The sequence below is a fragment of the Paramormyrops kingsleyae genome, chromosome 2, assembly GCF_048594095.1.
Source record: "Paramormyrops kingsleyae isolate MSU_618 chromosome 2, PKINGS_0.4, whole genome shotgun sequence".
NCBI classification, from domain to species: Eukaryota; Metazoa; Chordata; class Actinopteri; order Osteoglossiformes; family Mormyridae; genus Paramormyrops; species Paramormyrops kingsleyae.
The window spans coordinates 36,449,093-36,521,181 of NC_132798.1; the positions used below are offsets into that span (position 1 = coordinate 36,449,093).

At 45.1% G+C, this 72,089-nt stretch overlaps 2 protein-coding genes across 5 annotated transcripts; both read right to left on the bottom strand.

The window, feature by feature from the left end:
* Positions 1-1,971: 1,971 nt before the first annotated feature.
* ebf2 (EBF transcription factor 2) lies at positions 1,972-33,209 on the bottom strand. Of its 2 annotated transcripts, none has more exons than XM_023796072.2 (16): positions 32,556-33,209; positions 28,031-28,187; positions 26,819-26,876; positions 25,052-25,107; positions 24,874-24,947; positions 23,207-23,275; positions 10,081-10,162; positions 8,408-8,549; positions 8,062-8,192; positions 7,364-7,490; positions 6,811-6,899; positions 6,281-6,346; positions 5,882-6,056; positions 5,070-5,255; positions 4,541-4,708; positions 1,972-3,363 (listed from the first exon to the last, which is right to left on the bottom strand). In XM_023796072.2, exons 1-16 carry the CDS (start codon positions 32,687-32,689, stop codon positions 3,332-3,334), a joined length of 1,746 nt encoding a protein of 581 aa, XP_023651840.1. In that variant the 5' UTR covers positions 32,690-33,209; the 3' UTR covers positions 1,972-3,331. The 2 variants fall into 2 exon arrangements, with proteins under 2 accessions (XP_023651840.1, XP_023651839.1); XM_023796071.2 differs by having other exon boundaries at positions 26,819-26,882.
* An 8,080-nt stretch (positions 33,210-41,289) lies between these two features.
* mpx (myeloid-specific peroxidase) lies at positions 41,290-61,136 on the bottom strand. Of its 3 annotated transcripts, none has more exons than XM_072709063.1 (15): positions 61,031-61,136; positions 56,971-57,066; positions 56,133-56,220; positions 49,569-49,741; positions 48,675-48,807; positions 48,265-48,394; positions 47,654-47,860; positions 46,867-47,224; positions 46,231-46,391; positions 45,120-45,375; positions 44,426-44,596; positions 43,675-43,912; positions 43,043-43,242; positions 42,881-42,907; positions 41,290-42,599 (listed from the first exon to the last, which is right to left on the bottom strand). In XM_072709063.1, exons 2-15 carry the CDS (start codon positions 57,035-57,037, stop codon positions 42,199-42,201), a joined length of 2,610 nt encoding a protein of 869 aa, XP_072565164.1. In that variant the 5' UTR covers positions 57,038-57,066; positions 61,031-61,136; the 3' UTR covers positions 41,290-42,198. The 3 variants fall into 3 exon arrangements, with proteins under 3 accessions (XP_072565164.1, XP_072565163.1, XP_072565165.1); XM_072709062.1 differs by having other exon boundaries at positions 56,971-57,073; XM_072709064.1 differs by lacking the exons at positions 41,290-42,599; positions 42,881-42,907 and having other exon boundaries at positions 43,675-43,935; positions 56,971-57,073.
* Positions 61,137-72,089: the final 10,953 nt, after the last annotated feature.

Here is a 72,089-nt window from a genome sequence, read left to right on the forward strand (position 1 = left end):
CAGCCACACTCGAAATGCAATTATCTCACCCCGATTCACCAAAAAAGTCTTGTTTTGCAGGCAAGCCCTCAACCTGTAAGTTTTTTGGCAACAATTTCCAGAACCTACTCTGTGTTGCATGAGTGTGTGTGTGTGACTGCAGCACACCAGAGCATCACCTCAGAGTGGTGAAAGATGATGGGAGCAGTCCCGATGCCACGAGCAAGCATATGGCTCCTCTTCTGGCAGGAGGAGCGGAGGCCACCTGACAACAAAGCCAAATTTAACTCGTCACATTAGAGAGACATGGACATATAGATGGAGAGAGGGTAAGAAGGGGAGGGAGGGAGGAACAGAGGGAGAGAGAGAAAGAGAAAGAGGGACAGAGGGAGGAAGAAGGATGAAGAGGCGGGAGGGAGTAGCAGGGAGTAAAAGAGGGACTGAGGGAGAGGGAGGAACAGAAAAAGAGTGATAGAGAGAGGAAAGGAGAGAGGGAGGAAGTGAGGGAGAGAGAGGGAGGAACAGATGGAGAGAAAGATAGAGGATGAAGAGAGAGAGAAAGAGAGAAAGTGAGGAAGAAAGGGAGAGGAAGAGAAAGGAGGAGAAGGATGAATAGATGGAGAAAGAGGGAGGAAGAGAGGGAAGGGGAAGAGAATGAGGAGGAGAGGGAGGATGAATTATGAAGAGAAGAAGGAGGGAGAGAGGGAGGAAGAGAGAAAAGAGAGTGAGAGGAAGAGAAAGGAGGAGAGGGAGGAAGAAGAATAAAGAGAAGGAGGGAGAGAGGGAGGAAGACGGAGGGAGAGAGGTAGAAGAATGAAGACAGAAAGGAAGAAGGAGGAACAGAAGGAGAGAGAGGGGGAGAGGAATATTGAATGAAAAGAGGGAGAACGAGAGGGATGAAGAAAGGGAGAAAGGTAGAGAGAGGGGGAGAGAGGCAGAGGGAGAGGGAGGAACAGACGTGGGTTGCAGCTAGAGACGTCCAGTTCAAGTGCCACTTGAAGGAGACAGGAAAAAAACAGACAGTAAAAGGAAAGACAAAGGAAAGAGGCTCCGTTAACTTTGTGAATTCGCTTCCTGGGGGCCTGATCACCCTCTCTGTTCGTCTCCAGTTCTGTGCTTGTGGCTGTCATACGAGGTGTCTACACATTTCCTGGGCGCTTTGAAAGCCGCCTGGCCTCGTTTCAGGCACGCACACCAATGGACACAGCTGCCCGGGTCGGCATCCCCACTGCATGCAGCCTCGTGCGGATTCCAGTGTGCTGGCACGCATGTTCAGACACACACACATACACACACACACACACACACACTCTTCTCCCACCTCTCCCTACACTGTGTTAATGAAACAGTTGCCAATTGTTGGCATAATATTATTACTTGATCCAGAAGACCTGGTAATTAAGTGCCCTCCTTTACCAGTGCTAATTACACTAGCAAGGAAAAGCAATTAGAGGGAATGAAAGAGTGAGCGAGATGGTGGAGAGAGAGAGAAAGAGAGGGGGAATGGGAGAGAGAGAAAGAGAAAGTAGCTATTAACGTCACACACTGGCTGACCACTATGTCTTCCCAATACAAATAATGGCAACTGGAAGTGGAAGGACAGTGTTTTTTTTATTCTGTCATATTAAGGGTGAAATGTTCATACTCCAAATATTCTATATATATTTATGTATACACTGAGCAGCCTGTCCATTGACTTGCTAGTGTTTCCTGGCCCAGCTAAGCGGGTATAGAAAAGAAGAGTATAGATGGATTGGTTGATCTTTGAGAATGCCTGCTGAAAAGCAGCTTCAATTTAACATTACTCCCATAATTCATTGGCTCTTTGTGCCTGAGGATTACAGACAGGGGATGGACTTGGTTTAGGGCAGGTGACGGTACCAGGGGGCTGAGCGTGGAGTAGCACCTCAAGCAGCAGAATCACGGGCCCAGGGGCTCGCGCTGTTCCCAGATCAGTACGAATGATGGCCGCAGAGGACAGCTGAAACTCACTTAGCTTTTGCAATATGATTTGAGTTTTATTGGGTGAGAAAAATTACATTATTACGCTATCAGACTTAGAAACCACATCCTGACCATCTTCCGAGCGGCGTTGTACCACCTTTGTATGAAAGATTTCCTGAAAAACAAGTTTTTGCTTGTATCAGGTATTTTAAAAACATACTGAAGAATCGGGACCAAAAATATATAATGAGGATAATAAATGCTTTTCAGGAATGCCTTTTTCCTACATAAAATTAAACGAAACAAAACATTTTTTAAAAGTGTCCTGAAATATCATGCATATAAGAAAACCACCCAGAGATATACATCTTATTTTGGTACATGGTCTGTTTTAAAGGGAAAACCATGTTTCTCGTTTTTGCCCAGAACAACCTGTGACCATGAATTGATTTTAGTGTCACCCAAAGAAGCGTTTGATAAAATACACATTCAAGTTTGTACCCTTAATTACCAATGTTCTGACTGTCCTAAGATTTGCCCTTTTCCTTTTCCTGGTATAGCATGAGAAATAGTAATTATAATGGCAATATAATAACATAATCATAATATAACAATTGCAAAGAAAGTTTATATTATTACTAAACCTAGCTATAACAATAAGTTAAATTGGTTGTGTTTTTTCTTAAATAAATTGAATATATGAAATAAACCATCTGCGATGTTTGGAGGATTCTGAGTTCATGGAGACGGGAAGTACACCAGGGGGCGCTGTTATCTGGAATGTAAGTCACCCGGAGACACGCCCCAGGAATGGTCTTCTTGCTCTGCCAGCGTCCTCTCACGAGCACAGACCAAGTCCTTCAAAAAAAGCACCCCAAGTGCAAGACATTTGTTGGTGCATTGGGCAGCCTGAGCTATGGTACAAAAAGGGCTTGGTGAGTGACTGGAAATCTGCCACCATTTGCATCATGGGAGGGAGGAGGGCATGCTGGCCCTGGTTGGGGGTTACTTGAGCTCAGAGGGTAGCTGTGTTCAGTGTCGGTGAGGGGCACTAACGACCCCGTCTGAGAAGTCCTCTGCCTTCCATAAAAACGTCCTTCAAGCTCGCCCATAATCATGCACTGTGTCACTGCTCCCAGCCCCCCTTTGTGGGTGAACAGTGCGCCCAGTGGTCTGGAGGACTGTTACACATGTCCCATTTTTCCAGGGCAGGATGCAGCCCGTCAGTTCATGCTTTGGCCGTCCAAAGCATGTGGATACTAGGAAGAGGGAAGGGGAGACTGGAAGAAAGGAGCAGGTCCGTGAAGTGATGTGGAGATATGGGCATATCCCGCTGCCGTCACCGCCTCCCTGGCTGAGGGGGAACACTTTTTGGTCTGGAAAGGGCAGGAGGGAAGCTGGTGGTCCTCTACATGGGGGGGACAACCAGGCCTGTCATTGCTGAAGAGGAAGACAAGGAGGGTCATTAGATTTATGGATCTTCTGCAGTTGGTCTTATATACTGAGATACTGATAACAGGGAGTCATGGAAGAAAACAGCATCAAAAGGTGTCGCTGTGTGCCTTCAATCACTGCCTGGCTTAAGCAACAGGGCTCAATAAAATTTGTGGTGCTTTTCCACTGCCACCAAGAATCGAACCGTACCCGAGTCATACCCGTGCCGTACCCGAGTCGTACCCGAGTCGTTCCTGAGCCGTACCCGAGCCGTACCCGAGTCGTACCCAAGCCGTACCAGCGCCGTACCCGAGCCGTACCCAAGCCGTACCAGCGCCGTACCCAAGCCATACCTGAGTCGTACTCGAGCTGTACCCATGTCAGACCCGAGCCATATCTGCAGTGACGTGACCCTGCTTACTAGGGCTGAAATCGTGACCAAACCAAGCTGGTTGCATCACCACCATCTGACTGGACAAAACGCATGGAGATACTGGTGTTCTGCGCATGGATTATCAGAAGGGAAAAGAGCATATTCTATATATTATTCATTATTAGTAGTATTGCACATCTCAATGTATTGATGCATTCCTCATAACTGAAAACTTGATAATTTCCAAAAATTGCTATGGAACAGCTGAATGGAATGAATTCGTAATGCAAATAATGTAAACTATAAAGTAAAAAAACTGTAAACTATTATGTACACCACGTGAACAGTAAATAGGCATCTCTTCGGTTTTACATTACTGTTGCTCTCCAAACCCAGCAATGCCTTTATCGAGCCGACCCGTCTGCAGTGGAAAACCAAAGTGAGCTGGAACCGCGCTGTAACTAGTCTCTCTTCATGGTATGGCTCAGTTCCCGCATGCCAGTGCCATTCCAGATTTGACAGTACACAATGTTCCCAACATAGCTCAGTAAGAAACAGTCTAACCTCACATCTCCATGGCTGTGGGTCTTGTTTCCACTCTGTGTGTGTGTGTCTGTGTGTGTGTGAGTGTGTATATCTCAACAGTCTAAGCCATCACAGTGATGACACCTGCAGCGACAGTAACAGTCACCTGATAACTCTGCATCCACTCTGTGATTGGCTGATGAAAACATGATATTCTGTGTGGCTTTGGAAGAGGATCAGTGTTGTATGTGGGTAGGGGTGGTCAAAGTGTAGGTGGGGGGGTACCTCTGAAGCCGTTGCCCCCAGAGGCGGTGCAGGCCGGGGAAGGTGAGCCCTGGGGCCTCAGCACGGGTGCAAAGGCGCTCTTCTGCTTGGCGGCAGACGGGAATGTGGAGAATGGCAGCAACGAGGAGGAGGAGGAGGAGCCAGGGATTGTGGGACTGGAGGGCATGACTGCATGGGCGAAGGGGAAGGGAGATGGGGGCAAGCAGTTAGTCACACATCACCGTCGAAAAAAGGAAACCAGCCTCACATCCAAACCGGCCCCATTTGGGATGGGGTGAGAATCACTCGCGTCAAGCGCTGGGGAGAATTACTGGCTTGTTTTAGCTCTCAGCGGCACGGGCAAGCGGAGTGCCGGCTTTAACAAGGCACTTCCAGGCAAAGGCTTCCATAACATTTAATTAGCTGCTGCCTGATTAATCAGAGTGACAGCGAGCGGGAGCAGGAGGCAGGGAAGGGGAGCGGAGATGTGAGACGGGAGGGGTGGGGGGGGGGCGAGGGGTGCTGGAGGACTGCGCTAGCAGGCACTTACTTCCATATGGGGAGCCCGTGGGGGACGCGTTGCTGAAACTGGGCGAGCTGGGCACTCCCAGGCTGGCCATGGGCACGGAGCCATAGCCCCCGCTCATGCCCCCGCTGGCCCCATACCCGGACTGCTGGGGGGTGGAGGCCGACGGGTAGCCTCGCGGGGACAAGCTGCTGGAGTTACGGATGTAGCCTGCAGGAGGAAGGTGGAGGTGGAGAGGTGGGGTGTTAGAGATAGAGGCCACCCGGCTAAGACCGGCTCGATTGGTCAGCCTGCTGCCGTCGCCGTAGCTCTTAGTCTCCTACGGGAGCACATTCTGCTACCCTATCCTACATGAAAGGTCGGGTTTAACGCCTCATGACAGTGTCAGTGTTCAGGCCTAAAGGAATCAGTGTTTTCCACGCGTCGTCCAGATTTTTGTGAAGGAGCCACTGTCTGCATGGGGACACCACTTGGAGATCCTTGCCATGGCAACCCGAACACCAAGTATGGACTGGAAAGCATCAGCAATGCCCAAGCCTGCAGTAAACCCGAGACATAAACCCAAAACAGGTCCAGAGGACTTTCCAGGACTCCACAGGTCACATTCCCCAGGCATGTCCCTCCATATCTGTTCTGAAAAACCCTGCTGACATCAGGGAGAACCTGCCCAACTTGCTCACTGGTTATACAAGAACCTCAAACTAATCTCAGGGCAGCCTTTCTTGTCAGCTGCTTAATTTTCCCCATAATGTATCTATGCAACAGTTGCAGAACATTCCAGAAACAGCTGGAATGGTCTGCACTGTGAGTACGCTCCATTTGCAGGACCCGCTTACCCTGAGTGGCCTGTGCGGGCTCCCCAATGCTGACACCCAGCTGAGACGGGTACGAGCCCAGGCCCATGACACTGCCATGTGCGGGGGAGCCAGGGAGCGCCTGCAGCTGGCTGTGGGGGCGCGGCACACTGTACAGGGCTTCTGCGATGTCCGCTGCGCGCTTCAGCAGCATGTCCTGTAGGGGGCGCCAGAAATGGACGATTACTCCCACGAGCCATGTTCACTCTTCCCATTCAAATGACAGTTCATATTTCTGTTGTATTAGTACAAATATCTTCTAAATGCTTACATCCAACACTCTGGAATTTGGAAACTCTTGAAATATAATTCTTAGAGAGCTACAGTGTTATGGATCTGGTTTTTTATTCACGGTGGGATGCAGTGCATTGTGGGTGTTACCTGGTTACCATGGGGGTTCCCATACAGGGCCTCAACCAAATCGGCTGCTCTTTTCAGTAGCATCTCCTGCAGAGTCAAAGTGAAAGAGAATCAGCTGACCATCTGTGTGTGTGTCTGTGTTTGTATTCATATCTTTGTGGAGACTCGCTATTCACTTCTATGGGAAAAAACCCTAATCTAAACAATAACGTCCTTAACCCCTACCCAGACCTAACCTTAACCATGAGTAACCAAACAAAATACAAGACATTTTTAGTTTTTTGATTGCAGTCATAGATTTTTATAAAATTGAGTTTCCCATTGAATGGACTGAAAAGGCGGTCAAAATAACAAGTTTTTAACACATTGTGGGGACATTTGGTCCCCTGAATATAATATAAACATAACCCACGTGTCTGTATTTGTCTGTGCGAGTGTGTGTGTGTGTTTGTGTGTGTGTGTGTGTGTGTGTGTGCATACTAATATCCCGCCCACATGTGTGTGTGTTTCCTATTAGTATGCGTGAAGCTGGTGTTCGCATGAATCCTCACCTTGGCCAGCTTCTCAGGGTCCCCTGGGTGTCTGGGGATGACCTTCTGGAGGCGCTGGAAGCCGTAGTCGATGGTGGGCTCGTTTAGGGCTGGCCACGCACACATGCGCACACAGATGTATCATATTAGACCAAACACATTGTCTCTGTGAAAATTAAGCTGAAAGATCCATCAAAAATCCACCATCCACCTTCTGCCAGCTGAACACTCGCAGCGTTAATGAAGCGTTTGAAAATCCGGAGTCGTGTTGCAAAAACCAACAACACGGGATGACTAGTAACTCCGCAACCTTTCTGGAGAAGTGTTAAACTTTCAATCAATCACTCCTACCATGTTTGTTAAACTTCACTTGTCAGCTTATAACTATTTCAGATGGTGGATCTATACTATTGAGTGAATTTCGGCCCTTGTGACAATAATTTCATAAATGATCATATTTACATGGTATAAAAACAGCGATCATCCCCTACAGTCCTCCAGAGGTACAATGTGCTCTTACTGAGGAAGCATTTAGCTGCTCTGTGATTTCGGCGATTACTATGGCAACGCTCACCCGTGTAGATGAAGCGACCCGGCGCTCCCTTGCAGAACTGCTTGGACTTGTAGGAGAGTGTGACCTCCACAACCCCGGGGATGTGCCGCGGGGGTGTCTGGACGCGGATGGCGTGGGGTGTTATCAGCTGTGGGGGGGGGGAGGTGGGGTGTGTTAGGGACAGTCACTTAGCAAAGTGTTTAGCCAGCCTGGAGGTTTATTTGGTGGACTCTCTACAGAAGAAGCTGTCGATAAGTAGCTAGTTCAAGGGTGCAACAAAGGGTTCTCAGCAGGATAAGATTTGATAAAATGTATGTGATAGTTACAAGGAGATTGGAGATCCAAGCTAAACACCCTGCATGAGTGCTGGCCTCTCAGCTGTCTGTGATGCGGGAGGACTAGCTTGGTGCATTATGGGTAATGCACACTGCGCTGGAGAGGCCTCAGGATGGGGGAGGCCTCAAAGCCCTGAGCTAATGTGTTTGTCAAGCTCATCGTGTTGCCTAACGCTGCTGCCTTTGACCTGTAATCACCTCGACTCATTAGTTGGCAGGGATAGGGCTGGGCAGGAGGGTAAGGTCAAAAACAGGGTGAAACTGTACACCAGAACAAGAGGTTTTTGTCCCAGATTTCCTAGCTGTCAAGCAGATTTGTCGTCAAGGAACAGATTTGAACAGTTTGTCCCTCCAGGCGGCCTGTAGCCCGGCTTGGCCACTCACCTCACTCCACACAAGCATGCTGCCAAAGACCACCTGCAGGCCGTCGAAGAAATTCTCCCCGATGACGATGACCATGGCGCCCCCTGTGGTCCAGCCCTCGCTGGGGCTGATGGCTTTGATGCAGGGTGTGGCTGTGTGGGGGTTAGCAGTTAGCACCAGATCCTTTACTCAGTGTCACCACTGCTAATTGCTAACCTGCTTCTAGGCCACATGGCTCAGTGTGAAATGGCCATTAGTCCATTACTTGCTGCTCAGGCCACCTTGAGACCGTCCTGCCCCTGGTTCTGGCTGTAAACTGCAGCTGTGACCTGTCCCCCCCCCCGCTGCCCCCCTGCAGACGCCTTACCGTACTCCAGGCCGCTGTCCATGCTCTCGCCCGGCTCCAGCCTCCGTGCCCGCCGCCCATGCTTGGAGTTGTTGTGCACAAACATGTTGTCGGACACAGCCAGGACGTGGCCGTCGACGCTCACTGTGCTGGACAGGACCACCTGTGTGGCACACAGTGGGGGGGGCTTGGTCAGCGTGTGACACAGCACTGGGCTCATTCTCCTGCACTGCATGCTGTTGCCATTCCTGCCACATCTTCACCATATTAAAACTCTCACAGACAGGATTTCTTTCCCATATCGTGGGCTTCACACATTCAGCAAAATATTGCAGCCCTATATTTTGATTTGATTTGATTTCCATTCGATTTCCGGTGCCAGTAAATCTCTCTCCTCCCCCAGTAAATCTCCCACCCGGTTTTCACCCCACACGTGTTCTTCCCGTCTCTCACCATCTCCTTCCTTTCCCTTCCCTCCCTCCCCCCCCCCATTCTTAGCCCCATTCTGTCCTTCCTCTCTTCTCTTATATTTTAACTGTGCAACAGAATATAGCTGACAAAAAACATATGGAGCAAATCTCCTCTCTGTGTTTTACTGGGCGTTCAAATAGTCTGTAATATCTATGGGAGGTATTTTATTATCTGTGTACACGCTGCAGGTGCTACACGTTCTATGTGGACTTGTTTCCTTTTCTATCTCTGTGTCTGTGTGTGTTTGTCTGTTTGTGTAACTGACATTCTCTTAATGAATATAGCCACTGACCAGTGACTGGCAACAGCAAACTACACAGTGTTTGGTTGTGATGTTACTCCCAGTGCATTATGGGTACCACATGGCCAGAGGTAGTACTACAGCCTCCTCAATCAGAGCCCTGGGGAGAGACCTAAAGAACTAGCATTAAGGAGGAAAGAGATGCAAGAGTGATACAGTATGGACATGGGTGAGGGAGCGGGCTGTGCTGAGGAATTCCAAAGCAAATAACAGTAAATTATCAATCTCGCTGGAGCCTCAGCTTCTGTCCTGAGCGAAACGCCACAGGCCCAGAGGGGAGAAGCCTGCAGCGGGGCGGAGAGGCCATAATTTTTCGCCTTGTGTCAGAGCGAAAGGAGTTAAGGCAAACAGTGAAAGAGACAGGGATCGTGAGCGTGTGAGCGAGGGAGGGAGGGAGGGAGTGAAGGAGGGAGCGGAAAGGATGCCAGACGGGGCTCCAGTGCTGAAAGACAGCAGAGGAAGTGAGGCAGGAGTGTCCCCTGTGACCACTTCCTGGGTCACGGAGACTGACCTCCCCCATCTGGAGCCAATCACTCAATTTTTGACAACTTCCTGGAACACCTCACTCTATTTCCTGCCCCCTCCACACCATTTTTCTCTCTGCTACTCCTTCTTTTCATTTTCCATTTTCTGTCTTGAAAACACCCTTTCTCCGGGACAGCTTGATAGTTCACACAATACACTTATAGTGTCCTGATCAGTCAGAAACTCAATCAAATCAAATCAAATTCCCAAATGGGGGACTGACATCAAAGTACAGAAGGCAACTGTTGAGCCCTGCTTATCCATTTGTGTTGCTTACAGACACAATATTATGTGTTATTGCTACCATGGCCTGTGTGCTTGTTGACCTGCGCACGGAAGGGCACGTGTGTGAGCGCAGCGTGTCAGTCGGTCAGACCTGGGCTCACACACTCTGTACCTGAAAGCGTCGCATGTCCCGAGGATTGCCGGCAGTCTTCAGGCAATTTTGGTTGCACTTGAGGAAGAACTTCAAGAAAAACCTGCAAAGAAGAAAAAATTCATAAATATACATATGGGGGGGGGGGGGGTGCATGAAAAAAGGTGGCTGGACCAGGAGACCACCGGGCAAACACAGAGAGCTAGAATATACACATCCAGAATGTTTGAATTCAGGTGGAAAAATGTCACATGTGAGAGTAAGGCTCACAAAGGAAGGAATGCTGCACTTTAAACACCGATGATCTGCTTAAACGCAGGGAGCCGTGCTGCTGCGATCATTTCTGGGATGAGGATGCTGGCTGCTTTCTGAAGATGGAATTGCGCTGGCATTTTGTCTGGCCCACATAGCGATGGACAACAGGGACGGGGGGGGGGGGGTCTTAGGGGACCCCAGTATCCCATCATGCTGTATTTGATTCTCTCATGCAGGAGCAGCAAGGAGCAGAAGCCCAGAGAGAGACTGTGCAGATTGTACAGAGGGACTGTACCATCCCAGGCAAACACTGTGTGTGAGTGTGTGTGTGTGTGGGGGGGGGTGCATGTTCATTTGGAAGAGGTGATGGCCACATCTGGCTGTCGGGATGCAGCAACCAAGGATGAGCATGAAACAGAGAGCAAGATGAAGACAGGAAGAGACTCAAAATCCCAGGAGTACACAGTTCAGCAGCACAGTGTGCTGCCATGGCAACGCAGCCCTGCTGCAATCCCAAAGTCCCCACGCTCGGCGGGAAACGTTGATAGACTGCAAGAGGGAGAAGACGACCAGAAGGGGCACATTCCGATACAGGGACGGAAAAGACACCAATGAGGAGGAGAAGACAGGGAATGTGGGGAAGTGGCCAGGCAGCCCCAGAATGGCCGCAGCGGCGGCCTGACCGCCGTCCCCTGTGCTGAGGCTGCAGAGGGCCTGGGCCAAGCCTCCTAACTTTCACTACAGTAACAGGAAGTGACAGTGACAGAACCATTTGGACAGTGGCAAGAGAAACATGGGAGAAGTGGATTATTATTTTTTAATTTGCCAGCAGTGTCACACGGCAATGGACAATTATCAGTTAGCTTAATGGCATGGCATGTTTGGAAGGGAGCTTCAGTCTGGCAGCAGCTGAAGTCCCTTGAATTCAGCCTGTGATCTAACCACCCACCCCCCTCCCCCCGCCCCTTGTGGATGGACCCCAGGCTCGAGGTAAAGCTGCTTCCAAAACATTGTCCAATATTTCTTGGTTTGTGCTATTTAAGCTGCGGGACGATCAATATTGTTGTTGGCGGAGAGCGATTATGATTTATCAGTCAACTGCGGGACCTCCACGCTGGGGGGGTCAAAGCTGCATGACGAGTCGGCCGTGGGACGAGTGTGAGCAGAAGGACACGCCAACTTTCGCTCTGTCGCTCCCCACCCAAAAATGTTATGGCTTTTAGGGCGTCGGTGGCCTTTTCGGTGAGCCGTCCGGAACATTCCGGTGCAGGCCGAGAGGCACGGCCAATGGCACGAGCCCTAGAAATACCAGAGGCCACTGTGTCATGATTTGAGGGTACAGTTTCAACCAATGCCGGTGTCCCCTCTCACTGAGGTGGGGGGGGCACTCCCCGCTCTCGTTCCAGCTAACAGGACGCATTCACCCCCAAAACATCTTGGAAACAAGGCAGGGAAGAAGTTCTCATTAAACAGAGAGCGAATTCTCCGGTTAGTATCACTTCACACGTGTGTCCTGGTTTCATAACAAACACGTCCTCTCCATGGTACTGCCGTCTGTTTTGCAACATAAGAGCCCCCCCCTGCCCCCCCGGCACACACACCCTTTCAGTCAACTTTTCAACCCCCTCGCTCCGTTCGGACGTACACAGCTGCAAATGTTGAAATTAAAGCGAGATGAAGGCGCATACATTAGCATGCATTAGCCGCTCCCTGGGCCCACTTAACATGCAAATCTCCCAGCCCTGTTTCCCAACACCTTCTGCCACACATTCATTTGCTGAATTATAATTAGACTAATCTTGCATAATTAATAAGAAGTCGGGGAGCCTCTTTTTTCCACTCCGTGCGCGTGCACGTGTGTGTGTGTGTGTGTATCTTTTAAACTTTTAAATACATTTTTATTTATTCATAGACCCTCCATCCTATAATACTACAAACATAATGTGTCAAATATATGTTTTAAGTGTTATTACGGCTCTCTAATTCATTTCTCGGAAATCTTTAGTCAAATGTTACTCTTCGGTGTAGGAAACTAAATTCCTTTATTTGCTTATATTCCCTGAACACACATATAATTTTTAAATGTCTTTTTGTGATCTTATAGAGCAGTGTTTCCCAACCCGGTCCTCAGGGATCCCCCAGACGCTCCACATTTCTGCTCCCTCCCAGCTCCCTGCCAGACACTCCACATTTCTGCTCCCTCCCACCAGGGAGCTGAGAGGGAGCAAAAACATGGGCTTTCTTGGATTCCGCAAGGAAACACTGTTCTACAGCAAAGTCTACTAGGGTTTCTGTCCCGAGACAGGAAGTCATGCTGGCAGGCATTCTCGCCTCTTTTCCCCAAACTCTTCACATCGTCCCATAACTTGTGCAGGACGGGCGACATTGCCAGCGGCTGCGGTTTCCGCCTGGGAGGGGTGCGTGTGTGGCCACAGGACTGAGGCTGTCACCCTGCTGCCCCCCCCCCCCCCCCCGCCTTCCCACAGACCCGCTTATTGGGAAACAAAAACAAAAGGTGCGGCTGAGCCCAAAGCCTGGGGATCGATTCCCCCACCCCCCACCATCTCGGCAGGGATTCTGTTTTTCCACCTCCCTTACTTTCCTTCTAAAAAAAAAAAAAAAGAACGGAAAGCGAGAAAAATCTCATTGTGTGCTTCTCCCCCCATTGGTGTGACACAATGGTGGCTTAGCGAGAGCGGCTCCATTCAGGGTTGTGCCGGAGACAGCAGGCCGGCACCGAAACGCCGGTGCTCACCAGCAGCCGTGGCCAGGATCCCACGTGTCGCCCGGGATTTTACCCTGTACCATCGGTGTCAGTTTGCTATTTTTCAGGGGCGACTCCAACACAGAGGTGAGAGAGCGTCACTCCTCCCATGACTCCCCCTAATTTTCCTGCCAGAGTCTCCCAGCCCAGTGAGCTCAATTTCACATTGGCATCTCCTGCGGCTTCCTGCACCTCCAAGCCGCTTCCTGTTAAGCGCCTGCCTCTTCCCGCTTAATCTGCTTTCAGGGCATATCTGCAGCCGTCGCCCGCGGGGCGGCCGCTGTTTATATCAGACGGCTTGTCGTGGGCTGGCCGGGGCTGCCAGCTGCTCCGCTTCACTCCAGAGGTACGAAAGCCAAACGGCTGCGCCTGTTTCCCAGGGCACGCGCCCACAGCTGGTGACTGGCACAAACACTGGGCGCAAACCCAAGAGAGGAGACCGTGCTGTAACTCTCAGCCGTGGCTCCATCAGGCAGGCTGGCGGACACCTAAAAACCAGGGAGGTCATTGCGTGTTTGTGTGTGCTGGAGGACCCGGAACTGGAAGCCAGGCCAACGAGAGGAAATCTGATTTGGAAAGGCCCAAGAGCTTGGGGTGGAGAGTCCGGAGAGTCACATGTCACCGGAGAGGGCGGGGCCACGCTGCAATGGAGACGGCCGATCAATGAGGAACTCGGCAGTGAGGACCACAGGCAAAGCGATGGCAGGAGAAGGGGAGCAGGGTGAGAGGGAGATGGATGAACGTTCACTGTGTGTGGGGGGGGGGGGTGTGCAGATGTGCCGGTAAAAGACGACGGGGAGAGAGAAGAAGTGTGGGAATTATAAGAGGGGGCAAGACAAGAACAGAAAGAGAGCGGAGAGAAATGGAGGTGAAAAGAGAAGGGAGGCCACTGAAGCCCCATACTGTGGGCCATCACTCATCAGGCCCCCCCCCCAAACCCTACAAAAACAAAACAGTGTCCTGACATGGGCTGTGAGGTGGGGGGGGGCTTGTGGAAAATTAGGAAACCAGATGTGAGGCATTAAAGCATACTGACATGTAGGAGCCCTCATGGCACGGTGTGAGTAAGCGCGATCACACCGCCACACCCCCGCATGCACGGACATGCATAGGGCCCCAGGAGCCCCGGGGGCCCGGGGTCAGGCCGCATACAGGCTCATCCTCCCCAGCTCGCCCCAGGGACAGGAGCTCAGGCCAAAACGGAACGAGTACGAGGAGGTGAAGAGGCACCGACACCGACACGACACCCTGAGTATCGGGAGTGCCGCAGCCCTTGGCTTGTCTGTGGCCCTGGAGCATCGTCCTCATGGGGGGAGCAGTAGAGCAGGCTGGAGAGAAGGCTGAGGGGCAGGAGGGGGCAGGGGGGTAATAAATACCCTCCGTCCCCAAGGTCCCCTGGCAGACTGGGAGCCAGACTGGTCATCGGAGGTCAACATTCAGGGCGGGTGACCTTCGACCCTGCTAATGGGGCACAGAGACCTCTTCACCAACTGATACCCCTCACGTTGCATACCACGGGGGTGGGGGGGTGGTGGGGGCGAACGGTTCACACAAGCTGCAAAATAAAAAAAGCAACAAACCCAGCCCCTCTCAGAATTCTCACCTTTCCCACTCGGCTGACACCCCCCCTGCTTGCAACCCCCCCCCCCCTCCCAAAGCCCCGGGCCACTTTAAAACAGCCTTCGTGTTCTATTAGCTTCCCACTCACCAAAACTGTGGACTGCTCCCCCCCCCCCCCCAAACTCAGCACCTTGTCATACAAAACATCCATTCCTCTCTAAATCTGATAACGGGGGGTAAGAAATAAAAGTGAGCCCCTTTAACAGGTGATTTGGTACCCTGGCCTTCTCAGGCCCAAACAGCATCAAAATTAAGCATTTAATGACCAGCCCTGATTTATGAAATGTGCCCAAGTTGAAATATTAATTGTTTTAAGGCTGGATGCCACCAACAAGAGCTCCGCAGTAAACAAATGGCAATTAAACTATTGAAAAATTAAAAGCGCTTCTGTAACTTTATGATGGTGTGTCCGCCTGTATGACACATTAGTGGGGGTGCAATGCCCGCAAATGGCAGCGACAGGCAAAGCTGCCTCTTGTTTGGGTGACGGAGCTGTTGGACATATTGTGGCGTGATGATGCGTGGCACCTGTAGCATCTGTCTGCACTGTGTGTCACACGCGCACACACACGCACGCGCACGCCGGCAGGACGCAACACACCTCTCTCTAACCTCTCAGAAGTGCCACTCATCCCGCTGCTCGAAACGCACAATAGACATCAAACGGAGTCGCTGTGTTTTTGAAGGACGAAATCTGCTCATAACCCCCGAGAAGAACAAAGTCTATGAAAGGCGCATTAGCGGGAATCAATAGCGAGGCGAGTGATAGCGGAATGAGGAGAGACGTCTTCTTAATTAGCCAGTAATGATAGGATCTGACAAACAACATCTGTTTCCAAGAGAGCTAAACTGGAGAAGGGGGGCATGTCTAAAGGGGGGTATGAAATATGGAGGAATAAACAAAACAAAAGATGTCACAGAGGGACCTGAAAACTCCTGGAGAGATAGAGAGAGAGAGAGAGAAACAGGCCAAAGAAGGAGGTAGTGATGGAATGAAAACAGAGGGAAGGAAAGATGGGCAGGGAAACAGCGGGTGAAACGGATGAGCGATTTAGGGGCCCGGGTGAAGAAGGAAAACAGTGTAGGAACGGGAGAGAGAGCAGAAATGTCAAGGGTTAGGGGCAGGGAGGTAGCAGGAAGACAGACGGATTGGGGGGGCGGGGGAAGGGGGTTAGCGGTGGGAGGGGGGGGCTGGAACGTGTGAAGAGATGGGCATGGAATCACTCGAGTTTCCAAAGTGCTGCAATTTACTGTCCGTGGCTAATCTGCAGCAAATGTCCAGAGGTGCAGAGAAGCCAAGGCAGAGATGATGAGGGAAAGAAGGGTAGAGGGAGGAGGGCGGGGGTCAGGCCTGGGGGGGAGGCCCATCGGGCGCTCAGCGGGCATGCTGGGAGGCTGTCAGCGGCCGCACTGCCCCCTGGCCTTCGTCCTGATGGATTCATCAGCAGTGTGAGTATTACCACACAAGCAGAGGGCGTCTTGTGCTAGCATTAGCATTGCGTTATGCAAATCAAAGGTCCAGTGTGAGAGTTAGCATTGCTTCACATGCAGCAAAAGTACAGTGTTAGCATTAGCATTGCCTTATGCGAATCAAAGGTCCAGTGTGAGAGTTAGCATTGCTTCACATGCAGAAAAAGTACAGTGTTAGCATTAGCAATGCCATGCAAGCAGGAAAAGTCCGATGTTCACATTAGCGAGCTCCAATGACTGTCAACCCAGTAGTGTCAAATGTCCAAAACCCGCCAAATAACAAATAATCATTGTTTGCATTGCAACCCTAGATAAGAATTTTCATATTGAAAACGAAAGTAGTTATATTTTTTTATTTTAAAAGCTTCCACATCCTAAATATCGGCACCTCTGTTGCCACACTGCCTCGCAGGGGGGCTTTGAGTGGGAAACAGCCGTTTGGGGAAATAGATTCCCTCCAGATTCCTGGCCCACAGACAAACAAATAACCAAGAAGCCTGCTGGGAGAAAGGTGGGGGGTGTCATTAAGTCATTCGAGAATTTAAAACCTTTTCAAGGGACAGACAGGCCCCACCCCCACCTGGCTCCTTAAGCACTAAACGGTAAAATAACAGAGGTCCACATTTCCCCCATAGCTGCAGAATAAACAAGCACATTAAAACCCAGTTAGCCCCAATTATAAAGGTTTTTATATGTGATCCGTGTAACTGGTATCCTGTAACTGGCTTTGCTAACGACACCAAACAGGTCCAATAAACACAATCAGTGGTCAGTTTCAGATCAGAAAACAGATCTGGGGGGCAGGAGAAGCAAGCAGCCAGCCCATGTGGCAATGTGAGCATCAGGTTGGTCTTCTGCTGTGTGAAGCCCAAGCGGAGCCTCTGCAAGCAGATGTGTGGCATGAGGATCGCAGACATTGTCGGGGGACGGGGGGGGTGAGAGAGAGAACATGCGTGTGTCTGTGTATCTGTCTGGTTATGTGTTTACATGTCTGTCCATGTGTGTGCATGTGTGTTTCAGTATCTATTCCTGTGTGTGTGTGTGTCGCCTGCAACGAGTAGGGTTCCGTGATATCATCATGGTGCCACAGAAAGTCACCCATGGTTTTTATTTGGGGAGAGGGCCTCTAGTTACCTCGTCTGCCTGACTGCAGGAGGGTGACCATAATCACTACAGCAGTGTCATAAATGGCAGCTAAAACAGAAAGAGAGTCGATGTCCTGAACAGCCTGAGGGCAGCACAGCTTATACTGATATTCCTCTACTGCTACCATCACTGTCGAGGCGGCCAGAGATCCGCACTGGGAGGAAATCTTTCCGCCTCCCTCCCAGTCTGACCAGCGCTCTGACTGAATTCCTGATAGACGGCACAGCCGATTCAAACATTACACCGAGTCTTCGGGAATCCTCTTCTCCTGAGCTTTCCAATCTGGATTTGCTACAGTCTTGACACTAGGGGGATCTCACGCTGTCAGACCTCCGCCATCCTTTCCCTCGCTTCCAGAAAGCCCCCCCCTCCCCTCCCCTCCCATCTCTGGCCCTCCAGCTATCTTCCACTTAATCTCTGCTCCGGTGCTACCAAAGGTGAAACCTATTAGGGACCTAGACAAATGAGCCCCCCTCAGCCCACAGGGCGGCCCCGCCGGGTGTTTGGCACTAAGGAGGCTGTAAGGGAGGCTTTACATTGACCCCCCACCCCATCACCGCCATTTGCAGTCCCATCTCATTTCCTGTGAAGATATTTCTCCACCATCACTAAGACGAGAAAAAGAATTATTAGGAATGAAATTAAATTAATGATTAGAGGTCCCGTCACAAACAGCCACCCCCGTATGCTTATTTTCCCAACGGTGTCAGATATCCGGTTTGTATTTTTGTAGGCCTTGCGTGCGTCCCTCTTACCTAAACACAAAAGACCTAACTCCCCAGTCCCAAAGCGACTTTCCTGGGGGGTCCCTCGTCTGTAAACTGCTTCTAGAATGTTCCATTTTCTTCCTAATTCTTCTAATCCTATTTTTCCCTGTCTCCTCGCTCTGGCCATTGTGTGCACCCCGCCCCCGCACCCCAGTCCCCCAGGGGGAAAACCCCCCCAAAAAAAGGCACAATGCATGAGCCTCTGACTGTCCAGTTAGACCGAATATTCACCGGTTTCCCCGAGTGACAGATAAGCCAGAGCTGCTCAGTGAATGGACCTCAGTGACAGAAAGCCAGGTAAGGGACAAGGGGGAGGGCAAGGGGGACATGGTCTATCGCCTGCCTCTTCAAGACCACCACACACACAGACACACACACACACACGCACATGCACACACACAGAGTCCAGTGGAGCAATGTTACTACCTTACCCCGGTATTACAGCACTACCATCGTGACGGTGAGAACATGTTGGTCAGGTGATCTCTCTGTCAGTTAGGCCACGTCCTCGCTAATCAACAGGAGAGTGGGTCTCTGACATGGCTGACGAAGCCTGGGGCTCTGCGGCTGCTAATAACCGGCTTCCAAAATACACACACGCACACACACACCTACGCATACACGCCTGTGCCCTGCGGACATGCAAATGGGTGTGGACAGATTACATGATGTAACTGGACCCCAAACCGCTGAGACCACTTCGGGGGGGTTTTGAGGAATTTGAACCTGACACCGGGGGAAGAAAAATAAAACAAGCCGGCTCTTAAACTTTTTTTTTTGCTTTTTCTGCTGATCATTCTATGCGCCTTACCAAATTTCCCACAATCCCTTGAGTTCTGCTGTGGTCGCAGCAAACAATGTTTCCCTCCATTAAAATTACTCCGAGAAGCTAACGAGGCTACACCGGAGGGGGGTGCCAGCGTAGCGAAAGACATGAGCTATGAACGCCCCCCCACCCCCCACGTGGTCGCATTTGAAGCTTCTTAGTCGTGTCACACATGGGCAGAGTCACCAGCGTGCTGAGAGATTATCTACGTGGGGGCGTTTGAGAATTTAGTGAGTGCAGGCAGCACGATGAGCATCCTGACCCACCGCGTAAGTGGACCGCAGGGGGAGATCAGGAGATGCAAATGCAGGCAGCCAGTTGATGCGTGCCCACAGACCTTCACCGCAGTTGTGGGAAAAGAGACGGTCTTCACAAACACTCAGACTTCAGTGCGGCTCAGTCCAAACCTGTGGATTCCCTCAACACAAACTGTCAGCACTTCAGAGCCTCGGGCCGAAGCATCGCTGCTGAAAGTTATTCCCCATTCTGAGACCAGGGAAATTGCCAGAATTCGTAGCGAAACTCTTTAAACATGCCAGGAGAAGCAGCCGCAGAAGTGGAGAAGGAAAGGCCACGTGTTGCATGAAGCCTTTCGCCTCGACGCGTTTTGGTGCCACTGAAGACGGGCTACAGGCGGCAGATAATTCAGCAATAACCAGTTAAACAATCCGCCATGGACAGCACTCATTTATACCGGCCAGGGGACACTGCTGCTCGTTTGGGAGAGGGGAGAAAAATATTGATGAAATCGGAAGATCCCTATTGATTATTCTCTGGACAATGGCTCGTTAAAATGAGCCCCCCTGCACCCCCCCCCCCCCCCCCCCAGCAAACACGATCAATTAGTGAGATAGTGCTGGCCATTGATTGGCTCCCCCTTTCGTTTCCTCCGATGGATTGTTCTCCTCTTTTTGCCTGTCCATATATTGATCTGGGAAGGGTAATTGGCAGCCCTGGACCCCCACAGCGAAATAATAAAAAAACAGCAGGCATTTTTCTTCCTAATAAGCTACACCCCTGCCCACATTCCCCAGCACTCGTTTGGGGGTTTCCATGAGCTACTACCCCCCATAAATGTACACCTGCCATGACCAGGTCAATCTGGGTTTCCATAAACCATCAGTAATTTTTGCTCAAAGAGCAAGAACACAGAACATACATCTCCAGGTTTCAGCCACAGAGGCACGTGAGGAATCAGGGCAAAAAGGGTAAAGAGATTCGCCATGGAGACCATGTCGTTTTGTCCATTCCGAGGCCAGATCTGTTCAGCCAGAAATGGTTCAGATTTGTCATGGTGTGTTTTTGTGGTCTTACAGTTCGATGTCTAACGATCGGGGTGTGTTTCCCAAAAGCTCCTATTAGCAACTTTGAACTTGATTCAGTTGCATGGTTCCAGCTATGCAAGTTGCTAACATAGTTAGCAACTATGCTTTTGGGAAACGCATCCCAGTTCAGCTTTGCATTTTCCAAGAGACACTGAAAGGACACCTGATTTTGAAAGCACCCATCAAGCACATGAAGAAGAACAGAAATCTACCTACTTCCTGGCTAAAAGTCACAAACGGGGTTAGTGACAGGTCCCTGGGAGCGCGTGACCCAGAACTCAGCCCTTGGTGGCTGTTCCTTTGCCCCGGCTGGCTGGGCTCTCCAGCGCCCCCTGGCCTCAGCGTAACAGGGATTAGAGAGAGGGCACAGCAGGGTTAGAGGGGACGATAGGCAAGGGCACAGCCCTGATATTACGCCGGCACGATTAAAAAGAGAGAGAACGGAGAGTTTGGGGAATTGTAAATCCCCAGTCTTTGTCAGCCGCTCTAATGACACCGTCTAATTATTGCAAAATGAGATAGAAATGGGGGGGGGGGGTTGGGAGAGTGAGAAGAGGAGGGGGGCAGAAAATATAGGCTTTAGTGAGGGGTGGGGGGGCAAGCAGGAAGGGGGGGAGTGAGGGTCAGTTTTTGGTTTGCAATGATTAAGGGATGAGGGGATGCAAGTAAAATGAAGGACAGTAACCCCCAGAAGGAGATGGGGGGGGGAGATGGGAGCAAAGAGGCGTGCATGAGGCTCGGGGCGTAGCAGGGGGAGGGCCGGGGCGACCCCCCCAAGCACCACGCATGTTAATTGAAGAACAGGTGCTAGGCTGAGGGCAAGGCCCTGACTACTGCAGTCAACCATCCCCTCCCCCCCCCCACCCGGCCGGCACAGGCACATTAATAATGCAGGATCCAAGCTGCGACCCAGGGAAAGGTCAGGGTGGGGGTCACACACACACACACACACACACACAAATACACACAAACACACACACACACACTGCTGTTCCTCAGACACAAAGATAGCCTTGCACATCAACACAGTAACGCACACCCACAAATCAAATGTGCAAAGGGCTTGTCAAAGTCAAACAATGCAAAAAAATCAGGTGGTCAATAATGTTTCTTCTAATTTTTTAAAATTATCTGTCCCCCCCCCCCCCCCACACACACACACACACACACACACACACACAAACAGAAAAATAAAGCAAACACAGAGTCAAACAGAGGCGTGTTTGACTCGCAGGGACTCGCAGGGTGCTAATCAAAAATTATGCTCCTCTGGGGGTATCTCTGGGGTGAAGGGTTTGCCCAGAAAAATGGGGACAGGCAGTATCAGCATAGGGGTTACCATGGTAATTAGGGAGGGTGTCAAGGATCTGATTCGATCACAGCCTCGTACACCAAACACAACTATCCTAGTCCGCCAGCAACAGAATAGCAGTACAGACCCTCAGAGTCCCTGGAGGAACTTAGAAATGTTTTTTTTTGTTTTTATGGCAAGGAAACGAGATGGAAGAGGTAGTCGTTGGGAAAGCAATTCGCAAAAATGAGAAAAACAGCTGTGGCGAGGAATTCTGGGAAATTCGAAAGACAACAGCACCGTTTCTTTTTCCATTATAAGGAAACTATCTTCGGCGATCCTCTGAGACACACTGTCAACAGGCAGCCAGCCTGAACAGAAGAGTGGGAGACGGGCAGGGAGAGAGAGAGCAGGGAGCGAGGGAGGAGGGTCCGCTGGGGAGAGGGAGAGCCAGCGAGGAGATGGGGAGCCGCACAGACAGAGAGAAACAACCGTCATGACAGCGTCAGGGAGAGTGGCTGCCTTATCACAGTTAGAAACAGTCAAAAGCAACTTGATTTAATGCAGCAGATACTCGCCGTCAAAGACCCTCTGTCTCACTTCCTAAGTCTACAGGAAAGATAAACCCATTTCACTGTCACCTTCCTCTACAAGCCCAGTCCCACACCCATCCCCAGACCTGGTGCATCGCTAATGGCATTGTTCGGGCCCACAATCCCGAATCTGTTTTCCGAATCACAGCGCAGGCTGAATCTCACAATGCTTGCACCCCTGCATTTCTTTCCAGGCATGAAAACAATCATGAAATCGGATGCTCACGGGGGGAGGCCACAGAGTCCCGTGGGTGAACGCGTCCCCCCCCCCATTGTGGGTGCGGTTCATCCTTAACACAAGAACGCCGAGAGTTCGATTGAAGGAACAACAAAACACAAACATAGAAGGTCCAGCAGTCGCTGAGTGGGAAGGTGAGCCTCGCAGACCCGGATGTAGGACCTCAGAACGCACAAACCCAAAGCGGACATGTATTTGGCCGAGGGGAAGGCCAAAGGGGGGCCAGGAGGGGCCCAGGGCTGGGGGACATTTTACAGTCGCAGAACCATACATCTGGCGTGGTTAACGGCGGCAGCGCAGAAGTCAACAAGTGAGTCAGTGGCATCGACGCATAATAGACTGCCGAAGGGCGGATTTCTCCATGGAGAACGTTCTGGAAGGACGGCGGCGGAGGGGTGAGCCTGCACACGCACTGAAAGGCTCCTTTAGTTAACCTTTCCTCCAGAAGTCCATCCCTAGGCCTACTGACTTCGCTGCATATAACCCTATAAGGCCCCCCACCCCTCAGCAGGGCCCCTGTCTTTACAGCCAATAAAAGCGGCGATTGATTTGTAGGATCTGGGCACAGGCGGCCATGGATCTATGTTTCTGTGGGTCCTACCAATGTTTTTTTTCTCTTGCCTCTTCCATCTCTTAGACTCATGCACATGGGGGTGGACATTGTCCGTGGTTTGTTTCCGAAGAGCAGACTCTCTCACATACACACATATACACACACATTCCTCTAGAAGGCAGGTCAACCTTCAAGATAAAGCACAGAATATCAAAAAGGTTTATGGAGTTAGTGGAAGTCGCCCGACCGGGGGCGGAGGGAAGCCGAGGATTTTGCTACCGGCCGACAGCAGGCCTCACCTGTCGATGATGACGGGGTCCGAGGGCGTTTCGTTGCGGTTGCCGCAGCTCTTCTTCTCACAGCAGCGGCTGTAAACAGCAGGGGGCGACAAACAGTTAGAATAAATCATGCGAGTGAATGGAAGTTCATTAGGCTAGTAATAATGCTATTGACTCTCAGCTGAAGCTTCTATACACAGAGGCATAAGTGGCCCGCAGTTCATTGCTTTACATAATCTGTGCATCTGGATATTTCTGTGGAAGACATTGGGCTTTAGTGCCATCCTATGTTATAACGTCCTTCTAATCCAGCTCAATGGTACAACAGAAGCCCCTCCTTGTGCTACTCATTGGTACAGCAGGTTCTTTCTGGGCGTGCTTGTGACCTAGGCTCCTGTGGTCCTGCTCATAGGCACAATGGTCAGGATTGTCTGAGCCTTAATAGTCCATCACCAGCACCACATTCCCAGTATGGATGGTCCCTATGCCCAGAGAGCCGGCTTCGGGGATAATGGGGGGGTGGGGGGGGGCGGTGCGGAGTCAGACAGGGAGAAAGGGAGGAAGGAGGGAGGGAAGGTAGAAAGACGAGAGAAAGCGATCAAAAGCCAAGCGGCTGGCCTGGCAATCTGTCCTGGTGATCCCCCCCGGCCCCCCGCCCCCCTGCCTCCCTTTCTAACTCCATCTAACACATATGCAGCCCCCCCATCCAATGAAAAAAGAACCTAACTCAATCAGCTAGAGTCTAAGTCTTCTGTATGGAGCCCCCCCCCCCCCCCCGAGTCATCCTGATTGCTGCATAACAAAAGTGCCCCCACCCCTCGCCATCTGCCACCCTTGCACCTCCGCTCAGCCCTCTCGTATCCCAGCCTGGCCTTGCCCGTGCCCCCCCCACCCCCATCTGACAGACTCACTCCCCAGCTGTGAGCCCTGCCCCCTGCCTCTCCGGCTCTGTTATTAGCCAGCTGTAAGTCACATTTGGGCATCTGCTGGCTACACAATGGCAAATCCCTCCCACCCAAACCCCCTCCTCTTAAACCTCAGGTCACCCCCGCCGCCCGACCCCCTCTCTGCAGTCTGCACAGCTCAGCGTGTGCACGGTGACAGGGTGACGGTCACCACAGAGTTCTTTCTCCAGCTACATCCCCACATCTATCTCTGTTCTAATTTTTACTTCTCAGCTGGGATTTCTCTTTTTTTCATGCTAATTTCCAGGTCCTCTGGGCTGCACCTGAGATGTTCGGTCACAACCAAACTTAATTCAGACTTGAAAACGTATGTTGAAAAAGCTGCTTCAGCAAAGGCCCACAGCCCACAGCCCAGAGAGCCTCCAGACGGACACATCCACCGCCCGCCGTCAGCCACCCCCCAAGAGAGGCCTGGGCGGCCCCAAATGCCAAGCAGAGGGCCAGCGTGGCATGGCCAGATTCCCACGGCTGCGATTACGGTGGAGGTTAAGGCAGGTCTGGCATCCCGACAGGATATGGTAGACAGAGGGGGATGGGTCTATTTAAGAGAGGAATGACAGACAGCATGTCCATCTAATCGTATTTCACTTCACCAGAGTTCCATACACTGAGAAAGATTCCAGCTATGGGCGAAGTTGCAGTCTGGAAGAAAGTGCTGGGAACAGATTCTAACTGTTTTAGTGTCCCTCAGTGTTTGTGTTTGTGTGTGGGAGGAAGCCTCACCTGCACATGACCTCATGCGTGAGAAGCACTCTGCACATTTCGGGATTCTTGTTCTGTCCTTCATATGAAATTGGCTGGAAGGCGGAGGTGAAGGTGAGGAGAGGGGGGGAGACCTTAGAGTCAGAGGAATCCTACCTTTGGTTAAACCACAAGACGGAGAGAACCTACGACCTCTTACCTGCTTGGTGACAGAGTCGATGAGCCGTGCATAGAGGTCCTGCTCGGTCCGCACCCCTGGTGACACACACACACAAACACACAGAAAGGCACACAAACACAGTCAGCCTTGAGAATGCCTCCGTGCACAGTGCATTCTTTGACTCGTAAATCATTTTTAAAGCTGCACGGACATCACTGACCTAATAACTATACATATTCTGAAATCCTTCACCAGTTTTGGTAAACACTTTCAACATCTGCTAATCAGAGCCAATCAGAGCTCAAGTTTACCGACTGATCCCGCCCTTAAAAACAGATGACAAAAAACTGCTGCCCGGCTGCTGCACTTATCTTTTGGACAATAAAAATTCTCTGATCAGATTTCAGACTGAACTGAGCCGTGTTCGATCTGCTCGCCGCTTTCAGCGCAGGTCAGGGGTTAGGGACGCCAAAACGGAGGAGGCTGAGTGAGACATGTATGCTGTTACTTTTCCTGAGGTACCCGACCACTGCATGGATGGTCTTCAAAGCTATGGACTCACCCCACGTACTTATAAAGAAAGAAAATAAAACAGGATAAACTGCAATCAGTGAAATGTGCTGTTTCACCTGAGGACTTTACTGAAGTTTCCAGACTGCATCTTTTGAACAAGTTTTATATGCCGCATCCCTTTCATATTTCTGTATAGGGGGGTCTGAAGGGATGCTATGGGAGTGAGATAGAGTAGTGTGGGGGGAGGCAATCTGGAGCATGTCTTTTATCTCCTCTCCCTTGGGTGAGGGGGGGCCTCTGAGGGAATGGGAGCCTTTGGGTTGTAACACCATGTGTGGGGCTCATGTCCCTCGATCCCACTGCTAGGATGAAAGCAGCAGCGATCTTTTGGGTACACCTTCACCCCCCAAATGTGTGACCGGAGAGGAGTGGACAGGCAAGGCCCCCATCTCTGGGATCACAGTTCCAGGGATAATGATCTCTTATTTACCCCAACACTAAACACATCATGACCCTCAACAGGAGGAACACGTGAGATGCCTGAAACACAGTGAGGTCACTGCTCCTCCCCGCGCTGTCCGTGACAAAGTTACAAGTGGCTGGCCATCAACAGTATGCAACACAGGAGGGTAGTCAGATGACCCCAAGGAGAGCCGGAGCACATGTGCAGGCAGGCTGCAGGACAGTGACAGACTGCGGGGTGGCAACAGGCTGCAGGACAGCGATAGGCTGCAGCGCAGGTACAGTCTGCAGGGTGACAATAGGCTGCAGAGCGGGTACAGTCTGCAGGGTGACGATAGGCTGCAGCGCAGGTACAGTCTGCAGGGTGACGATAGGCTGCAGAGCGGGTACAGTCTGCAGGGTGACGATAGGCTGCAGAGCGGGTACAGTCTGCAGGGTGACGATAGGCTGCAGAGCGGGTACAGTCTGCAGGGTGACGATAGGCTGCAGGGCGGGTACAGTCTACAGGGTGACGATAGGCTGCAGGGCGGGTACAGTCTGCAGGGTGACGATAGGCTGCAGGGCGGGTACAGTCTACAGGGTGACGATAGGCTGCAGGGCGGGTACAGTCTACAGGGTGACGATAGGCTGCAGGGCGGGTACAGTCTACAGGGTGACGATAGGCTGCAGGGCGGGTACAGTCTGCAGGGTGACGATTGGCTGCAGAGCGGGTACAGTCTGCAGGGTGACGATAGGCTGCAGGGCAGGTACAGTCTACAGGGTGACGATAGGCTGCAGGGCGGGTACAGTCTACAGGGTGACGATAGGCTGCAGGGCGGTGCCAGCACTCACCATTGCTGTAAAGGAGCTGCAACTTGTAGTGTGTGCCGTTGTTGGTCTTCTCCCCCGTCTGCTCCTTTGTAGGAAAGCGGAGAGAAATGAAAACGATGCAGCTCAATACCGATTGCGACCAATGATCCGGTCAATTCAATCGAAGCTAAGATCCAATGAAACTAACAGATAGCTATCAATGAGCTAGAATCCAATACTGCTGTATGTGAACATTAGCCCGTCTTGGCTGATTTACTGGAAGTGCAGCATGATTGTGGCAACAGTCACAATGAAATGTGTGTGTGGTCACTTAGAGGCGGTGGAAGACTGACACGAGGCTCGGAGTGAAACTACCTGCCTGAGAGTATATTTGGGGGTAAAAGGCTCCCCCTGTGGTCAGTGTATGAATTTGGGATGGTGTCCCCTGGCTGAGTTAAGAATTAGAAGAGCAGTCTCCATTGTGTGTGTGTGTGGGGGGGGGCGCTTCCGAGCTTACAGCTCTATGGTGCTGAAAGAGAGCAAACAGCAGTCAATCTTGACTGGGAAGCAGCCCTCCACCCTCCCTCTTCAAGGTTCACAGTGTGCCACTTTCTCTCTCTCTCTTTCTCTCTCTCCCCCCCCCCCCCCCCCCTCATTTTTTTGTTCTGACTAACAAGACTCAGAATTGCTGTCATATCCAGTAAACTTGGGGCAGGGGGGTGGGGTGGGGTGGGGGGGTATTTTAGATTGCAGGTTGGTATGCTGCAGAAGCCATGAGGTCATTAGGCAGACCACTGGCATAAGAACTGAGCTGTTGACTCTAACTTTAAACTACTGGTAACTAGGATGTTGTTGTATGCAAAACTGAGGGACCCACATAACTACTCTCAGTGTTTAACACCACAGATTGAGCAAAATTTTAAGTGAATGTAGCTTTGGGCAGGCACTGCCTATAATGTTACAATGCTTCTATTGCTCAAACATGCAAGTACTCATTTGTGTTATTTTAATCCTGAAGCTGTTCATATGAAAAATTCATTTAAATCTTTTCACTCGTTTAAGTTGTGGGTTGAATTACATTTACTTTTAACCTAACATCCTCTTTCAAAACTCAGAGTAAGTTTTGCAGATTTGAGTCTATACTTCTTTACCATCTGTTTTGACTTTTGATCAGCACCAAAAAGTATTGGATAACTCTTGTGTTTTATTAGGTTATTGTCCTATATTTATTATTATTATTATTATTCCCCACACCTTGTCGTGCTCCACAAAGTCGACGAAAGCCGCCCTCTCCACCTCCACCGGCTGCCCATGCCGGTCGTATAGCGCTAGGACGAAGTGGAAGAAGTTGGACTTGCGCAAGTTGGACGGCGGCTGCTTCTCGAAATGGGCCCGCGACAGAGCCACGCCGCTGTGGGAAGAAGGAGTGGTGAACCGGGGCTGGGGAGCCGTCAAGACGCTTTCATCACTCCCGTGTTTTGCTCTCCAGATCCGTCCTGTCTTGAAACCTTGAATTTGGTGCCAGCTGCCCTGTCAATTTGCTACTTAAAGACACCTCTAGGAAAATACATAAATATGTTAAATATATTGTAAGTATTTTTACAGGCTGGGAAGTAAATTAAAAAGAACCTCTGTTAATGGAAAAACTCATGTTGTGCCTAGTTTAAAATAAAATGTTTCCAAGCAAAATCAAATCAGATTGATAATTTCTTTGAATTATGCGTTTGATAGGGGAACTCGTATTATACAAATGGTAATTGACGTGTCTAGTAATCTGGTATATAGGGCTTCTCATAGACAAACATAAGGAGTAGAAAAACGAGTAAGTTTAAAAAGCGAATGTAATGTAAGAACAGCGTTATAAAGTCAGGCCCTTGATCAGTAATTACTGGCAGCTTTGCTACTTCTGTGGCTTCAGTACGTTTCTTTTGTGAAGAATGTAAAATATTCATATTTTGATGGTGCATTACACTGAATTAAGCACTTGTCACAACACATTATTTCCGGTTTTGTGTGTGATCGTTGTATCAAAATGGTAGATTTGTCCATTTCTGCTTTACAGTAGCATAATATTAATTTGGTGCATATGTAACAACTGTCATTAGTGTTCATTTAATGTAGACATGAACAGTATATACAAATTATATATATACACAAGCTTTGGCTGTATAGAATATCTCGCCATCCTGTCCAGCATAAGTGGTTGGAAAATTAATGGGTGAATGGATGGATGGATGGATGGATGGATGAAATATATTATTCTTATTGTCCTAGTTGTCTGTTTTGTCTCGTGAACGCCCAATAAATACCATTACATTTTCGTTTTACGTGTGAATGCTGATTTTTACTTTAGAGCCGTGATTTGCCCTTTAAAGTTTCACAAACGACAAGAGCACAAAAAAAAGAAGTGGGATGTGTTCCAGGAAGCATTGTAGCATAAAATAGAATACAGTTGATGAATAATTTACTACATATCACAATAGCCTAATTGAAACGACAGACAGAGTAGGTAATGTAAAATGATTTTGGAAGATCTCGTTGTTTTTTAAGTCTCATGATTGAAAGTTTGACTATATGGGGAATGTGTTCGTTGCTCAGTAATGTAACTAGTTATCTTGTGTAAATATTTATGAGGAGTTTGAGTTATATTGCGTTGTAGCGTAAATTACTCGTGTGATTGATTAGATATTCTAATCCTGTATAAGTTACACTAACATAATCTTAGGTTTAACTTTAAAAAATTATATATATATATATATTGTATTTTTTGAGTTGTATGGCTGTGTAAAGATATGGAGACAGCAAACATATTAATAGATCATTTTTACTTTTTGGAACTATATATATATATATATATATATATATATATATATATATATATATATATATATATATATATATGTATGTATGTATGTATGTATAGTACACACGTTAAACGCACTTACCACTATACTTTAATACACACCTACCACTTTAATCCCAATTTTCAAATAAGCTTTACTTAACATGTTGTTCTGTTGCATAAAAGTTTTCTCGTGGTTTAAATTAGGACTGAATATGACTTGAGAATGCGCTTTAATAGCCTACTCCGGCTATTTCTTTTATTTTTTACAGCAAACAGAATTAGGCTATACGGATTCTGTTTTATTATTGATATTCCGTTTCTTAAGTTAAAAATGCAAACATGGACAATATTTAGATTTCAGCTTTTCGCGTGAATGATTGTTTTAACCACTGGTATAAAACTTGATATAAGTTCAGCTACGACTTTTGATTTCACCATTATCGGTCGTTCGGGTTTTATGAAATACGTATACCGAGTTCTGGGAGATCTTGAAAGGGAGATTCCTTTCGAAGCAGACCATTAATCTCTTCGTTGTCTACCGACTAATACAACCAAAAATGCCGTTCATAAAGCTGAAGTAAAGCTGATCAACAGACCATCCTCCAGACCCGCCATTGACTAGCGCACAAAAGGGATATCCTACTGTCCTGATGGTCTATTCACAACAACAACTTTATCCATGAAAGCATATCATTTTCTTATAATCTGTCTGAATGTAAACAAATTGGAAGATTAAAAAACAATCGATTATGTGTCCTTATCGCAAATGCTGTTTCAATATTTCGCAATTAGCGCACTCAACTCCTGAGAAACGGGAATATTCCAGTATAATTTACTTCTGCGTAAATATGTAGGCTATACGTAAATTAATAGGTACTCCTTACTATTACTGTTGCGGTAAGCATTGTATATGTTTGTATGTAAAACAAATATATGTCAGTAAATTAGAATTAAATAACATTAAATATGTGTCTAATGGAAATATAGTTCTAAAAAGTAAAAATGATCTATTAATGTTTCCATACAACTTTAAAAAGACAGGAAAAACGTTTAGTGTTATACAAATGGCATCATCCAAGCAAGCATCTCGCCTACATTATGCAGGAACTACGGATCTGAAGCACCGCAGTTTCCTTTATCTTATATAATTTCTGGTCTTTTTGTAGCAGTCGACGGCGTAGTCGTACGCTATTTTTCTATTTTGAGCAGACCATAGAAACTGTAATCCGTAGGCCAGGCTGTCTGTTCTGTTGAAGTTACCGACATCTGTGTAAGTTAACTTACTGAACTTCTAGTCGTTTTGTGGAAATGAAGTAATTTCATACACAAGAACAAAATCAGGTCATATTTGTGCCAATTTTGTCCAACTGATCATCGGACAAAACAAACACAAATAGGACAGAACTTATAGAATATTCAAAACTAAATACGAGTAAAATGCAAGGCGGTAAGTTAAGTTGTTTTAATTGCAACTATACCATTAACTGCAACTAACTCAAGCTTTAAATTTATTATTGCATAAACTGTCGCTAATGTTGGCTGCTGTCTTTTTATAAACCTTTACCTCACATATATAAATAGCATCTTAACGTGTTGGTCTTCATATAATATAGCATATTGCTATATTCGATAGTATCACTGGCAGTAATAATAATAATAGGCCTGATAATAATAATGCAAGAATTAGTATTACACACACCATTTACCATGAACTTTGATATACGATTGGTTATGTTGCTACGTTTCTCACATTAAATGATTCTCGGGAAACGTGAATTCCCGTCATTCGCTACTAGAGGCCATTTAATTATTTTTTAGGAAGCGAACAAATTCAACTACATGTGCGTGGCGGACGCACGCACACAGCGCCCAAGCGTGCCGGTCTGCAGCACAGATAACATTATCCCGGGCTGCCCCAGCGTGACACTTCTCTTTCATTCTTTTATGCGACTCGTCACACTGCCATCTCCAGCGATTGACGGCGCACGGCCAGGACACGCCGTGCAGAGCGTGGCCTCCGTCCCGCTCCTATTTGTTTTCAGCACGTCAACTTTGCAGCTGGAGACACTGACCTGTTGCTTTTTTAATTTCAGCTGTTCGTATTGTTCACCGAGGTTAGATTGGCATTGTTCATTTAGGTTGTGTCCTGGACACGGGATGGAAGACATTTTCAGTTAAAAAAAAAAAAAAACATAATTTACGGGCGCACGCCACATGCCAAATAGATTTGAGAACAATACAACACTACAATGCCACAAACTGGCATATAGTTTGTTTTCGGACTATTTAACTGATTTTAGTGTTTTTCCAGTTATCTTTAGTTATTATGTATTATTACGTTATTATATAAACCATAACGGACATACAGCGATTAATTCGTTTTCTTATGACTTACATGTTAATCTAAGATATTTTAACAATTAAAATGAGCCTAAATATTTGGAAATTTGGTTTGATAAATTATATCACTTAAGCAATCAAGCAATTAAAACAAAAAAACTACACCATCTCTGACTATGTTTAAGAGAAAATAAATAAAATGTAATGAATCCTTATTCCGTATTGTAGATCATTTTCCTCAGTTAAAATGAATGTGTATATTCATATTTAGCTGGTCGAACGATAGCGTGGAGATCTGACAAGTTCAACTCGGCGATGGCACTACCGTTGACGGAATTAAAGGTCAGTTGTTATATCTTGAAATCGTCAATTTTGCAGCATTCAATGTAAATTCATTTTTCTCAAAGTACATTTTCCATCTACTTTTTACTCACGTTATACATCCCTTGAAGATCAGATTCGACACTTTGCAAAGGCACATTGCAATAAACAGATATAAAATTCGAATGCATACAAAATGTATGTTCAATGCATAATACGAATCATCACACTATGTAGAAATATAGCGGTCTAAGTCAACGACTCCTACTTTACCTTTGAGCCGCTACGTTCGCATCCACCACTCCGACATTCCGAACCCAGGACCGGACTGAATCCATCTCCGCCCCAAGAGCTTTTTCCTTTATTCCACTCGCTTCTCCGTTTAATTGATTTTGAATCCCGAACATTTAAAACTAAAAACGCAACGCTGTCGGTCCCTTTTTCTAAGACAACTTGCAAGTAAACTGAAACAATAGTGAAATACGGCAAATCGCTTCTTGAAACTTTAGTTCCTAAAGAAAATGCTATTCCACTTTTAGTTGTGTGGGAGTTAACGCAAAGGCAACGTGAATTACAGAAAAGCCCGTTTTATCCAGCGTCTACAGTTTTTCCTCCTTGGCTTTAAAATACTCCTTGATATAAAGACATTTGCAGGTGATACATTTCTCTTCTGTTTGTAAACATTGTTCAGTAAATTGATGGTAATGTGTCCAACGTAGGTTCGACCATTAGTAAGGTTCACCTGTTCAGCCGTAAACACACACTTGCGCATATGCACGAAACACACACTTATGCACCACGGATGAGACTGAGTTAAGAAAACAGTCTCTCTAAGTCAAATTCAACCACACCCACACATAAGTGACCTGGCGGTAAGTGCTCCTCCCCTAATTTTGGATTTAAAAGGCTGAAATCCTGACACTCAGTTCCATGTACGCATGGATCAAGTACTAGAAATGATGCTTAAAGGTCTTAGAGTATGAATGAGTTACCGAGGCTGGCCGAGATGAGTAGGAGGAGCTGGAAACCATATTTGGTGCTGCTTATCTGCATCGTCATTTTCATAGGCGTAGATTTCAATATGGGTGGGATTCTGGGCAGTTTTAGTATACAGCTGTAGCCAATCAGCCTTTTCCATAGCCAAACTTTTTTTGAAATACCGACCAGGACTTCAAACTCAGGTGTGAATGGACATGTGTTTACATTTCACATATTTAGCATATATGTGAACAAAACATTTTGATATATTGGTATTTCCACAAAGTACCAAAATATTTTTAAAAGCTTAGTTTCCACCTAAATACGTACACATTATCAGCAGTTCTCACTGTCTAACAGGAAACCATGCAGGCACTGAAACAGAAAGATTACCATAATCTTTACTGAACTACACAGTAGTTGAAACATATACCCATGTTACTTACTACGATGTGTAGACATATCTTGTTTATTACGAAGTTTGTTTAGTAGCCTATACTAGAAATTAAAGAAATTTATTTTTTGCTCATATAATGTATAAATTCTATCATTTAGGCTGAAATGTGTGCTGGAATGTGTGTCTATCCATCCATTTTCTATTACCGTCTAATACAGGGTCACATGATGAACTAGGCCTATTTGTAAAATCAATTAAATACAGTTCTATTAAACATATTTAAATGTACTAAACTAAGCAATGTGTATTCATATTTTGTACACCATTTGGATTCATTATGAGGACGTTGATATATAGTTGATAAAGCGTAGTGCTTTCAAGATGTCCGGGTTGTTTTCGATCTTTTTTTGTTATTCTAATCGTAAATCATGGTCAGTTTTGCAATTAGACGTTGAGGAACGTAAACGTTGCTGTAACGAGGTCATGCGCACTGTGACACCTCCCACCGGCCGCCCTGAAATAACGACCCTAAATTCCCATCGATAACGGAAGAGTGAAAGAGCGCGTGAATAATCTGGATGTACATGCAACACACAAATCCGTCCTCTGCGATTTAATAATTTACATTTGTACGTAAGGTGATCCAAGTTGTTTTAAATTAATCGTGGCCGACGATTCAACTCTTGTTGGAGATTGTTTTCACAAGGCCACATAACCGATTAAGGTTTCTGCCCCACTTTGGTGGACTATTTAACCGTGATTGAAATCCCGGATTTAGCTGAAAAGACTGTCGCATATCAATTTCACAAGGAACAATGGTAACCACTTCAGCCAATTAATCTTCATTGACACGGTCGCAAGAACAAGCAATATATGTTACACATCTAGGATGCACAATCTGAGCCTTGAACAACAGCAAAGTCTATAACGGGCGGTTTATCTAAAATATAACTTAACTTGCCTATTAAGATATAATTTAGGGAATTTTTAAATTTGGGGACAAAAAAAAAACGTTTTCCAACATTATGTATTGCGGTTCAGGTCCTGATGTTTGCCATAAACATTTAAACAGAAATAATACACCTTTTACGAGTTCGCTAACATAACATCTCCACCATGCGAAAGCCTTAAAATTGTATATATGGGACCAGGTTAAAATAGCATTTTGTACGAGGAATAGCAATTTTTCTGTGTGGACTGAATGACACATTTAAAAACTTCATTATAGCCCAGCTGAACAAAACAGGCAAATGCTTGTGTGAATTCAGGGTAAGCCTCGGATTAATTTCTCAAGAACTTTTTTTTTCTTGCATTAATTTCCGTTTGTCCCCTTCACCTCCCCCCTTTCCAAAAAGGAAAGTTTTTATTATTTTCTCTTGCTCCTGGTTGAGGTTATTGTTTCTCGGACGACTTCGGGGCTCCGGAACAATGAATGCAAATCTCCCCTCCGCGGACCCCCGCCCTTCACAGACCATCTGCCAGCGTGCATCGGAGTCAGCTGTTCCCCCAATTACAGGGACAGTCTCGCGGAATCCCTGCCACTCATTTTCCCCCGCCCAGCACCCCACCCTCCTTCTGCTCCTGCTCCGCCCCCCGCACACCCCCCATCTCAAGTTGTTTGACTGGCATGTCTGCTTAACCCTGAAAACGTTAAATGGGTACAGATGTTAGTGACGACGGAAACCAACGCAAGGTTCCGCACCACCCCCCACTAAACCGCACAGAGGCCGCTCGCTGTTCCATCAGCCCGATCATTTATATCGATCATACGTTTTTAAATTGCGGATGGAGTAATAGGTGTACTGAACTTTTCTTTTAGGTTTGAAGATAGATCGGGGTGAAATCTCCAATACTACCAATCAGCGTTTCGCAGAAGGTAAAGGACTTCTGCGTTGGGGTCTGACGTGACGTGTTTTAAATGTGAAGCCCGAAGCAGGAACATATAGGCCTACAAACTGCAGCCTACTCTTTTATTTAAGACAGATAGGCGGAATTTTATGCTAATCAGAAGAGCGCATTAAGGAGCACTGGCTTTGCGCGTCTTTCATTAGCAGCTCGGCTAAAATAGCTACCTAAGGTCCATGTTCAGGCTGCTCGGCGGAAATTGACCTACTGTTTATTTCCACCTGTTCGGTTTTTAACCTCCCTCTTGAACAATACTAAGATTATTTTTATACTGAGCATAGTCACATGTGAAACAATGAGTAAAACAGCTTATAATATGAAACGAAAACTCTTATGAATCATGTTTCTTCAGTTCTCACGCAGCCATCCGTATACAATTAAAATGTACGTTTTAACATGGGTAAATGATAATCTCGACGCTTTTCAGCCCCCTAAGATTAAATTTATCTAACAACAACTTATTATTAGGAATTGTTTGCAATAATTTGCTTCTGGTTTCCCATGTTTATATGTTGAATATATGTAAACCAATAACCATGCATGGGCGCGGGATCCGGGAGGCGTGTCCCCCCCAATATTTAATTTGACTTCAGTCAATCCCTAATAAACAGACCTTTCTATTTAAATTAACCCTCCATCTCAAACTCTCTCCACGGATCAGATCACACTTACTATATAGTCTAACAATCTAAAACGAGGGATCTCGAAAGAAAACGGGGAACCTATTCCCAGTGAAAACTTTGAAATGCTTGGAGAATATGTTCGGCTGGGACCGTAGACAAAGATGATTGTATCACTTGCACTACATAGCTTCTTCAAGGAGATACCTTTATGCTGCCGTTTACCCACGGATTCGGGTATATATATCCTGCTTTTTTGCTATATTACTGTGTCAGAAACACCCCACGGTAAGAGAAAGGCCAGGCAAAGTTCAGCTATAGAGAAAAAGCGTATCTTAAACAGTAGGGTAACGTGAAATTGCGTTGGTTCCTCTATTGTTTACGGTAGCTTATACAGCGCAGCCAGGAGCCGGAGAAACGGCTTTCTAATCAATTTAATTCTAAACGGCGGTCAGCGTGTGTTAATGGGGGGTGGGGAAGGGGATCAGTGACTGCTAAGCCGAACAATGGGGTATCGTGTGCCACTAACTTCCCTCCCGCACCCCCTCGGCCCCTCGGGAGCACGAACGCCACTCTCTGGCGGCAAGTCCATGAAGGTCACGGGGGGCCATGGAGAAGAATGGGTCAAGATGCAGCAGCTGGTCATCGTCCTTTCGCATGCTCCAGACGGAAGAGCGGCCTCACACGGGCCACCACCATCCTATCGATCGCTGTATATTCATCTAATTTATTTGTTTGCTTAGTAAACCAAGCCGAGTAAGTCCCATGGGGCAGCAACCACAATTTGACTGCGACTTCAATTGGTCCACTAATAACCACTCTATATCTATTTTGATTCTACGTCATACAAGTAGGCCTAGATTAAGTTTACAAATAGTGCCAAATTCAGCAATTAAATCATTCGCGGAATACGATTCACTGTCAGTAAGGGTGGGATAATATCAGATAAAGAATAATTTAGCTGTCCAGTCATATTAAATTTAGCTATTCAGGCATCATTTAACTATTCAGATGGAATATAACCTCCTAGTATTTATTCTGCACTTTTAATAGTCTTAATATGCCTACATTGAATTCATTAGTAAAACAAGTTTATTCAATCCTGTATTTCAAACTGTTTTTCTCAGTATGATTTCAAAAAGTCTTAAATAATACTAATTAATAAAACGCGCGCGATCTGTGGGTGTGAAACGTCCGATCCCAAAAATCCAAAAAAAGTCACCGCTGGGGAAAAAGTGTTTTTGATGCGACGCTGGGAGCCATCTTTATTTTAATGTTAAACGACAAAATGTGTTTCTAGTGGCACGTGACGCTAACAAATCTGTAAACTATATCATTTCATATAAAATATTCAATTCAAATAAAATCTCTTTCTGTTACGGAACCACAGCTGGAAAATTTAGTTCCATAACTTCTGCATTTATCTGAAGGGACGTTTTACTGCTTTATACGGTAAATATTTTACTACAGCAATTCGTGTTAAGTACCTGTTCAACGGTTTCTCCTGGGACGTGAACTTTCAGGCTATACGCACATGTTCTGAATTAGTATAATACCTGCTGCTGGTCAATATGGCATCGTTATGACTTTACAAACTATTAGGCTAGGCTATATGCAGACATGGCATAATACAAATAGGCGTGGTCATCTTGACTTGTTGCACATTTTTACTTACATACAGCTGAATTTAATGACCAAAAATATTCTATTTTTATTCTATATTAACTGAACTTGTATACATGTATTATACACGACATATAGGTGAAACGAGATTCCTTGGGTCGAAAATGTAATATATATAACATATATATTTATATAAAGATATATGTATAACATTTTATATATATATATATATATATATATATTTTTTTTTTTAAATGGTTTAAACCAAATAATTGGGTCTTAGCTTCAAGCAGAGTTCTTGCGCCACCATGTGACTAAAATGGTCTTTTACGTTTTGCTGACTTATCTTAATTAGAGTTTTGAAATTCACACGCATACTCCATCTCTACTCATCAGATTCTAATTATTTTATTTTTTTACAGTTGAAGCAGTTAAGTAGTAGATTAAAAAATAACAAATGAAGATCGATTTATGGATCGATCTTTTGGGCTAATATGTATTTTTTCGTTTTTTTAGGTTAATTTCCCCAGTGGATAAACGTAGCGTTATAAACTTAAATACCTGAGCTGTAGATTGAAATATTCGTCCTCTGGTGCTCAGGTAGCAGAAGCATGACTGCACCTCATATATCATCGCTAGCTAACATTACGCGCTCTCATATCAGTAGACCCCTAACGTTAGCTAGTCGTTACCTTAAATGCAGTTAAATGCCTAAAGCTAAACGGTCTGAAGTGCGGTTGTATTTCACTCGAAAGGATTCCGACACCAGAACGTTATGTAAATTGGTTAATTTTTATTCATTCATTTATTTATAGCTACCCTTGTGTGCAGACCTCAGGTCGGTTTGCAGCTCTCCTGAGGTCATGATTCAGTGTGGTCGCTGTCCCAGTTCAAGCCACGTACTTTTCATCCGCAACAATTTGCTACCAAATTTATGTAAAAATAGCTTAAAATTATTGTTCTACAGTCATTATTTTTCAAGTAAATCTATATTAAACTATAGGCCGAAGTGTTTTAATGTGCGCTTGTGTTTATGAACAGCGCTCGATAAAGCGTTTTTCCCCTTACTTCATCCCCCTGAGTCATTACTAATTAATATCACTGAAATAAAGTAAAAATATCAGACGTGTGCTCATTTTGACCTCTTTTTTACCCTTATTACCCCCACTCCCACTCTTTGTCAGTAAATGGCCAGGTGTAAATCGGATATTACCCAATGTAGCTTGTTTTGTGGATAAACAGCGATAATGGATTTTTATCACTGGACCCTTGCGGAGGTACAGACACAGATATCAGTATATTATGTAGGTGAGAGCAACCTTGGTAGGCGGTGCCTATGAAGCTGGGGCTTAAGGGCTTTGCTCAAAAACCCACAAACATGTGATTACTCTGCCGAAACTGCGTTCGAACCCGTGACCTTATTTTTATATTTAATATTATTTTTATTATGTAAAATTTGTTTATAAACTGTTCTTAGTGTTCAGGGAAGAGGTATTCAATAAAAGTTTGCAGAGTTAGTTATTTGTGGCTTGAATTTTATAGTCCTATGTAATATTGCTTCCTGAAAGTCTCATATCCACAGGGGTTAGGATGTTAAGTTACATAGTTAACATGACAAACATACGTAACTATTTAATGCGACATCACCTGGACATGCTGGTGCCAACCCCTCCGTCAGTGCATGTGGATCTTCTCTTCAGGCTAAAGAATCACAAACTCTAACTTATGTTTTGGCACATATCTATATATTAAAGTCCTTCTGAAACGACGCACGTGACTTTCAGACTTGCCCATTTTTATTTTCAGCTATTCTTTTTAGTCTTTTTGTTCTTTGGAAGAGGTTGGTTTTGTTTTTAGGAACTATACCTCTTTGTTCCTCAAATAAAAAGATTCCCATATACAAACCTTTGCCCTTTTTAGTGTTTTTTACAAATTGTTTCCAGTGACTCTGCACTTGTAAATTTGTGGTCCATTTACAGCTTTTTAAACATCTCTCCAAATATGGAAAGCCGCTATATAATATCTCATATCTCATTCCTATCAAATTGATATTGAATCAGAATCTAATCAAATTATATTGAATCAAATGGCTAGCTTGTGAATTGAACTGAATCAGGGCACCTGTGCCAATACCCACTGCTTACAACAGTTTAGTCTTGGGATTATCATCTTTCAAAATCAGCTCTTAAGCACCAGCCCCATTTCAACAGCATCTGGTGGTCTGCTTTGAAGACTGCAGACCAAAAGCACAAACCGAAGGCTGAAGAATCTTGAAATATTCAGCACAGAAAGGTGGTCTAAGATCCCTCCAAATGGGGGCACTCTGCCTCTATCATGCATCACCAACAGAGGCTCTGGGCTCTTGGGATGCTTCAGCAAATACTGTAAAGAGGTTGATCATTTAGAAACCTCTGTTTTGAGGGTAAAAGGCAGGCTAATAGATAAAATGTGATGAAAAGTATATGCTTTCCTCAAATACCTGGGAAGAACATTTATAGTCAGAACATTTATAGAATTAGTATAGATATTTTAATATACAATCATTGTTAGGAAGAGGTCAATAGTTCTTCAGCGGACTGTATTTGTCATTTGATACTAGGATAAAACTGGAGTAGGCAGCACAGAAAATGACCGTCAATTATGTAGGTCTATAGCCAAAACGGCTTGTTGCTGTACAGTAGTATAGAAATTTTGAAAATAGCATTTTTATGATGCCATTCGAAAAGCCAAACAGGTTAATATAAATCTGTGGCCGAACTTCTCATAATAATGTCAATATCCATATATTCTAATTGAATTCATTTGATGAAATGCTGAAATATCTAATATTGTATGTACTGTTTAAATTACTGTATGATACTAATTTATTTTAAGCAATTAAATGATTCAATAAATCAATAAGCTAATCATTAAATTATTGATTGAATTGCATTTTTTTTTTCTGGACCACCCTGATGTGTTTAATTACTTTATTTCATCCAGAATGCCTATACAGTATACCAAATAAATAAACCTTACCCATTTCAAAATCATCTTATCAGCCATCAATAAGATTTCTTCTCATTATCCTTAAATTATTCAATCAGACAAGCGCTTAGATTTGGGTATGAACGACGGTTGGGGGGGTGGCAGTCGGTATTGATTTGGTCGCCATCAATATTGAAACCAAACCTCCAAACCTACACCCTTGCAATCAGAGCTTGCTGTCTGTGGTGAATGTCAGCATTGTCACTGCAAGTGATAGATATATAATCAAGGAAGTTATTTAAGAACATTTATTCATATTTATGATTATATACTCATAATAAATAAGAGGAGGGGCTGTAGCTGGACATTCTGGGCCCCCTGATGAAATGTCACCTTGGGGCCCCTCTTTCATTATATGATTTGGCCCCTGTAAAGTGCTGCCCCCCTGATTCTCTCAGGGTATCCATGGCCCCTCTGACTCCCCTGAATCATCGCTGAACTGGAGACACAAACGGAATGGGAGGTTTTCCTCTTTATTGCTTTATGTAATATATGCAAAATAAGCAACAGGCGATAAGAATTCTTATATTATAAAATAAAAAATACAGCCCCTGTGAGAACAGTGTCAGGGTGCAACTGGAAGGGCTGAGCAAGATGGTGGTGGGAGCAGTACGGGGCTTCATAGGAGTCTGGATCTAAGTAAACTGAACCGCAAAGATATTAAGGAAGGATATTTTTATTTCGCATATAAATCATAATCATGCTAAAACTTTATGCCAAATTTAAAAGCCCAAAAAGTGGAGCCTGCAGTGTATATAATGAGGTTCAAGTAAATCTGCATTTTCACAAACACATGGTGATAAAATGGTGAAAAAATTTGGTTGTTTTGCAGGTTTATATGTCTGCTAGTTTTTACTCCATCTTTGCAAATTCCACACAGAATAAAACTGAATCAATGCTTGTTTATGAGACGGGGTATTAAATCCAAACTGCCAATGACAAAATGCCGCAACCCGATGCTGCTTCATTTGTGCTTTGCAAAACGTCAGTGTTTTGCTGATCAGGGTGTTTTGCTTTGTGATGTGTGAACCTTTTAAAATAACATTATTTTTTTCAATGTGTATGTTAAAATGCCTACATGTTTGTAATGACCAAGTTACCATAAATTCTTGCTGATATGACTCAGAATGATTCACATATAGGCAAATAACAATAACAATAATCCTATTTTGTTATTTAGGAATCTTTATACATATACCAATTTTTCCATATTTATGGATTGTTAGCGGTAAATTCTCTATTTCAATTTAGCCACCTGTCCTCCAAAAATGCAGTATGCCTTGTAATTTATGCATTTTATCGCTAAGTATGCAATTATAGCAGGGTACTGGAGCAAATGGCGGCAAATACCGGTATGTTTGTGACATCAGACAGCAAAGAGCAGGCGGCCCGTGAAGAGACTGTCAGCTGCCAGGCCCCCACCTCCCCTGCTGCCCTGTAGCCACACCCTGTCCCCCCTTTTCAGCAGAAGCACAGCGCCCCCGGAGGCCGTAAGATAGCTGTCCTGCCGAGCGATGACGGACGTGGCCTGCGGCTCCGTGTTCCGCATGAGTCTAACGTCCTTCTCGCTGTCAAGCAGGATGCAGTTGAAGTGGAACTGGTACAGGCCAGGCACCCGGCAGGTGAATCTCCCCGTCTGGGTGTTGTATGGCTGCAGTCTGCCGTCTGTGGGCTCCCGGAAGACGATCACCTGACCATCCGGGCCGGGACGGACCAGGCCAAGCCGCAGAGAGAAATCAAATGCCTTGGTGGTGTTGGTCGGCAGGTCTGGGTGAGTTACAGTGAGGCAGACTTGTTGAGAGAAACCAGGAAAAGCTGCTCTTTCCCACCAAGCCTGTACTATACACTCGATTGCAGCCAGACCCAGAGGTTTGTCCTGTTTTTTTTATCAGCCATACCTGTTTCATTTATTCATATGTAGTATTGCTGTGTTCTAATGTACAGCAGATTATTCTTGAAAAACAAGTACTGAAGATGAAGGGAGTGGTAACTTAATTACTTTACAGTCTCATTACGATGCAGAGAATGTATTATGGTAATATTCTCACCTTCTTCAGAGTCTTGATCCTCTTTTTCTGAAATAAAAAATGAATAACAGATTAATAACCTTTTAATGAGGCTTAATTTATGTGTCAGATTGAAAGAGGTTGTCCTGAATGGAAACAGCCCTGTCCATTTGGGGACAGGAGATATATTCATCAGATGCTTACTGTTCTCCTTCCAGGGCTTGAGGTCGACAGTGGGGATGTCCTGGCATTTGGTAAGTTTGACCCCACTGGCAGACAGTAGGAAGGGGTTTACGGGAACGCTGGTGATGCCCGTGTTGTCACAGATGATGCGCGCCATGGAGATCTTAGATAGGGACTTAATCTGCTCTTTGGTGAAGACTCCATTTTTCTGCCACCAGAAACTAAGACACACAGAGGTTAAACATCATCTGAAAAATAACAGCCTGTTTTCAGTCAAAGGCCACGTCTAAACCCAGCGAAAGCATCACAAGGTGAAACTGCAGTCCAAAGCAGAAGGGATGAAGCCTCATAAAGAACTGGTTTGGCTTTCAGAAGGTAGACACATAAGACCCCGCTGAGATAGTAAATTAGCCACAGCAAAGCTGACAGCATACAGTTAATTTGCAAAGAACTTATTAAAAAAATCTCCCAGGGTTAAATCAATGCTCCCAATTTTATGATTTTATCCAACCCCTCAGTCACAGAGGCGTTCCACCCATTGGTTACATTGCTGAGTGACGCTGGGCTAAACAAGACGTTCATCGACAGCACGTGATAAATCCGCCCCCGACAGTCACGAGCCACACCCCTCCCATACAGCGGATGCCACTCACCGGTCACCCTTGCGGATCTGGCTGAACTGCCGCGTGATGAGGCAGGCGAAGAGGGGCCCCACACGGCCCCCAGGGACAAAGGGCTCAGCCACGCCCCCCAGCCACACGTCGATATTGTCTGCCGTGCCATATAGCTTGAGCAGGTTCTGGGCCATTGTTTTGTTCTTGAGCACGGCGGCCAGCTGCTCCTCCGTTCTGGGTACGGACAGCTTGCAGAACCGGCGCCATGCGTTGTAGCCTGGGGGGCGGGGGGGCTCAGTGCTGTCGGCATGTTTAGAGGAGTGACACTGGTCACCCCAAATTTTAAAAAATGACAGACAGCACTGCAGTTTGGAGTCTGGGCTTGTGACTGACAGGCTGTTAGTTTTGCTGTGTAATGGTGATAGCAATAACAACGACAATAATAATAATAAATATTGTTCAACATTCATCATCATGATGCTTCCCCTGAAAAATACCTGCTTACTATCACAGGAAGAAACATGCTTTGCTGACAAAATCACTTTCCCTCGGCTCGATAAATGACAATTAAAAAAATAGTTTGTGAAATTTGCATGTTCTCCGCATGCTTATGTAAGTCTCCTCCCAAAAATCCAAAGATACTTATTTGAAAGTTTAAAGTAATTTCAGTATAAATACAGTACCAGTGTACTCTGTTGACAGCATTTTGTTTCAGTATTTCAATATTCAGTCTTGTGACCCTGAAAAGGTGCAGAAGCATTAGCATGAAGGGGTAGGGTGTGTCCCTCACCGGGCAGCCCGTGGTCGCGGCTGCGCTGCATGTTCAGCGAGGCCAGGTCCTGCGCTACGTGTTCAGTGAACTGGAAGAGCCTCTCACGGAGCTCGTCGTGCATCATGTGATCCTGTACATTCAGCTTGGCCGGGTGCCCAATCAGGCCTCGCAGCACTGGGTCAATGCCTCCTGCGGGGGTGGGCAGCATGGGTGTCGTTCAGAGGCATTGAAAGCTGATTTCTTACGTGTCTCAGCTCCAGCAAACTCGAGACCAAGAATGGCCATGTTCTCTGAAAGTTTGGCTGCCCTTCCTCCCCAGTGTCTGTACTATGTCCTCCCACAGCAGTGTCCTCTGCAGGTGAATCAGTGACTCTCAAATGCAGTGGTGAGCGATTGTGTGGGCAAGACTGTGCGTCTCTATGCAAAGGTGTAGATTTGCATTAAGGACAGTAGGGACATGCCCCTACCAATATTGTGGGAGTACTGTGTGTATTTAGTGAAGTGGGAAATTTGAGCTGATTTCATTCCTAACAATGTTAAAACCAAACCTACACCACTGCTCCTATGCCAGGTAATGGACTGTTGTTCCCTCTGAGGCCATCTAGGAATCTCCGTGCTTCAGGTTCACCACAACCCATTACTACACAAGTACTTATGCAAAATAGATAGATGGGCAATTTGCTGATGAATGCTGATAAGAATAAAGACAAACCTTCAAAGACCACCCTCCAGGGGGCGCTAAAGGCTTTGTGCAGCAGCACAGACTTAAACTGCGGGTGTTCAGTGTACTTCTCATCCAGCCGGAAGATGAAAGGCTGGATGGCCAGATGGGCAAAACGATAGGCTGCTGTAGCAAAGACGTTGGAAATGCTGGGGTTCACCCTGTCACTGTAGCCGTGGTATTTGCGGAGTTTCTCTGCATTTTTCGTTCCAACGATGTGTGGTAGGTAGTCCCTGAAAGCTATGACCTGGGCATGGGCAACAAGAGCAGAGTGTGGATGTGAACCACTAGGAGGAGATACAGAGCACATATGTACAAAACCTGGAGCAAAAAACTGTGGCCTTTTTTGGGGCCTAACTGTATGTTTATGGATACTAAACACCCAAAAAATACAGATCTGATTTTGCTGTTTTATCTGATCTTTTTAACTTAAATATTCATATTTCTAAAAATCAGACAAGTTAGGATTAACAATGAATCAGCAAATACAGCTTACATTTTGAAACTGTAAGCTCACTTTGCAGTACAAGGGCTACACAGACCAATTTGTACCATATTTAAAACTTTAGAACTTCCTTGACGTGTCGTGTATGATATGAGGTGGTACATATGTTTTCTGTGGCCTAAACGCCCGTAGATGAACTACAATTAACCTGCAGCAGAAGGCAACTAATAAAAGCGGTTAACTCTTCAGAAACATCTTTGCTCATGATCATATATGTGACAGAACAACATGAGAAAAATGGAAATATCAAACTTGTTTCACCACTGATGTGCAAGTGGTTCACATTTTTTAAGTCTGCATTTTTTGAATCTTGTGCCGTGAATATTTTAAACCTATTACTCCTGCTACTGTGGTTTAAACACATCACAATTCGCTTATGACACGGCACCTGTTGTGTGAGATATTTACTTATTTTTATGGTAAAAAAATGTGGAAAGAGTGGAAATATTGAATAAGCAGTTTTAACAGGTCATGCCAGCTCTAGGGGATGAAAATGGAAAAGGAAGCGTTCCTGGACATGCAGGTGGAAATGGTCAGAGCAAATGAAGTTGCGGATGGGCACACGGCAGTGGGAGAGCACCACAGGGATGACATCACCTGATGGAACGCTCCCAAGATTTTGCGAGCCTCCTGATAGACCCTTTCGCCGCTCCATTTGGGATTGAGCTGGCGCAGAGTGAGGGCCAGCCGATTGTGCTCTCGCAACATTAGCGTGTGCAGGGACGTCAGGGCGATATTCTCATTCACACGTATGTCACCTGTGGGGAGATGTGTCAGGCCCTAACAGTGACACCAGTGATTCACATTACAGTCACCTAGGAACCCAGTTAATCTAAAAGCTTGACTGTGTAGCAGTATGCATATTTATTTGGTTTTCTTACTGGTTTTCCTCACTAAAGAGTTCATTCTACCCCAATCAGATGCCTTAGGGTACCTTGCCTGGTGCCCTGTGATTTCTGGAAAATCTCCTTGTAGCAGATTTAATTTTAATACAATATATGTTCTATACCCAATAAAGATTGTCCTCTATGCTACATGAGTAAGAAACTTCATACTGTTTTTCAGCATTGAGTTTCCCCCTATAGGTCCTCAACAAGAATTACTGTACTTTGACAGGTTTTACCCCAACAGTACTGCAACAATAACTGTAGAATAACAATAATGATAACCATAAGAGTGATGAGTAGTTGCCCTCATATGGCTCCACAGGGCAATGCCTGCTGAGATCCTCACCTGCTAAGAAGCAGGGCACCTCTTGCAGACTGTTATTCCCAGTAATTTTCCCTCGTGTGTTGCAGATATGCAGATTAGAGAAAGGCAGCAAATCCCTGCCGTTATCACGGTAAATGCTGTTGACCTTCATCAGGCCCGTGTCACAATCCAGGTTGCGCAGATTGCGTGCCAGAATATCATGGGACCCGTAGACCTGGTTGGCGTCCAAGAAGCACGTCAATGCATTTATCTGCTGCCGCACATTGGCCGCGCCAAACCAGGTCTCTGCTTCCCCGCTCCCACATGCTGGTGCAGAGCGGATGAAGGGGAGACACTTCACATTGGTGTTTTTCTTGAAGCGGGCATCATTCGGCGGTATCTACATGGACAGAGCAAGACAGCAGATAAGATCCCGTCTGCCATGGAATTCAAAGTCACAATTCAGGCCCTGAAGAATGTGGGCTAAGCTGGTTTACGCTGAAAGGACTGAAGAAACCAAAGACTTGAAAGACTCACTACTTGTCTAATGAAAGGAAGAAGAGTTTTTAAAGACTCCATAAGTTCATTAGTATTCCACAGCTGAACTGAAAATCCTGCAGCTTCATGCAGAACTACAATCCATACTTTCAACATCGTAAGGGTATGGATTTGGCAGTAAGTCATACATACAATGGCATCAAATCACCTGCAAGTCAGATCAGCTTCCATAGAACCATGGAAGAAGCACAGTGCAAATTCCTCTCTAACCACTGTGAAGAAAATCAATAAATGCTTGTCAAACTTTGTGGCACAAGACCAGGGTACTGACCATCATGGGGAAGCAGGGATTAGTAAAAGTGCAGGTATTTTCACAGTTGACTCCATTGCTGAATGAGCGGATGCTGGGAGAGGAGGGCGTCAGGGTCAAGTCATGGTCCATCCATTGGCCAAAGAGGGTCACCAGATGGGAGTAGACTTTATCTTGCTTCACATCCTTGTTATCTGTGTGCAGGATACGATTAGAGACCTCCCTCACCTTGAGATGGAGAAAGAGGTGGGATCAAGAGCCAGAAGATTAACCAGTAAGGAGAACCACATGCTGAAATCAACAATTGATGGTAGTCTCTGGAAAACTAAAGGTCGGTGAATTCACTTTTCCTGAGTAGGTTTGGACATGATGCCAGTTCATTGCTGGGCACACACATACACACACATAGAAATGATTCACAGCATATCTATGAACTATGGGAGGACCCGGGAGTACCCAGAGGAGACTCACATCCTACGAGGAGAACATGCAAACTACACACTCAAATAGTGATGGTGTTATTCAAACTCCCAAGCCTGGAGGTGAAGGTAACATTGTTACCTACTGAACCACCATGCCACCGTATTCCTATACAGAAAAAATAAACATTACCGATATAATAATCAAACTACCATGGGGAGAAGGAAGCCATTGACTTTCAGTTTAGGGTCCCAGCCTTTGGGCAATGATGTTCCATCCTGGTACTGAGGTGGCAGCCAGCGTGTAAACGGCATGTTTGAGGATCCCAGACGCGTGTTTCTCCTGGTGAACCAGACACAAGAGAAACACAAACACCTCCCTTTGCATGCCACTTTCCCACATCCATGCCCTTGGACCAAGCATGCTGAGCAGCAGGTCATTGCCACACTGCGGCAGGTCGGTTCTGTGCAGCCTTGTTTTTTTTTTGGGTTCAATTCAGGTCAAGAACCTCAACAAGAGAGGACAAGAGGAAAGTCTCCACCCATGACTTGAAAAGCTCAGTTACAAGTCTGGGCCTCCAGGTGGTGCCTGCTGCATGCTAATATGAGCACTGAGGACTTACATGTTGTTGCAGATCCCGGTGATGGTACGGAACTTGCTCTTTAATATGGTTTTATTACATGGAGCGAGACTTTGGAGGGCCCTACATCCTGTGAGCTTGCTGATGGTAGCCAGGTCTTCAGCAGTAAGCAGATCTAAGGTACGGAAGGGAAAGTGCTACATCAAGGGAAGTGGTACTACAACATCTCAATCTAATGTGTCAGTATTAACATCCATCCTTAGATTCCATATAATGCATTACAAGGCACCAGGCAGGGTACGCCCTAAGGCAGGGTTTCCCAACTCAATCTTTGTGGAACCCCAGATAGTCCACGTAGACTGTCTGGCAGGGAGCTGGGAGGGACCAAAAACATGGACCATTTGGGGGTCCCCGAGAACCGGGTTGAGAAGCACTGTCCTAAGGCACCTAATTGGGGCAAAAATATGAACCAGACCTATGTTTCAAAGCAGATAAACTGACAAAACCTGAAGCTGACATCAAAAACTGAACATGAGCAGGATTGCACACGCTTGTGTGCCAGTTTACTGTGCATGTATGTGTGAATAGCTGCACATGTAAAGCATTTGTGTTTATTGTTTGTTGTGTATGTGCATACTGAATGAGAGTGAGTGTGTATGTTTTTATGTTTATGAGTATTGCATTTCTTTGTGTGTATGGGGCAGGACAGCATGTGTGTGTGTGTCTGTGTGGATTAGGTTTATATTACATTGTGGGGACCGAATGTCTTGGGGACCACAAAGTAAAGGTTAGGGTTGGGTATGGCTTAAGGTCATCGTGTTGGCGTTAGAGTTATCCCCATAGAAATGAATGTAGAGTACCCACAAAGATATAATTACAAACTGTGTGTGGGGGGGGGGGGGCGTGGGTGAGATACAGGTCTGCTCCATAACTGACCTGTGGCATTGAGAAAATTCTTGTGAACATGACCGGCCTTCTCCCTTAGCAGCTGCAATGCAATGTCCATATACTCTGCAGCACGCACAGCAGAACGTGTGCCCCCTACAGGCTGCTTCGTGAGGAGCAGGATGTCTGCATGACTAGCCGTGCTCTGAACACGGGCCAGGCTCCTTTGAGAGAGGAGGAGGCAAACACAGGGCACAGAGTCAGGAACGGCAAGGTACAGAGTCACAGACATGACACAGTGTTGGGGACAAGACCTGCAGTCAGAGATTGGATATAGGGTCAGAGAGAAGATTCACTGCTCACTAGCAGGATGGAGATTGGCAGGTGGAAATTAGCGGGAGAACATTTTAAAACAAATTTGAGGAAGCACTTCTTTACACAGCGTGTAGTTAGAGTATGGAATAGTCTTCCTGCTAGTGTAGTGGAAGCTAAAACCCTGGGTTCCTTTAAATCAGAGCTAGATAAGATTTTAACAACTCTGAGCTATTAGTTAAGTTCTCCCCAAACGAGCTTGATGGGCCGAATGGCCTCCTCTCGTTTGTAAATTTCTTATGTTCTTATGAGAATAAGAATGTAGCATGGCCTCAGGGACAGGACATGGCCTCAGGGACCACACACTGAGTCAGGGGAAAAACACAGTCACCACAAACTAGCTAGAGAGTCAGGGAAAAGACACACTCCTCAGTCCTCACAGACAAGTTACAGAGTCAAGGAAAGACAAACTCCTCACAGACAGTATGCAGTTGTATTTCTGTTGAAGGACTAGAAATGGGAAATCTGAGTTGGTTTAATGGTGATTAATCCATGATTAATTAGTATCTCAATACTGCTTCATAGTCCCAGGGCTGTAGGCTTCATCTGTGTAGATTTGCATTCCAGTTGGGGTATAACTACATTAGGGGACGTGTGCTGGTTCAGTGGGCTTCACTGTGGCTCACACCATAGAGTTGTGGGTTTGATCCACACCCTAGCTGTGCACTTAAGGAGTCTGCTCATTTTTTTCTGTTTCAGGTGGGATTCTTCTAGATACTCTGATTTATTTCAATCACCTAAACACATGGAATTGCACAGTTTGGTGAATTTACATCTCTAAACTGGGTCACTAATCAGGCATTGATGGACTCTGACTATGACCACAGTTAAGAACATAAGAACATAAGAACTATACAAACGAGAGGAGGCCATTCGGCCCATCGAGCTCGCTTGGGGAGAACTTAACTAATAGCTCAGAGTTGTTAAAATCTTATCTAGCTCTGATTTAAAGGAACCCAAGGATTCAGCTTGCACTACGTTATCAGGAAGACTATTCCATACTCTGACTACACGCTGTGTAAAGAAGTGCTTCCTTAAATCCAGTTTGAAATGTTCTCCCGCTAATTTCCACCTATGGCCACGAGTTCTTGTATTTGAACTAATGCTGAAGTAACTATTCGGTTGAACAGCATCCAAACCTGTTAGAATCTTATAGACCTGGATCATGTCCCCCCTCAGTCTCCTTTGCTTGAGGCTGAACAGATTTAGCTCAAATAACCTTTCCTCGTATGACATTCCTCTAAGACCAGGAATCATTCTTGTGGCCCTACGCTGCACCTTTTCTAAGGCCGCTATGTCCTTTTTAAGATATGGTGACCAAACCTGTACACAATATTCTAGGTGAGGTCTCACCAAGGAATTGTATAATCTTAGCATTACCTCCCTTGACTTAAACTCCACACACCTGGAGATGTACCCCAACATCCTATTGGCCTTTTTTATTGCTTCCCCACACTGGCGAGAATGAGACATGGAAGCATCAACATACACACCAAGGTCTTTCTCATAATCAGCTACCTTTATTTCAGTAGGTCCCATAAAATACCTGTACTTTATATTTCTGCTCCCTACATGGAGTACCTTACATTTGTCTATGTTAAATTTCATCTGCCAGGTGTCAGCCCAGTCACTAATTAAATTAAGATCCCGCTGTAGCTGCTGAGCCGCTAGTTCAGTATCTGCTACACCACCCACCTTGGTGTCATCTGCAAATTTCACCAGTTTACTGTATATATTGGTGTCTATATCATTTATGTAAATTAGGAACAAAAGTGGTCCTAAAATTGAACCCTGCGGTACCCCACTATGAACGCAGGCCCACTGTGACATCGAGCCTCTTATAACTACTCGCTGCTTCCTATCCGTTAACCAGTTATCAATCCAAGTCGCTACAGTTCCTAAAATACCTGTCGCTTTGAGTTTAAGTGAGAGCCTCTTGTGGGGAACAACATCAAAAGCCTTTTGGAAATCTAAATAGATGACATCATAGGCCTTCTTATCATCAACTTCCTGAGTAGCTTCCTCAAAAAACTCCAACAGATTTGTTAAACAGGATCTACCTCTCCTAAATCCATGCTGGCTATCCCTCAAAATGTTATTTGAGTCCAGGTAATCTACCATTTTCTCTTTGATTATAGCCTCCATAACTTTACCAGTTATACAAGTTAGACTGATTGGCCTATAGTTTGACAAATTACTTCTATCCCCTTTTTTGAAAATGGGCGTTATGTTGGCATGCTTCCAATCAGAAGGTACCACACCTTCAGATAAGGATTTTTGAAACAGTAATGTTAAGGGTCGGCAAATAATATCCCTCATCTCTTTTAACACTATAGGTAAGATGCCATCAGGGCCCTGTGATTTATTTATTTTGAGCTTAGCTAGGCTTTGCAAAACATCAGCTTCAGTTATATATATATTAGTTATAGACGATGTTGAATTAGTAATAAGAACTGGTAAGTTACTAGTGTCCTCGACAGTGAATACCCGTGCAAAACTATCATTGAACTCATTTACTATGTCAATGTCGTTTTCAATTATAAGACCCTTACTATCCTGCAGATTAGTAATTTCAGCTTTTAGAGCTCTTTTAGAGTTAAAATACTGGAAGAAACTTTTAACGTCATCCTTAGCCTCCAATGCGATCTTCCTTTCGACATTCCTTTTAGCTCGTCTAATGTCATTTTTTAATTCAGCCTGTAGATTTAGATACTCTTGCTTTATTATGTCATCATCAGTTATTTTCCATCTCTGGAACAAAGCCCTTTTCCTCCTTACTTTATACTTTATGTCCCTATTAAACCACCTAGGTTGCAATTTCCTAGATTTATTCTTGCTAGAAACAGGTATGAAGTCCTCTTGTACTTGCAATAATGTGCTTTTAAAAAATTCCCATGCCTCTTCAACAGTTTTGTTATTTAACTCCATCCAGTTCACGGTTTCTAGTTTTAATCTCATACAATTGAAGTTAGCCTTCCTAACATTATATATTTTTGATTTGGACTTTGCTCTTCGGGCACTAAACTTAACCTCAAATTTAACCATGTTATGATCGCTACTGTCAAGTGGTTCTAAAACATCTAATTTACCAATCCTGTCCTGGTTATTAGACAAAACAAGATCAAGAATGGCATCTCCCCTGGTAGGGGTGTTAACAAACTGAGTAAAAAAACAATCCTGTACTAATTCCACCATCTCAAGTTCATTTTCAGAAGAGCCAGCAACAATGTCCCACTGTATCCCCGGTAGATTAAAATCACCCATAACTACCACATCATTTTTATTGCTCATAATCCTAATATCACTGTATAACAATCTGCTTTCCTCAGCAGCTACATTGGGTGCTCTGTAACAAACACCGACAATTAGGCTATTTGAGTTTGTAGCATCTAATTTTACCCATATAGCTTCCGTACTTTTACTTATATCAGTAAGCTCCCTTGCCTGCAAGATTTCCTTTACATATACTGCAACACCACCTCCCTTCTTACCTATACGGTCTTTACGGAACAATGTGTAACCATCCATATTATATTCTTGTCCATCCTTATCACTCAACCACGTTTCAGTTATTGCTATAATATCATAAGAGTCCAATGAGATAAGAGCCTCTAAATCATGAATTTTATTCCTAATACTCCTGGCGTTTAAATACAGACAACAAAGGGTAGGCTTATTACAGTGCCTACTTATAATATGATTTTTTTGGGCTTTCCGTTTCCCCCCAGTTACATACTTAACTAACCTCCCTGCCCCCCCAGTCCCTAGTTTAAACATTCCTCAACTACTCTACAAATACGCCTTCCCAGTACACTGGTTCCCCTCCGGTTCAGATGCAACCCATCCGGCTTGAACAGGTCCCACCTGTTCCAGAAGGTCCTCCAGTGCCCCATAAACCTAAACCCCTCTTTCCTACACCATCCTTTTAGCCACGCATTTAATCTCCTTATCTCAGCTAACTTAGCCTCACTTGCGCGTGGCACGGGGAGTATTTCGGAAAATACCACCATGGACGTTCTGCTTCTAAGCTTATTGGCGACTTCTATAAATTTATCCTGCAGAACAGCCCTTCTACCCTTGCCTATGTCGTTGGTGCCAACATGCACCACGACAACTGGATCCACCCCAGCTGGGGCCAAAAGCTTGTCCACACGATCTGGAAGGTCTCCTACCTGGGCACCAGGCAGGCAAGACACCGTACGGGACCCTCTATCACGCGTGCACACATAACTGTCTACTCCCCTAATAATTGAATCCCCCACTACCACAACCTCCCTCTTTCTGGGGGGAGGGGGCTCCTCAGTGCCCAAGGGCCCACCTGCTTCCCCAGTCCCTTCCGGCTCTAAAGCTGGAAGCACCTGAAACCTGTTAGACACAGACACCTCAGGTGATGCCGCCTCTGTAACGTGTGTACGCCTTTTCCTGCGTCTACGACCTACGGTCACCCAGCTCTCTCGACCTCTCTGCTCTTCATTCTCCCTCCCCCCCGTTAGTGGCGTACACACCGTCTCCCTAAACGGCGTATCAACTAGCTCATCTAACTCACTGTTGCATTGGATGCGAGCCAGTTGCTCCTCAAGGTCGCGAACCTTGACCATGAGTGAGTCCACTAGCTTACATCGCTCGCAGATGAAGTCCGACTGGACACTAACGTCCAGAAGGGCAAACATCTTGCAAACGCAACACTGAGCTGGCCCCATAATTAACTAACTCACTATGACCCCGTACTCCCAGCCCAGTAAATTTATATAGTGTATTTAACTATAAAGATTAATTTGCGTAACAATAAATGCAGTAACGTGCGGAGTACACTAAAATAAGTTATTACTTGTGTTAAAACGGAACTTAATTATTATTTTATTAAAAATTTTAAACCTGATAAACTTACTACTACTTACCAGAAGAACTTCTGCCTGAACCAAGTATGAACTAAAAACAAGGCGAAATCGAAGTTGCTCTTGGGAGGTCGAAAAACCACAAAAACCCCCTCACAGCAGGCTACTGCCGGAGCGGGAAAAAAGTGGAAAATGTCCTCCCGGCCCCGACTGGCGACCGAGCAAAGCTCAGGAGCAACTGTCCTTTTCCGACGCTTGGTAGCGATACCGACGTTAGATGTTGTTAGTTATAATCGCCCCGCGGGTGTTCGTTACGGAGTTTAAACGCGGACAGAAAAACGCCGCGCACGCGACACCCGCAGCTCTCCGTCGGTAATAATCGCGCTGTTGATTAACAGACAGGACAGACAAGCACTCACGCTGACCGAAATAAGAACAATAAATAGAAATAAACAGCCACCCACGTAAACAGGTAAAGCACACAAACACTCAAAACACTCCAAAAAAACAATCCCAAACAATCGCTGCAGCTCAACACCACTCTCTCGCAGCAATCCCAGCAATCCTCGCAGCAATCCCAGCAATCCCTGCGCCTCTATCGAGGTCTACAACATGCTTTTATTAAAGCAGGGCCATTTTCTCTATTTTCTATTTTTTTTTATGTTAGCATGCGGGGGGGGGGGGGGGGGGGGGCCTTGGGCAGCCAGTGGATCTTGGCCCCCCATATGATTTTTGCTCCCTACTCATGACATGAGTTTTTAGTTCTTCTCCTCCATTGTCTTCTGACATTCGTTCTTTCCTGTTCCATTTCTTCCCTCTTTCATGCACCATCCATTCATTTTCTGAAACCACTTATCCTATTCAGGGTCGCTGGTGGTCTGAAGCCTATCCTGGAGGCTACGGGTGCAAGGCAAGGACCAGCCCAGGATGGGGCGCCTCTCACACATCATGCATTCACACATACACACCTGATTTGGTAATTTGGTAACTCCAAATAGCCTCGGCATGTTCTTGGATTGTGGGGGGAAACCCCATGACGATGTGGGAAGAACATGCAAACTCCACACACGTGTAACCGTGGCAGAGACTTGAACCCAGGCAACAGTGCTAACCACTGCACCACTGTGCTGCCCGTTTTTCATGCATAATTTTGTTTAAATTATACTTTTTTCAAGTGCCTTTGGGCAACTGTTGTGAAAGGCGCTATATAAAAATGAATTGAATTGAAACTTGACCTTTGTTGGTTTAATAAAAGGTTGAATGTGAAATTTAAAAAAAACTCCTAGAACAACAATTTTAATGGAACTTCATGACAAATGACAATATATAATTTAGAAAGTGCCTCACACCTCATATCAGACATTCCCAACAGTTCGGAGAGGCACAGTCATGCTCAGGCCATGCTTACTGTTCTCTGGAGAATTTATAAGCTTCATCAACAATTCTCTTGGCCTCCTCCACTGAGCTCAGGATGTATGGTTTGGCAAAACTCTCATCTGCAGAACAACAAAAATTAGTTAAACCCATCCATCACCGTAACCACTTTATCCCAACTGGGGTCATGGGGGGGACCAGAGCCTATCCCAGGAACAAGGGGCACAGGCAGGAACCAACCCTGGGCAGCCACCAACACACCGGGCCAATTTAAGACTCACCAATCAACCTGCTCTGCACACTTTTGGACTGTGGGAGGAAACCAGAGCCTCTGGCAGAAACCCATGTGAATACAGGGAGAGCACACAAACTCCACACAGATAGGACCTACGCCTGAACCAGGGACCGAACCCAGGACCATCATGCTGTGAGACAGCAGCGTTAACCACTGCACCACCCAATTAGTTAAACCATACATAGACACATCCAAGACATTGAAGCACAATACAATTTCACATGTGAGTTTTTCTTGAGCACTTAACATTAATTTGTAAATTTGAGTGTTACTTTCTGAATTTCTGGGTGAAATATTCATTATATGACTGATGCAAAACTACACATATGGGAAGTTTACTATGCAACTATGAACTTTAGTAATACAATGTATAACTGCAAGCGATCATTATAGATTTCTTTGCTTTTTCAGAGCTTAATTTGCAAAATATTGGGAATCATTTTCCACGTTGATTGTGGGCATGATCAAATGGCTGAAGGATGGGGCATCCCACAAGCCAAACTGACCTCCACCTTGCAGACTTAAAGGGGGTAAATATGCTCTCCTTTCACCTGGAGGCCCCTGACATCCTACTCACCTTTGCCCCCATGAGCAGAGACAAGCAGATGCAGCCAGACAAGCAGAATGACCATGGAGTGTCCCATTTCATCAGCTAGTGAGTGGCATGCAAATCCTGTGCCCTTCCAGGTAACAAACAATGGTGTTAAGCGAATAAAATAACAGAAAACTGCAACCAAATATATGCATGAACTCAAAAATCACACGGCTTGTGTGCGACATTCTCGGTTTTCACAATAATCGAATAAATTTTTCTAAAAATGTCTTCTTTTCGGTATCACTGATGTACAGTTAGGCCTCGTCCACACGGACGTTCGAAACGAACGCCCTCTGATCGCCTGCGTTTTGTAGCTGCGTTCGATTGGCGTTTCACTGGCATTCGCTTGACGCTGTTCAACACCAGCCTGACGCCCAATCTGTAGTTTCGTGTATTTATCTGTGGGGGCAGTAATTACTCTTAAGGTTTCTAATGTATATTTCGAAATTTAAACAAGATGACGAAATCACATTGTAAAGTTCTAGTTTTACATTTAAAAATTACTTTCAAAACGTACATAATTTGCGTCTTTCATTTTCATTTTTTTTGTGATTTTGTTTCGGGTTCATTGTGTGTGTTTCAGTCGCCGTTTTCTGAGTATGTTGCACCAGTAATAAGTAGCCAAAGTTATGCTGTACTCTCGAATCCATCCGTAATTGTTGAGGCATTGGAGAGAAGCGGGGTTTATTAATTGCTTAAATTTGGGGGGGGGGGGGGGGATCAGCTGCAGTGTGTAAACTAATTTTTAAGCTAGAGGTCCAAGATGCATTTATGTAAATTTTATTTACATCCACACATCCATCAATCTCCCCACGGCTTATCCTGATCGGGGTTGCAGGACTTAATGATAATTACGACCGTAATTGCTGTAACACTATAATTATTTATAGCGCATGGTTTTATGCTGAAATATTTCTACAGCTTTTGTAACTTCATATTAACTACAGTTGAACCCTATGAGTAAAGCCAGTTGAAAAGAGAAAGCAGACACGGCGCATCAGTTAAATGAGTTTTTCTTTATAGATGTCCAGATTTCCAGTTGCCTACTGAGCTTTTTAAATTGGTATTTTAAGCGAAAATATTAGCACCAGTTGATCTGTCGATTGGGTTACTCGTAATATTGCTATTGTACCAGCAGCTGATTAATTCACTGCTGGTACAATACCGATATTGCAAGTATCACATTTTCCGTAAAATGTGGTTTCTCGCAGTTGCCGTACAGAATCATGGGACATATTCGGTCCTCCAGAACGCAAACCGAACGCCATGTAAGCGCAACAGCGTCGTTTTCCTCGCGTTCGTCGGGATTTTGACACCAAGAAAACGTTGCATGCAGCGTTTATTTGACGCCACCTGAACGCGTAGCCGGCCGAACGCCGGTGCTGAACGCCCGTGTGGACGCTTTGATTTGCTGCAATGAGCAGAAAAATGGTCGGCGCTCACCTGGCGCCACGAACGCCAGAAAAACAACTGGTACAGACGTCCGTGTGAACGAGGCCTTACTCTGCAACCAAGGTTAGATGTTCATTCATTGTTTTCAGCCTATATAGTACAGCACTAACATGACAGCAGAATATGCAGGTGCAGTTCATCACTAAAATAAAAGATTGCCGACATTGTAATATTGCTCCAATTATTTAAAATATGTTTATCATCAATGCAATGTCATCCGTGATTTTCACCAGGAAAAGTGGTGTGAAGAAGATAACATCAGACCATATGTGAATTTACATTTTGAGTGTGTGTATATATACAGTGCTTGAAGTGGGCCGGAACGCAGTTCCGGAACTTCTGTATTTTCCGTCTTTTGGGTTCCGCCACTTTTTTCTGCGTTCCGGTACTTACTGAAACTGATCCGACGCAGCGACAGTGGCCCGAGAAAATTTGAGTTCCTGCACTTATTTTTTCCCTCTTGAAGCACTGTGTGTGTATGTATGTGTGTGTGTGTGTATATATATATATATATATATATATCTTAATATATATACCAGAGCATGTGTGTGGAGCGGAGCGTGAGCGAGGAGCGGAGCGGGCGAAATTCGGTCAGAGCGCGGAGCGGTTTTTTAATTAAGGCTGGAGCGGTCGCTCTGTCTCGCTCCAATTTCGCTCCGATACCGCTCACACTACAACCCCGAGGCGTGCGCAAATCTTCCCAGAATTCATCTATACAATTATCAAGATTTAGATCCGCTTTGGAATCTAAAAAGACCTTTCTCTGAAACATGAGTGTGCTAAGCGAACACGCGGAGGCCAGAGCAAAACGTGAGCAAGTTTTATATGGTTGTAGCATATCAAGTCTATAAAGTAAATAAAAGTACAAAAGCCTATAATTTATTAATCAAATAAATTAGTTTGTCATTCAAATTAGGTCTAATAGGAGTTTTTAAATTCACGTAACGCTGTCAGTGAAATTTTATGTTATAGAGAGACGCAGCGAGGAGCAGAAATTCTCACCGCTCCAGTCCGCTCACATGCTCTGAGATATATATATATATATTATATACACACACACACACACACACATTGACCAATTGAAAAGAGAAAGCAACACACACACACACATACAGTAGTATGCAAAAGTTTGGGGACCCCTTGATAAATAACATATTTTGGTCATTTTTAAATTGAAAAGATGTAAACACAGTCTCTGTAGGAAATGGAAGAAATGCACAATATTTTCACCAAACATTGATACTTTTTATGTCATAAATTGAACAAAGATAAAAAATAAAAACATTATTATGGCACTCTGGAAAAGTTAGGGCACCCCAAGAGTTCCAAAGTCTCAGATTCTTTTTACAAGGTTTCAGACCTTAATCAGCTCGTTAGATCTGATGCATGGCAACAGCTGTCATTAGTAAATGTCAGCTGGTGCCAATTTCAAAGCTTTACAAATACTCTGACTATTCAAACCTTGTGCACACACTTGTGGACACTCAACAACCATGGGTTCCTCTAAGCAGCTGTGTAAGACTCTGAAAATGAAAGTTATTGATGCCCACAATGGAGGAGAAGGCTACAAGAAGATAGCAAAGCATTGTCAGCTTGCAGTTTCCACAGTAAGAAATGTAAGTAAGAGATGGCAGTTCAGGGGAATTGTGGAGGTCAAGATGAGATCTGGAAGACCAAGACAACTCTCGGAGAGAACTGCTCGTATGCTGGTCAGAAAGACAAATCAAAACCACCATTTGACTGCAGAAAAACTGGTGGTGCACCGTTCCACAAGACCTTCATGAAAGAGTCAGCAGAAGAAAACCTTACCTGCATCCCCATCATAAAATCCAACGTCAGAAGTATGCAACAGAAAATCTACAGAAGCCTGATGCATTTTGGAAACAAGTGCTGTGGACTGATGAAGTTAAAATAGAACTCTTTGGCCACAATCAGCAAAGGCATGTTTGGAGAAAAAAAGAAGCAGCATTTCATGAAAAGAACACTTTGCCTACTATCAAGCATGGGGGTGGATCTATCATGCTTTGGGGTTGTGTTGCAGCCAGTGGCACAGGAAACATTGCACGGGTGGAGGGAAGATTGGATTCCACTAAATACCAGCAAATTCTGGAAACAAACATCACACCATCTGTAAAAAAGCTGAAGCTGAAAAGAGGATGGCTTCTACAAAAGGACAATGATCCTAAACATACCTAGAAATCCACCATGGACTACCTCAAGAGACGCAAGCTGAAGGTTTTGGAATGGCCATCACAGTCTCCTAATTTAAACATCATTGAAAATTTGTGGGTAGATCTTTAAAGAGCTGTGCATGCAAGACGACCAAATGATATTACAGAACTAGAAGCCTTTTGCAAGGAAGAATGGGAGAAAATCCCAAGTACAACAATTGAAAGACTTTTAGCTGGCTATAGCGTTTTGCAAGCTGTAATATCTGCCAGAGGAGGTGTTACTAAGTACTGATTATGTAGGGTGCCCAAACTTTTGCATACTGTATATAAAATCAGAATCTATTTGTAAATCCTACTATGCGATGAGGTATGTTTGACCAATTTTCAAAGCAAGACAAAAAGTGATTGGTACTGCTCACCCTTTGTAGAACAGGGAGACCTTCTCCTGGAGGCAGATGATAACCAGCAGAAGAATATTGAACCTCTTTGCCTGACCCTCTGAGTCCTCCTCCACACACCTATGTCTGTTCTGTGCTTGTCCCATCATACTTTTATATAGTATTAAGCTCCACCCACTCTGAACCCTTATTTGGAACTCATATCAGTTTAATGCATTTCCCTATTTTGATTGCCATAATAATGAAGGGCCTTGTGTCAACTGTTAGGTAGTACAGAAAAGAATCAAGATATATTTGTGTTGCTGTTTTATGCACACAACCAGGTTGTGTTTATCCAAGTGTAGAGCTAGTGTTCATCTTGGTCTATAAGTTTCTGTGCTGTGTTTACATCCATTATCTATACTGCTTTATCCATCTGGGTCATGGGGAAGCTGGAGCCAATCCCAGCATCTTCGGGTGACCGGCAGAGTACTAGTCCACCACAGACAAACAGCCACACACATGGGCAATTTAGAGTAGCCAGTTGACCTAATCTGCATGTCTTTGAACTGTGGGAGGAAACCCACACATGCACGGGGAGAACATGCAAACTCCACACAGAAAGGCACCCTGGGTGACCCAGGAATCAAACCCAGGATCTTCTTGGTGGGAGGCAACAGCACTAACCACTGCACCATCATGCCACCAAGCTATGTTCACATCCGTCCTAATTTACCTTCTAGTCAAAAGTCTTCAAGGATGAGCTATTTTGTCATCTCACGTGGTATTACAGGAAGCATGGGCGTAATTTCCAGGGGGGTTAGGGGGGTCATGACCCCCCCAATAATCATGTTTCTCCTGTAATGGGTGGAGACCTCGACCCCCCCCCCCCAATGTTCCAGCCAAAGTTATGCCCTTGACAGGAAGTAATAGTCACATGTGTTTTTGAAACTTAAAAAAAAAATTCTGAACCAAATGTGCAAATCCATCTAATTTGCAACATACAGCCATGGAAAAAATGAAGAGACCACTCTATATTTAAAAAAAACAATTTGCATTTCTAAATACTGGTTTAATCGTTCTTCTGCTGGCAGAAGGCCATGCTGAGCAGCAGGTTGCTTCCAGTTTAAAAATTTCTAAGAGGGTAGTACCCAAGAACATGCAAGAGACACTGGGAGTGACCAGAAACCAGCCAGGTAAAGGGTGGAAGCGACTTTCTAATGCCAGAGATGACCGTTAACTTATCTGAGAATTTCTCACGAATCAGAGGATGACATCAAGTGACCTTCAAAAGGAACAGGAAACATTAAGTGCAGGTGTGAGGTGCACTGCTAGGATAGGAACCATACTGCAGTTTGCAAAAAAAAAAAATATATTCACAGATGCACACTCTTAAATTGAGAAATGAGTGAAACAAAATATTGTGCTGTGGTCTCTTACAGGGTATATACAGAAATCCAGAGGTTAAATTTAACACCTTTTAATACCTTTTTTAATACTTTCTCAGTATTTTTAAAAAACCCCACGACATTGAGTTGCAACTGTTTTTAAACAAGTTTCAAACTGATTTAATGATTTATAATATTACAGTAACACAATCTTGGCCTGTACAACAGAATTTAAATAGGGAACATGGCTCAACAGAATAAAATCGAACATGGATATCCAGCTGTTTTTTCTTTGATGACTGATTGAGGCTCTCATCAAACATCATCACGAATGGCCCAGCCTGGTTGATGCTATTAATAAGCTGTTGTTTAAAGAACGGCGCCAATCCAAATCTAATGATGTATCCGCTTTTGTCTTTCCCACACGTGAATGACTTGGTAATGTCAGAGTCAGGAAACATCGTTTGAAACAGTTCTTCAATTCCTTCGTTGGAATTCAGTGAGTGATGTTTAACAGCAGTGTCTACACACCACAGAACCTCTGCACGAAGTGTCGGTGTGGCACCCATGGTCTCCCGGAGGTCAGCCACCGATGCAGCCGTGACACTGGTTTGGACAGCGGCGCTGTTTTGCGGTATAACGGTGGCAGCAGCACAGAAAGTAGAGATGGGCAACTGCTCCCGTCCACGCATTGCTGATTTATGAATTGTGCATCGCATATGCGACCGGAGAGCATTAACTCCCATCCAAGTGATATTTATCGTTTTTTTGCAAACCGAACAGTAACCCTCTCGATTTTTTCCTGGTACTGGCCTTAGCCAGTCCTTAAATGCCAGGTCCTCTAGCTACTTCTGTGCAAATTAGCACTTACCTATGATGACTATGTCTTAGTTTTTCTGAGCGTAAGCACCCAACATGTACTTCGCGCGCAAACCATTTAAGACGTCGCTCGACCACCGCATATGACGTCAGCATCACAGAGATCATCTATGTATGAAGGAATGAGTCTAATCCACATTTAAAATAATTTGCGAGAAATTTAGCAGATAAAATTTAAAACACAAATGGACAATTCATAGTTTAAAAAAAAAATCTAAAATTTAATACCTCGTAAATTTGCGTGTAATACCTTTAAATACTTTTTAATAGCCTTAATTTTTGCTTATGTGATTTACTACCTTTTAATACTTTTTAAAATCACGCGGACACCCTGCTCTTAATATTCCCGCGGCTGTATATTCGTTATACTAACATTGCCATACATTGTGAAGGATTTGCTAAATATCTTAACTTGGGAAATCATTATACTTCTGTATAACATGCAGTTCATTTCCCTACCAAGCTGGACAACATGCTTTGTGGTCCAGACCACTTTCAAAACTTGTGGTAAAAGCATTTTTATAACATTTTTCAACTTCCCCATGACCAAACTTCCCAATAGCCATTGTGTCTTGTAAGAGCTATAAATGCTTTTATTTAAAATACATAGACATTAACCAGCCTGTCATGCCCCACATGCCTTTTCCCCCTGTGTTCTCTGTTGTGTGGCTCTAACGAGCCTCACCTGCTCCTTGTTTAACCCTGCCTCTTGTTTCAGCCCTCGTGTGGATGATCCCAGGTGCCTCTCGTCTGCGCCCTCATCTGTGGTGTATATAGTGCCTTGTCCTGAGCTCCCCTGCTCGGTCATAGTTATGTTATGTTGCTGACTGCTTATGCACCCTTTGTCTACTCAGTGCCCCCTGTCTCTCCCTAGTTTTTTCCCTGCCAAGTTTTGACCCTTTTCTTTACTTCCCCTGTTGTGTTTCAGCCTGAAAGCCGTTTTATTTTTCCCTGACGCCTGCCTTGCTTCTGTCCTTCCCACACAGCCTGACAGTTAAATATGTCGACATGCCTGCTTTTAACATTTTTAACAATATAAATTTGCATTTAGACTACACAGCAATCACATGTATTAGTGTGATGCAAAAGACCGGTATCCCGTCTAGGATATTTCCTTCTTGGGCCGCATATGCTGCGATGTGAAAACGACATACATTCACAAAAGCACACCTCCCTTTTTCAGTATCTCAGCCAAAGCCTTCATGGTTTTCTATTCATGCCTTTGGGTTTACAGCAACAGCTGCTTCGCATGGCAAATTTTCAAAAAGTGATGATTTTTGTAAGTCGCAAGATGGTTGACATGAATGTGAAGCATTTGTGCTTCCAACCATTGTGTTCTAACTATACAAACACGGAATAATTGTTTCAAGATAACGGCACAAGCTCTTAGCAAATTAGCAGTTGCACAAAAATGTGGCTGTTGAAAGGTCAGTGGTTGAGTCATTTCCTTGCTGAAGAAACATTGAAGATTCCCCCAGTTTGTGAATTTAATCTTGAAAGGCCTCCTTCCTGTTTTAAAAAAGTGAATAGCTCTGTTTTATGTTTGACATTATGGAATATATATACAGTCATTGACAAAAGTCTTGTCACATAAGGACATAGTAACTTAAAAAGGCATATAACTTTATTTCTAATCAATCAATTGTTACATTGAATGGATCAATTTAATGCCAAGGGCTTTCACATTAATAACTGGGTACAAAATGAAACAGTCAAAAAGTGTCTTGTTCACAGCTTGTTAAAATCCATAACACCTGTTTTTGCAAGGATAAAAGTCTTGTCATGTCTTTTAATTATTCAACCAATCACAAATTAGAGGTTCACCTGTGACAAATATTGTAATGGACATAATCCCAGGTGTGTATAAAAAGAACCCCAGCACACCAGACCTTCACTTGAAGTGCAACCTAACTTCTGACAACATGCCAAAGATTCAACCACAGACCAAGTCTGCTGCTGAGGTGGCAGACATCGTTAATGTATCCAAACGTCAAGTGGAGAGGATTAAAAAAAGATATATAGAAACTGGTGATGTTCATGACAAGCCCAGGTCAGGCAGACCCCGTAAGACAACTCTTTGAGAGGACCGTTTGTTGCTTTGAAAGTCCAGGGCCAACCCTTTTTCAACTGCAGCAGAGCTACATCAGAACTGGTCACCAGAAACCGCTGTGTCTACAAGAACAGTTTCTCGAATTCTCGCACGCAGTGGTCTCCATGGCCAAATTAGTGCTCAGAAACCAGCATTAACAAGAACACAACAAAAAAGCATGTTGAATTTGCCAAGGCTCACAGCTTGCAGCAAGGATGGACAGAGGCAAAGTGGCAGAAGGTTGATTTTTCTGACGAATCATCCATTGAACTACATACCAAATGCCGCAAATACTGCAGGAGACCTGTTGGAACCCACATGAACTCAAAATTCACCCAGAAAACAGTCATGTTAGGTGGAGGAAAAATCATGGTTTGGGGTTACATCCATGGGGGTGTTCGAGAGATCTGCAGAGTGGATGGCAACATCAACAGCCTGAAGTATCAAGATATTCTTGCTGCCCATTACATTCCAAACCATAAGAGAGGGCAAATTCTGCAGAAGGATGGCGCTCCTTCTCATACTTCAGCCTCCACATTGAAGTTCCTGAAACTGAAGAGGATCAAGGTGCTCCAGGATTGGCCAGCCCAGTCACCAGACATGAACATTATTGAGCATGTCTGGGGTAAGATGAAGGAGGAGGCTTGGAAGACGAAACCAAAGAATCTAGACGAACCCTGGGAGTCCTGCAAAACTGCTTTCTTTGCCATTCCTGATGACTTCATCAACAAGTTATTTCAGTCATTGCCAAGACGTATGGATGTGGTCCTCCAAGCTCATGGGAGTCATACACATTATTAATTTTTTTTTCCAAGGCACCATGACTTTATGTTCTGATGTTATTGTAGCATGTTTGTGTATTCTAAATTAAGTATATGTATAATTTCTACATTATTTTTGCATATGACAAGACTTTTGTCCAGGCAAAAGTTGACCTTTCTGTCCTAATTACATGACAAAACTCAATGAATGATGCAAAACTTTATTTTGGTATAATAAGCATAATGTAGAGGGCTTTGCCTTTTCTTATAAGCCATTTCTGATTCCAACTAATTAACTACAGGTCAAGTTATTATTTGTTGTTCCTACAACTTGGTTAAGCGACAAGACTTTTGTCAGGCACTGTATATATACACTCAAAGGATTATTATGAACACCATACTAATACGGTGTTTGACGCCCTTTCGCCTTCAGAACTGCCTTAATTCTACGTGGCATTGATTCAACAAGGTGCTGAAAGCATTCTTTAGAAATGTTGGCCCATATTGATAGGATAGCATCTTGCAGTTGATGGAGATTTGTGGGATGCACATCCAGGGCACGAAGCTCCCGTTCCACCACATCCCAAAGATGCTCTATTGGGTTGAGATCTGGTGACTGTGGGGGCCATTTTAGTACAGTGAACTCATTGTCATGTTCAAGAAACCAAATTGAAATGATTCGAGCTTTGTGACATGGTGCATTATCCTGCTGGAAGTAGCCATCAGAGGATGGGTACATGGTGGTCATAAAGGGATGGACATGGTCAGAAACAATGCCCAGGTAGGCCGTGGCATTTAAACGATGCCCAATTGGCACTAAGGGGCCTAAAGTGTGCCAAGAAAACATCCCCCACACCATTACACCACCACCACCAGCCTGCACAGTGGTAACAAGGCATGATGGATCCATGTTCTCATTCTGTTTACACCAAATTCTGACTCTACCATTTGAATGTCTCAACAGAAATCGAGACTCATCAGACCAGGCAACATTTTTCCAGTCTTCAACTGGAAAATTGGGAAGTTGGCTATTGGGAAGTTTGGTCATGGGGAAGTTGAAAAATGTTATAAAAATGCTTTTACCACAAGTTTTGAAAGTGGTCTGGACCACAAAGCATGTTGTCCAGCTTGGTAGGGAAATGCACTGCATGTTATTCAGAAGTATAATGATTTCCCAAGTTAAGATATTTAGCAAATCCTTCACAATGTATGGCAATGTTAGTATAACGAATATACAGCTGCGGGAATATTAAGAGCCCATCCGCCTCAAGGTTGTGCGTGTTGTGGCTTCACAAATGCTTTGCTGCATACCTCGGTTGTAACGAGTGGTTATTTCAGTCAAAGTTGCTCTTCAATCAGCTTGAATCAGTCGGCCCATTCTCCTCTGACCTCAAGCATCAACAAGGCATTTTCGCCCACAGGACTGCCGCATACTGGATGTTTTTCCCTTTGCACACCATTCTTTGTAAACCCTAGAAATGGTTGTGCGTGAAAATCCCAGTAACTGAGCAGATTGTGAAATACTCAGACCGGCCCGTCTGGCAACAACAACCATGCCATGCTCAAAATTGCTTAAATCACCTTTCTTTCCCATTTTGGAGTTCAGGAGATTGTCTTGACCAGGACCACACCCCTAAATGCATTGAAGCAACTGCCATGTGATTGGTTGATTAGATAATTGCATTAATGAGAAATTGAACAGGTGTTCCTAATAATCCTTTAGGTGAGTGTATATGTTAAAAGAAATGGACACTTGGACTATTGCCTGTCACTTCTAGGGCTGGGGTGTTCAGGGAAAGACTGTCTGGTGCCTTAGGGGGGGCAGCCATTTGACCTACACTCAGGGGGAAAAAAAGGGTAAAAATTTATACCTTTGGTTGTCACTGTGGCTGTACCCCCAAGGGTCTGCTAAGTGTACCCTTAGCTGTAGGTAATTGTATCTTTTAAGTTATAGAATTGGACTCCATTTCTGTACTTGAAAGGTACAATTACAAGGGTACAGCGCTGACCAGGGAAGCAGAGGCGAGGAGACGTAGGATCAGGGAAAATGCGGGGTTTAATGAGCAAAAAGGAACACGCACGAGCGGTAAGGGAAAAACGGCAATACAATGACCGGACTGGGGAAACAAACAGAAACGCGGACTAAATACAATGGACTAATGACAACAATCAAAAACAGCTGGTAAACACGGGGAATCCACACGGGGTAAATGAGGGGGCGTGGCACACGGGAGGAGTGAACGATCGGGGCAGGACACCCAGTGACAAGCAAAGGTACAAATTTTTACCCTTTTGTGTAATGACCTAATCTAATCCAACCTAAAGATGTTTTACACGGTTTTCTGGCTTATACTGCTTGCATGTGCTGCCTGTTTTTTTATACGTATGTATAAAGAATTCTAAAACAGTGATTCTCAACCCATGGGTCACGACCCAAATTTGGTAAGTTCAGAAAAGGTTGGGAGGCAGGATTTCCCAGCAGCAATCCTAGAATCTAAATGGGTCTTGGGTCTGTGCAAAACTAGTGAACACTCAACCAATCCAAAAAGCCAAACCACAGATACTTAATCACTGGCACATCTAATTACATTTGTGCAATAGGCATTGATTGGCGTAAATTGCAGCGTGCACTGCGCACTTGATCATAGTGTTAATTTAAACCTATACCTGATATAGGTTCGCGACTGGCATGGTAAAAATTGGATCGCAGTACAAAAAAGGTTGAGAACCACTGCTCTAAAGTCAACTATGTTGGTTGTGGTACATTATAAAAATAAACTTCATTCAAACAGCTCTATTCCCTGCAATCTTTGTACTGAAGAGCTTCTCTCACTTGCTTTCACATGAACTCTTCAGCAAGGCCACAATTTATATTGTCCTCTCAAGGACACTTTACAATGCATACAATCCAACAGAAAATCCAAAAAACATAGAACAGCTACAACAAACCAAAGGCAATCTTACAAACTGGGTGATGTATCATAACATACTTGAAATGGATCTGTTTTTAACTGGAGCTTGAAAGTTGAAGTAGGATGTACATTTTGCAGACTCTGTGGCTGTGTATTACAGAGGTTTAGCGCTACAACATTAAATGCCGTGTCAGCCATAGAAGAAAATCTATACCAAGGTACCATAAGGAAATTGGAACCTGAGGATAGTGTGTGACCTTGTGTGGAAGGATGAAGAAGGTCGGACTGATAGAAAGGAGAAAGTTCATGCAGAACTGGTAGGCGATAAGCATTTCTTTATATTTGATTCTGAATGTAACTAGCAACCAGTCGTGAAGAACAAAAGTTACGTCGGTGGATTTCTTAGTAAGTAAAAGACAGCAAAATTTTGAACGTACAATAATCTTTTGAGATATTTCGAAGAAAGGGCAATAAAAAACACGTCACAATTGGCATGAAAGCATGAATGTTTCAAGATCAGTAACACTGAGGAAAGGTTGGAGTTGAACAGTGTTACAGGGATGGAAACATGTTGTCTGATCCAGAGAGCTAATATGGGGCTGCTAAAAAAAATGACACCTAAATTATAGGCTGTTGTTCAGGGTTCTACTCAGATCCCATTCACATCAAGTCAGGCACAGCAAAAATTACTTTATACCCACTAGAAGAATTTCATTTTTATCAGAATAAAGTTATAACACATTAAATGTCATGCAGTGTTTGACTTCGCAAAGGCAGTGACGCAGGTGGCATTGAGGTGATATAAGTACTTACACATAATTGTGTGTCACTGGCATAACAATGAAAGCTAAGAGCATGGCAGTGAGGGATATGACCTAATGGGAGAATATAAATGATGACGAGAATTTGACCTAAAACTGAGCAGTACTACAGTTTAGTGTCTTGAAGGAAACAATACTGATAGTCACTCAGAAAGGATATTAACTTAGGAAAGTCAGCGTTCGCAATACCAAGATCGAAAATGCGGGAGGGTATATAATGCCATTTTAGTGCTGCGATGGGCTCTGAATCCGCACTGAAATGGCTGGTACAGATTACAAGCACTTATGTGATCTTTGAGTTGAGCAGCATCAACCTTTACCAAGATCTATGGTCAACAAAGGTTGTTTTAAAAGTGCTTTATAAATAAAGTTTACTTACTTATTAAACCAGGTTTTCTAAGAACAGGTGGAACAGCAGCAGCAGATCGTTGCTTCTTTTTGGATCGCTTGGGGTTTTGTTTCTAAGAGACTTTCCATAGCATTTATTGGGTTTCTTCCTCATGGAAGACAGAGGCTAGGTCCACAATCTGGATGGGTTGGGCTGCATCGTCAGTGATGTACCTGGGGTCCTCAGCTGTTTCGGGTCTTTCCTCATCATACACCTTCACCCAGGCAGCCCACCCAAGGTTGATCAGGCCCCAACTTGTATCCCAGCAGCAGCTGCCCACAGAACTTCCCTCTTTATAGAATAGAATGAATAGAATGCCTTTTATTGTCACTATACACATGTACAATGAGACTGAAAGCAGCTTCTCCAGTGCAAACATGTATGTAGAACACACAACAAACAAGAAACAAATCGTGCAAAAAAGTTCTGCAGCGCTATATACATATGGAAGAATAAATAACTAAATAGGGTTTTTTTTAATATATAGATATACAGTGTGATATGCAGTGTGGGTTATTGCACATTATTTAAGTATTAATGTAAGGATGATCATGTGCAGTGAGTAGTGGATGTTGGACACAGAGCAATGATATTGTACAGTATACAGATATTGCACAGTTATTATCAATAACATTTAGATATTGGATATTGCACAGTTGATAGAAGGAAGTCCAGGGGTAGACTGTATAGTCTACTGTCCAGTCAGTGCATGTGTAAGTTTAGAGTGGTTATGGCTTTTGGGAAAAAAAACTGTTCTTGGGTCTATTTGTCTTTGCTGTGATGCACCTGTAGTGCCTCCCTGAGGGCAACAGGCCAAACAGATCAGAGCCAGGGTGGGAGCTGTATTTGATGATGTTTTTTGCTCTGCTGAGGCAGCGGGAGGTGTAAATATCCATCAGGGAGGGGAGATGGCAGCCGGTGATCTTCTGTGCTACCTTTACTATTCTCTGAAGCCTCTCCCTGTCTGCCATGGTGCACCTGCCGCACCACACTGTGATACAGCACATCAGCAGGCTTTCGATGGATGAGCGGTAGAAGGTCAGTAGCAGGTTGGAGTCCAGGTTGCGCTTCCTGAGAACTCTCAGGAAGTGTAACTGCTGCTGAGCCTTCTTGGTAACTGCTGTGATGTTGTCTGTCCAGGAGATGTCAGTGGAGATAAGGATGCCGAGATACTGGAAGGTGTGGACCCTCTCCACACACTCACCATTGATGTAGAAGGGGGCTAAGTGCTGTGCCTCCCAAAGTCGACTATGATCTCCTTGGTTTTCTTGGTGTTCAGAGCCGGATTGTTCTTTGAACACCAGGCTGCCAACTTCAGGACCTCCTCTCTGTATAAGCTGCCTCATCTCCCTTTGAGATCAGTCCTACCACTGTGGTGTCATCAGCAAACTTTTTTTTTTATTATTATTATTGCCCACCACCACCCCCCCTCTTCGGAGGACAACTTTATTTTACATTAAATTCAAGAGCAAAGAGTGTGGCCGCTCCAAACTCACCCGTCCTAGTACCGTGAAAAAGGAAAAAAAAAAAGGGGGGGGGGATACAGAAAAAACGATCGTGACATTACTGGGGGGAGAGGGTGAGAAAAAGGTAAAAAGAAAACAAAGGTATACAGAAATAATAATAATAATAATGATGTAGGTGGTGTCACGCTCGGAAGGCACGCGAGCCGGGGAAGCAGGCGAGATGAGCCAGTCAGACGGGAACCCGGGGTTTATTGAGGGATCCGGGCAGACAGCGGACATGACAACATGACAATTCACAATGACCGATCTGGGAGACAGTGGGAGACACGGACTAATATACACCAAACTAGCCTGAAAGAACAGGACACAGGTGATCACAATCAGGAAATAACACGAG

What these genes read in the sequence shown, in the direction of transcription:
- ebf2 (XM_023796071.2), bottom strand. Translation starts at nt 32,689, where the DNA reads ATGTTCGGGATTCAAAATCAATTAAACGGAGAAGCGAGTGGAATAAAG. An exon ending in TCGACTCTGTCACCAAGCAG is followed by an intron (nt 24,948 to 25,051) that starts GTAAGAGGTCGT and finishes TCCGCCTTCCAG; the next exon opens with CCAATTTCATATGAAGGACA. An exon ending in GGGACATGCGACGCTTTCAG is followed by an intron (nt 8,550 to 10,080) that starts GTACAGAGTGTG and finishes TGTGCCACACAG; the next exon opens with GTGGTCCTGTCCAGCACAGT.
- mpx (XM_072709063.1), bottom strand. Translation starts at nt 57,037, where the DNA reads ATGGGACACTCCATGGTCATTCTGCTTGTCTGGCTGCATCTGCTTGTC. An exon ending in TATAAATTCTCCAGAGAACA is followed by an intron (nt 49,742 to 56,132) that starts GTAAGCATGGCC and finishes CCTCTCTCAAAG; the next exon opens with GAGCCTGGCCCGTGTTCAGA. An exon ending in GGATCAAGACTCTGAAGAAG is followed by an intron (nt 42,600 to 42,880) that starts GTGAGAATATTA and finishes TAACTCACCCAG; the next exon opens with ACCTGCCGACCAACACCACC.